The following is a 72,089-nucleotide window of genomic DNA, read 5'->3' on the forward strand; positions in this document are numbered from 1 at the left end:
AGGCAGCAACTGCCCCTGCCAGCAGGGTAACGGCCGAGGAAGCCAGCGACCCCGGGAGGACAGCCGTCGCTCGCCGAAATTTAATCCGAGTCTCCCCAACCTTAACAATGACTCCGCCACCTCCCAACCAAACCCTCAAGCTTTCATGGGAGCCCCGACCAACACTCCGACGGGGGAAGCAGGGACGGGCCGCGGTCAGCCCGACCGCGCCCGCGACGACAGTGGCCCCAGCGCACGCGGTTTCAATCCCCGTGGGCGTGGCGGCCACAACTCATCGGGGGAGCAAAGGAGAGTCATCAGAGACGCCAACGGCCAACGCCAATGTTGGCATTGTCCCGGCTTTCACGAGAACCGGGACTGCGAATACAGGCCGAGGAATCCCCGCGAGTCTGAATGAAGAGCCCGCGCGGCCCCCACGTTCTCCGCAAGGCTCACGGAGAAGACAGGGGTAGCCGCGATGCGGGTACTCGAGGAACATACAGTGCCAGTGACCTCGCCTCGCATGGCAGTGCGATCGCAAGGCCCGGTCATGGCAAGAGACCCCTCACTAGACAAAGTGCCCGATACCCTCTACCTTAATGAACATTCTTCAAATGCCATAATGTGTGAAAATTTTAATGAACATTCTTCAAATGCCAAATTGCGTGAATATTTTAATGAACATTCTTCAAATGCCATATGTGAACTTATTAATGAACATTCTTCAAATGACATATGTGAAACTTTTAATGAACATTCTTCCAATGCGAACCCGGACCATCTCAATGAGCTTACGGCCATACTAGCCAATAGATTAGATAGACATTTACTTATAATTACCGCCGATCCTGGCCATGTAAATGACGTTTCAGGTGACCAGGACGATGGAGCGAGGAAGACAAGCGGTCCGCCGAATCCTGCGGCCGTCCATGACACGACTTCCGCGGCCATTTTCAGCGCATGGGAGTTGCGAGGTGCCAGTCCAACCGGGAGTCACCTGCTGAAGATACCCCTCCGGATCAGCGGGTGCCCGATGGCATTGGAAGCCATCGTGGATAGCGGCGCCACGCACACCTTGGTGCGGAGCGCACTCGTCTGCCCACCACTCGTCCCAAGAGGACCACTGCTGTCGCTCACTGCCGCTGGAGGTCACACCCTGCCAACTCGAGGTGAAGTCATCGTACGTGGATATCTTCGCGACGATCCCCTTGAGGTACGTGCTCTCGCCTTAGACAGCCTTCACGTCGATCTCATTCTTGGCCTGGATTGGCTGGACGCAGAAGAAGTAGTCATCGACATGAAGCGCCGCTGTCTTCACTACGGAGTCATTAAACGCCAGACGCTGCACTGTTCGCCATCAGTGCCTCGAACTCCGTGCGGGCCGGTCACCTTGGCAGAACTCGACCAAACCATCCCGGAAGCCGCGCGCTTATCGCTACAGAGGGTCTTAGAAGAGTTCTCAGGCTGCTTTGCTAAGACTGGACCCCCCTGTCGAACCACGGAATTCCGCATCTACCTGACCGACGACACGCCCTTCCGCATTGCACCCTATCGGCAGTCCGAGCCAAAGCGGAAGAAAATCCAAGAGGAGGTCGAGAAGATGCTAGCGGAGGGCATCCTCGAACCAAGCCGCTCGTCTTATAGCTCCCCCATCGTAATGGTCCCGAAGAAAGACGGTACCAGCCGCTTTTGTGTGGACTACAGGCGACTGAACGCAGTTACGAAGGACGAGGCGACGACGCTGCCACTCATTCTCGAGACCCTCAAGGACCTTGGGACAGCACGGATCTTCAGCTCCCTCGATTTGAAGCATGGATACTGGCAAGTTCCACTACACCCGACGACGAAGCCATTGACAGCATTCACCACCGCGGACGGAGGATGCTACCAGTTCCGTGTTCTCCCCTTTGGCCTCCGTGGAGCCCCAGGGAGTTTTCAGCGCCTCATGAGCCAGGAGGTGCTGGTCGGCCTGGTAAACAAGATCTGCCTGGTATATCTGGATGATATAATTGTCTATAGCCGGACTTGGGAAGATCACGAGTTGCATTTGCGACTCGTGCTGGAACGCCTGCAACGCCACGACTTGCGGGTGGCCGCCGCCAAATGCCAGATTGGCAGGACAGAGGTGAATTACCTGGGGCATCGCATCACCGCGACGGGAAACGAGCCTCAAGAGCATCACCTCACCGGCCTGGAGGCCGCCACCGTTCCGACCACCCGTCGCGAAGTTCGCGCGTTCCTCGGCCTGTGCAATTGGCTACGCGAATATGTACCACGATTCGCCGACCTGGCCGTCCCGTTAACGGAGCTGTTGCGAACCACTGTGCGTTTCAAATGGACCCCCGCAGCCGACCAAGCCTTCAGAAATATAAAAAACGCCATGTCACAACCCCTGCGCCTCTCACGACCAGACTTCGAGCGCCCCTTCTGCATACAAACGGACGCCAGTGGCCATGGTATCGCCGCCGTCCTCTTCCAACCTCGCGAGGACGCCGGGCGAGATGTTATCGCTTACGCCAGTAGGCGTCTGACAGAACCTGAACGACGGTACCATTCGAACGAGCAGGAGACGCTCGCAGCTGTTTGGGGCATCAATAAGTACCGAGGGTATTTAGAGGGTCGTCGCTTCAGGCTCATCACGGACAATCAGGCGCTTACCTGGCTAAACACGGCCAAAGACCAAAAGGGCAAGCTCGCTAGATGGGCCATTCTCCTGAGCGAGTTTTCCTTCACCACCGAACACTGCCCCGGGGAAGAGAACCAGCTAGCCGACCTTCTCTCCCGGAACCCACATGCTGACGTCTTCCCACCTGCAGAGGACAAGGAAGAGGAAGAGAGACTAGGCGTCCCAACGCTCCGCGCTACACCGACCGCCTACCTTGTCACGTTTTCTGACTTAGCCACGACCATCCTTGCCAGACAGAAAACCGACCCTGACACAGCCAGCCACATCGCTCGTCTATCACAACCCGCTATAGATAACCAGCACGCTGGGTGCTTCACGTTGCAAGACGGTATTCTCCTACATGCACGAGCTCAGCAAGACCCCCGCCTCGTCGTGCCCGGAAGTTTGAGGGAAGACGTCATCCGGTTGCATCATGAGCGCGGCCACCCAGGTGCCGAGGAAACTATGAACGCTCTTAGCCAGCGCTACTACTGGCATAGACAGCGCCATGACGTCAAGGCATATGTCCGTGGCTGCGCTGTTTGTGCCACTCGGAAGCGAGGAAGCCTCCAAGCCCCCGCACAACAGACGTCACATACGGAGGCACGCAAACCTTGGGAGGTGCTGGCACTCGACCTCATGGGTCCATACCCCCGAAGCCGACGAGGAAAAAAATATCTCCTGGTGGTCACCGATCTCTTTTCACGGTGGATCGAAGCTTTCGCCATGTCAGCCGGCACGACTGTCAAGATAATTTCAGTCTTGCAGGAGCAAGTACTCGCTCGGTTCGGTTATCCTCGCGCCATCCTAACTGATAACGGACCGCAGTTCGCTCATCCGCAATGGCTGTCGGCGCTCGACTCGTGGGGTACTGCGCATTGGACTACGCCAATATATACCCCACGAGCTAACCCAACAGAGCGCCGCAACCAGGAGATCAAGAAGGGACTGCGGATCCGCATTAAGCCCAATCAGCAGGATAGGTGGGATGAACACCTCCCAGATGTTCTTGAAGACTTGCGTTGCCGCCGTAATGCCGCTACCGGCTTCTCACCGGGGAGAGTGGTTCTCTGCCAGGAGATATCACGCCCAGGAGATTACCTCCACCCGGTAATTCTCCACGCACCCCGACCTCAAAACTACAACCGAGACGCCCTCGACGCCGCAGTCCTGGGAAATCAGCAAGCTTACATCCAGAAACGTCGACGCCAACCCGGCGTAGGCCCTCCAGCATACGAGACCGGCGAGAAGGTTTACATAAAAACACACCTACTTACGCGCGACGGAGTTTGCGGGGGGCTACAGCCGCGATGGTCAGGCCCGCACGACGTACTGAAGAGGGCCGGGAAGAGCTCCTACTGGATTGATCGACGGGGACGGCCATGCAAGGTCCACGTCGACCAGATCCGGAAGTGCCATCCACGCGCCTTCCCGCAGGCCGCAGACGAACCGGTGCCCGGCGTCCCAGACACCGAGCCAACCAGCGAAGCATCCGTCTCCGGCACGAATGCTCCACGGCCAAACGACGCCCCGGACATCGGCTCCGCCGTCGACCAGCCAGATATGACGCCTGACAGCGGCTTCGACGTCAGATCTGCAGCGGACGCTCCGGCCACCGGCGCCGACGTCCAGACTACCCGCGAAGCATTCGTCTCCGGCACGAATGCTCCACGGCCCAACGACGCCCCGGACATCGGCTCCGCCGTCGACCAGCCAGATATGACGCCTGACAGCGGCTTCGACGTCAGATCTGCAGCGGGCGCTCCGGCCACCGGCGCCGACGTCCAGACTACCAGCGAAGCATTCGTCTCCGGCACGAATGCTCCACGGCCCAACGACGCCCCGGACATCGGCTCCGCCGTCGACCAGCCAGATATGACGCCTGACAGCGGCTTCGACGTCAGATCTGCAGCGGGCGCTCCGGCCACCGGCGCCGACGACCAGCCAGATATGACGCCTGACAACGGCTTCGACGTCAGATCAGACCAGCCTACGCCCAGCCACGACAACACATCCGGCGTCAGCCACAATGCCTCGCCAGAGAACCAACCAAGACGCCTACGGCTAAAGACGCGCCCACTTCGATGCCTCGGCTGCACCGAGAAACATCGCCTCCCGCAAGGAAAGGGGGGTTCCACTTCCAGCCACCTCGCTCGACGCCTATTCTTTGGAGCCGGCACCCCCACAGAATGGCCAATCTCCGTGAAGTCCCTTATGAACCAGATAAGATGGGTACCCTGGTCCCTAGTCGCGAGACGGAGGCGACTAGCAGGTGCAACAGGCCCAACCCCACACCTCTACAGCCCACGGAAACGACGGACTGGGATACCCGAAGGACTTCACGAAGGGAGCTGGAAACCCCTGAAGCGGGGACGCGCAGGAATCCGACACACGCCGAGGAACTTGGGTACCACAGGCCGCACTTAGGTGAACTGGTCCACAAGGACAAGGCCGGCAGGCTGATGGAAAGACCGACGCTTCGGTCGTTCCCCGGAGGGAGCGTTTGATACCAGATAAAGGTATCCCCTGGGATACTACCGCAGCTGACCGAAGCATCAGTTTTCCCAAAAGGACACCTCAGCCTACCTCAGCCTAAAATTGTCCTTATGCAGTCCATTTCAGTCAAATAGCCATTGCCAATACCATTTAGATGACAACATTCTTTTTGCCATAAGTTCTCTCTGGGTACGAACTATGGCAATACAGAAACCGGATGGCCGCAACCGCCGCCATCAGAGAGAGAGTTCCGCGGAAAGAGAGAGATGACCACTGACGCGTGGGTGGGCAATATAACCGGCCGGCGCCAGCCGGCTCGCTCTCTTGCCGCCAGCCCGTTGCCCCGAAAGGTCCTCGCAGAACCTCGCCGTGTCCCGCCATCTTGTTATTATTTAGTACGCCGCGAGTTGCCGATCCCGCCGTGTCCGCTATTTTCCGAGTTGAGATATATCGCTGTACGCCGCGAGTTGTCGATATCGCCGTGTTCCGCCGCCTGGTGAGTTCAGTTATCTATAACGGTACGCCGCGAGTGCCAATACCGCCGTATTCGCCATTTGTCGAGTTTGGATATATCGCTGCACGCCGCTAGTTGTCGATATCGCCGTGTTCCGCCATCTTGTGGAATCGACAGTGTACAAGCTCGTCGCCTCGTGCCTGTCACCTCGTGACCACCGAGTCTGCGCCCCTCGCTGTTACCTCGTGCCCACAGAGCCTGCGCCCCGGGCTTGCCACTCGGTCCATCGAGTCTGCGCTCCAGCCGCCACCACGTGCTCGTCGCCTCGTGCCCCCGCCGGCGCCCGTGACCACCGATTCTGCGCCCCGGGCTTGCCACTCGGTCCATCGAGTCTGCGCTCCAGCCGCCACCACGTGCTCGTCGCCTCGTGCCCCCGCCGGCGCCCGTGACCACCGATTCTGCGCCCCGTGCTGCTGCCTCGTGCCCTCGGGAGTCGGCGCCCCTCGCTGTTACCTCGTGCCTCCAGAGCCTGCGCCCCGTGCTGGCTCACGCTTAATCTCAATTATATCAGTCCATGTCCTTACAGTTAATACAACCAGCCGGCGCTCGTGCCTGTCATCTCGTGACCACCGATTCTGCGCCCCGTGCTGCTGCCTCGTGCCCTCGGAAGCCTGCGCCCCTCGCTGTTACCTCGTGCCCACAGAGCCTGCGCCCCGTGCTGGCTCTCGCTTAATCTCAATTATATCAGTCCATGTTAATACAGTTAATACAATAGTAATCTATCAATAAATGCCGACCTAACAATCCGTGTTTCAGTCTCCTGCCCCTCACTCTTGCCCTAAGCCCTGTGTCACGGCCCGCCGAATTCGTCTCACCAACGAAGGCCGGTGACAACTTGATAAATAAACAATAACATTCAGTGAAATAAATCATATTTATAAAAATATATGTATGGCTCTCGAAAAAAGTTTTAACTGTTGTGATACTCATATTTGGCTCTTTTGGTCCAAGAGTTTGCCGACCCCTGTCCTAGCGTAACCATGCTTACAGTACTGAATTTTATTTTAAATATTTAACTAAACAAAAAATATATCTTCAGGCGCCTGAATAGTATCTACAATAGTGTTCAATTAATGTGTGCTACCAACGCTCATGTACGCATGTTAATGTAGAAATTATAAAATTGCGAGAAGCGCAACTTGACATGGAAAGGTGCGCGTTGGGCATTACGTGGAAAGATCACAAAATAAACCAATGTGTAAGGAAGCAGACAAGAGTATGCGATGTGATAGATGTCGGTAAGCAGATGAAATCGCAATGGGCTGGACATGTCGCTCGGCGAGTGGACAACAGGTGAAAAAAAACCCACAGGGACGTCCTAAAACCCTCTGTATAGACGAGCTCATAAAGTTTGGTGGATGTATGCGGCAGCAAAGAGCTAGAGACCTAAAGGAGGCCTTCATCCAACAGTGGATCGACCCCGGCTGATGATGATAATCTACTAAAGTACTAAAGTAGATATTTTAAAAAAATTAATCCTCGACTGTGATTAGAACTCGGACTGGAATTTTGGATAGTTAGGATAGGAGCGTTTTGACCGCGAGACTAATTGGCATCGAATCCGCCACACCCAAATGAATGTATATATTTACAAAAATTACATCAGTGCCAGCACCCATTAGGCTTAAATACCTACATCCTCGGATCACATGGTAGTATGACACTGGTTTTGATGTTGTGTTTTTTTACAATACGTGTGTAATCGTATGTATGTGTGAAATTACTTGGAGCCTTTTTTTGATTGTATTAATCTATTAGTGCAAAATACGTTTGACTGATGAAGCTGAAATTACATTGGCAGATTAGACCAGCCGTCACTTTTTTCAATTGCCTATGTTATCTCAATCATGACCGCTTCTGGAACAGACATTCGGGAAGTGTTTGACATTGTGCATGGTGAACTAATAGTGTTAAGTTAGATTTTAAAAGCCTTGGGGTCCTAAATTGGAGGGAAGCTTGTACGTATGTGGTTCGCCGTATGTTGTATCGGAAATATATGGCCGTATATTAAAGACTGTCCAATCTCTTTGGGTCGTATAGTAGTGCCATATCTAAATAAATCACGGTTCTTATCGGTTTACTTTACAGGAAGCCAGCGGCAAACATATTTTGAAAATAGCTGATATACTGGATTATTTGTTAGGTTAGGTTTTCATTCTTGTATTCTTGAAATTTGCCAAAATCGGCTATGAAAATTGAATAAATGTATGTTCATATTGAATGTAATAAAATTGGAGACCTTATAGTATGCGGACATCACTTTGAGATAAGAAAGCTCACGGCGAACTGTGCTACAGTGAAATATAATACGTACAATTTACATGTAACCCTTTGGAAGACCTGGATTAAGGAAGATGCTGAAGGAAGCCTAGACCCACATTGGGTCGTAGTGCCAGGAAGAAGGAAAATGCAGTCTACTTATAGTAAAAATAAAACACGGTTTTAAATAATATTAACAATTTAATATCATTAAATAAATTTGTTTCTTATTAATTTCTAAAGTAGATTTATTTTATTTTAAATATAAAATTTTAGTTATCCTATTCTAATGGCATAATCACAAAAAAATAATTTAAAAAACACAACATAGAATTAACAAAAAAATTATTTATTCTGCGAATAACGTAATATTTAAGAATGTATCATTCTTTATTGAATATAGGTGATTTGAAACATCTCAGAATCATTCCGATTAAAAAATACTTGTACCGATTAAGGTGCCCATACACGGCCATACGAGACCTGCATTGCGTAGATCGATTTTGTAGCACCACTGCAGGTTGAGGGAGGGCTGGCCACGGCGACGAAACCCTTGAGGTTGTGCCCCAAGGGTACGGAGTGTCGCACTCTCTGGCGGGATCAGAAACAACATGTCCCAGCCACGTGAAGCGTCCGTCTCTTCGTGATTACCTCAATCACCGAGGGCCGCCGTGTCCCCTCTCGTTGTCGCAATTAAAAGTTAAAGGTCAAAAGACTTAAGCGAAAGAAAAGACAAACGAACCAAGAGTGCTGATGACAACCATAAAACTGGTGTCGCCAAAACCAAACCAAAAGAGTGCCACATACCCCCAGAATGAGACTGCAACACACTCTTTTAAGCACCATGGTGCATGGTTGCAATACCAGTTCCGTGCGGCTTCGCTCGAGCGATATCAGCATTTAAAATCTTTTCTTACAGGCACATTGTAGCGTCATGGAAGGCGGTCGTCCCCACGGCTCCAAATACGTGACATGATGGAAGGCGAGATAAACAATGTCCCAATTAAGCGATGTAAATTACTGTTAGTTCTTGGCTTGGTTTCCGTTCCTTGAGATGTGGCCCAGATACGTGCCTGCCCCAATTAAGCGAGATCATTTTTTATTTAATTCTACGCATTCTTGGTTTAATTAGCAAATATGATTCAGTACGTTAAATATATTTATAATACCTTATTACGATTCCGAGGTGTTTCAAATTATAATGTAGTAAAAATGATCACTAATGCTTCAGGTAACTTTCACTTATGAGTCCAACATTGGCCCACTTTTTAAAAGTAGTTAAAAAATACACATCGAGGTAATAATATTTCACAGTTTAAACTGAGAGCGCTTGGTAGAATTCATGATTTACCATTGGCAATCGGTTTTGTCATATCTGAGCATGGTTTCCTCTTTCGACATCTCAATTAAAATAATTGAGGTGCCGAGGATTAAATGCTGATGATAGAAGAAGTACACCGGTAGCGTCCGGTTGCAAAGTTAAATAAGCCTGATTATAAATTTGTGCCGTTCACTGGACCAGTTCCAGTAGAGTCGGTTGTTTTCCGTTGTTCGTTTGCATGTCGTTGATGTACTCCTTAATGGTCTTCCACTTGCCGGCGAGGATGCCAAAGAAGATGAGCATGCCCAGTGTGCTATTGGAGACAAATTTCTCGGCGCAGTCGCGAGGGTTTTCCGTGTCCAATGTTATTATCTGAAAGACATGAGAAATGAATATTTAAGCTTGCTGTGCGATATAGAGCGTTTCAATAGCGAAAAAAAGTGGTCGTATTGGTAAAACAAGTTCATTATTTTTCTTCTTCTATTGTCAGCCCCAAAAACAAAATGACAACATAACCTATGTACGCATTTCTCTGTGTTTTGCGTAATAATTATTCATCTTAAAAATAATGTTTATTCCTTTTAATTGCCAAGATAAAATCAAGGAGGGAGTATTTTTTCACAGGTGAATTTTATATTCAAATGTCTGCCGGCAATATGTGTATTGCGTGAAATGTCAAATTGAAGTCGAATTTAATTATACACTATACGATCCTATGAATTTAAGGTGACGCATCAGTGAAACGCCAAATAATTTTCAACTGTAGGCGCGACGAAATTTTGGACTCGCTCGCATTCAGTGAGAGAACGTCGAGCCAGAAGCACGTCACTTTGCTGCGTGATGGCGACGGGCCAATTAATTCTAAAATCGTGTAAAGATGACTAAAAACGTTACCCATTTACTTTAAAAAGCAAACATGTCAATGAATATATTATTATTGTTACTAATAGAACAATAAACAGAACATAAAATGGACGTATGTTGGATTTATATGACAAATAATATTTTGTTTGACAGGCGTCATTTGCACCCGTGACCCGCAATCCGCGCATCGCCTAGCAACGATCTTTTTAGACCGTGCCTCAACTAATGCATGGCCTTAAGTATTCCTTCAGATCTTGGATCCATGCGCCTGTGCGTTCAAAGAGTCATTGTACGCGATCTGGCATCTGACGCCGAGTTGCATGCATGGCAGGGACAATGGACTTTCTCTTCCGAGGGCAGACAGACGCATTTGTTTTTTTCCAAATATAAAGTGGCACATAACCAGATTGACTCCAGACCATTGGACTACGAGCTCTGTCAGCTTGGCCTAATAGAATTTCTTTATATGGCGAATTGTAGGATGCCAATCAGATACGCTGGGAGTATCCCCATATGACGGTTGAAAGGGAAAAGCGTCTTAAGTCGGTCTAATCGTCAGTTATACCGATCGGCCATTGCGACTTGGTAAGGACAATTTCTCAGCTTTCAAAAAGTCTACAGCATTTTACGGCGAGAAGGTCTTTTCTCATCGAGAATTGACTAATACACCCGTTCCTCTTTTTGCACGGGGGATACGTTCCAAAGACTACCGTGCAAAACAAAACCGTGTAAAAAAAGATAAGGTGCCCATACAAAAATGGTAGATAGGTTCCAATACTTAAAATCAACTCAAAATATGAAATTCTGGAACCCAAAAATAAATCAAATTTTTTATTATTTATTCATTAAAATATTTATACAGAAAAATACATAGTTATCGATTTTAATTAAATTTAGCATAGAGAAATATATTCATTCACTCTGGTTACTTGACAATAAACGTGCCTGTTTACTGCTGTTTTTCTCTGGCGAAAAATCACTCATAGCTGGAAATGTTTAATGACGGTTACGCTTGAAACATGCGGCGCGTCTCTCGTATCGAACCCGAAGTGACTGACTAGTGGCTCCATGTATGTATCTCAGGGCAGCATCCGGTGACAACATATGTATATGTATGCACCAGTGGCGTGCAGTCCATTGCAACGCAATTTTTTGATAAATAAATCTACATACATAGGTATTTTTATTCTTTTTAGTTTTTTTAAACCATGTTAAAGCAAAAAAATCAGTGTAAATAAAAGATAATAAAAAATACAAATTAAATTAATATTATTATTAAAAGTACATTACAAATATTATATCAGAATCGAAATCACGCACACTTTAGCACATGCCAACCAAGGTAGTGGGAAGTTGCTCTTCAAACACTTTCAGGGGCGCCTAACGTTCATTACGTCATGGTATTTGCCTGCATGATGTGTGTGGAGACGTGGCGGGTGGTGGAGAAAATAATGTATGTAAGTAACTAATTGGGTAAATCTAAATTTTATAATGGAATGTCATTGTTAGGTGTGAAGTTCTGTCAATCAGTAGACCAGGGGTTCTTTTTTTTGCATAATTTTTTTACATTCAGGCTCCATTACCTATGTGTTTTTCAACATCTTTGAACGTAGCAGTAAGTAGGTAACGGTTGATTTAAGAAGCTTTTGAATTTGTCCGCGATGGTAGAACACTTTTGTGGGAGTCATATAAATAATAACATTACCTGCTTTGCCGTGTGGGCTCCGACCAGTCCCAGGGTCATGAAATATGGCAGGCCGAGGTCTGCAGCCACTCCGACGGCCGTCAGGCATGACACCATGCCCCCGGAGAAGACCGCTAGGCAAGGTTTGGTGTACGAGCCAAACTTCAGGGCGGTCGATCGGACGCCTATGATCGCATCGTCACGTTTGTCCTAAACAAATTAAACAGACAATCAAGGTGAAGTTTATCAGAATTTCAATGAATTTAAATTAGGTGACGAGAATTGAATGAATACAAGTGTAATGGTTACCAAGTAGTTGTGAAAAATATACAAATTGGTTTGGAATATATTCGATGATTCAGTATTGAACGGTAACAAGTCAAAAATTCGACATTTCGCGATATTGGTATCAAAATACTCGTAAAAATGAGCTCTTGTCGGTTGTGTAGAGAAACAATTCGAAAAAAATAATTTAGATATCTTGAGAGCCAAAAACCCGTATGAAATTTTACAAACTTTCAAACAAAACCAGTTTTGTACAGATCCATTTTGAATTGTTTCTGTTTAAAACTGACGATTGACCATACGTTTCAATTTAGAATAGATAAATTCTGACATGTATCCTTCTAAAACTTGTCAAATCTTGTGCATTGTGAAATATTCATAATATTAAAACATGATTATCTTACAACTACGTTTTTTGAGTTGTTACTGTTTAACTCTGGGTCATCGAATCATGCAGTGGCGAAGGGTGGAGGTAGGCAATGGAGATTCAGCATTAATAGAGCACACTACACTCAAATAAACCCTGCCTAGCCCAAACCATAATAGAGGTAGGCTGTGGAGATTCGACAAAAATAATACACATCTTTTCAGTCATACTTATTTGTTTTCATTAAACTGAGAATAAAAATATGGTTTTTACAATTCGATTAAGCCCTGCCTGAACCAAATCATAATTACCATAAATCATAGGTTTAGGCAGAGATTAATCGAATGGTAAAACCATCTCCAATTATTATTCATCTATATATATAAAAGAAAGTCGGGTTAGTTACACCATTTATAACACGAGAACGGCTGGACCGATTTTTAGGATCTTTGCATTGTTGGATTTGTTTCAGCCCCGAATAGCAGAATAACTATTAAAACATCGGAAAAATTCACGGAAAAAAAAAATATGAAGAAAATTAATTTTCTCATACATTTTGAACAATGAACGCGCAATCGAAAATAAAAGAAAATCACAAAAAATTTAAATCCGTATACAACGCCATCTCTGATACATGACAGAAACAATAAACAAACAAACAAAAGAAAGAATGATAGTCGAAATGTCTAACTGTCAATGGTGTAGTGTGCCCAACATTTCGTGCTTCATGTCAACAGCTCAATTTGCTTGAAAGCGATACGAGTTACACCATTTATAACTCAAGAACGGCTGGACCGATTTTTATGATCATTGATTTGTTGGATTTGTCTCCGCCCCGAATAGCAGAATAACTATTAAAAAATCGAAAAAATCACGGAAAAAATGTGAAGAAAATTCATTTTCTCATACATTTCGTATGGAGCGGCTTTTTTGATGACATCTTGAGAACTGATTGACTGATTTCGTTGATTTTTTTTGTTCTTCATTTGTTCGTCGTTTGTTGTTCGTTTTGTACGTCAGAATCGAGACGGAGCGCTTCACTTTCATTCGGTTGAACCAAGCCAAACTGCGTTCGGAGGAGTATATTCATTTACGCGATGCAATCAGCACCGAAGGAGATGCAGCTAATGTTGGTCGATTGACTATTCTACTGGCGACGTACATTGGCAGCCCGCGTCATATACATGAATATGCGCAATATGCAATGACATAATATTATGTTCGTCATTACGGTCGTCCAGATCTATTCATCACCTTTACGTGCAATCCGAAATGGATAGAAATTGTTCAATTGCTGCCCCCGGACAAACATCAAATGATCAGCACGACATCACCGCACGTGTCTTCAAACAAAAAATCCTGTCGCTGATGAACTACATTGTTAATCATCGCGTCTTTGGGGATACTCGATGCTGGATGTATTCGATTGAATGGCAAAAACGAGGCTTACCGCATGCACACATTTTTTTTTGGTTAGTTGAAAGAATTCAACCAGACCAAATAGATGACATCATATGCGACGAGATTCCTGATCCCGAAACCGATCCAGACCTGCATGATGTTGTATTTACTAACATGATTCACGGACCGTGTGGCGCCGTCAACCCCCAATCACCGTGCATGGTCGACGGCAAGTGTTACAAGCGTTATCCACAAAATTTGACGGCGGATCACTGCGAACGATGGTTATCCACTATATCGGCGTCAATCACCCAATGATAACGGTAGAACCATCACAACGAAAGTGAAAGGAAACGATATCGTAGTCGACAACACTTGGATTGTTCCGTATTTGCCACTTCTTTCCAAAACATTCAAGGCGTATTGCTACGTGGAGTATTGCAATTCAGTGAAGTCCATCAAATACGAGGGTGGGTCAATAATTCCTTAGAAAAAAGCATTAAAACAGTTTTTATTTTTGTATTTTTTTTTATTTCTCAACATAATCTCCTTGGAGCTCAATACACTTGGTTAGACGTTTCTCAATTTTTTTTAAACCGTCAGAAAAATAAGTTTTCGGAAGGTCCTCAAAATAAGCATTTGTCCGATCGATGACTTCTTCATTTGAAAAAAAACGTTGTCCACTTAGCCATTTTTTTAAGTTTGGGAAAAGGAAAAAGTCACTGGGGGCTAAATCTGGCGAATACGGTGGGTGGTCGACCAATTCGAACTTCAATTCTTCAATTTTAGCCATTGATCGTAAACATGTGTGAACACGGGCATTGTCCTGATGAAAGAGGATTTTTTTCCTGTTTAAATGAGGCCATTTTTCTTCAATTTTGTTTTTTAGCTGGTCCAATAAAGATGCATAATAATCCCCTGTTATTGTTTTTCTTTTTTCCAAATAGTCAACGAAAATAATTCCACGTGCATCCCAAAATACAGTAGCCATAACCTTACCAGCTGATTTTACGGTTTTCGCCTTCTTTGGACATGGTTCGCCTTTCGCAATCCACTGCTTTGACTGTTCTTTCGTCTCGGGAGTATAGTGGTATATCCATGTTTCATCTACAGTCACAAAGCGACGAAAAAATTCATCCGGATTGCGTTGCATGAGCGACAACAGGGCTTTAGAGGCCACCACCCTATTGCGTTTATCGTCGACTGTGAGCAAACGCGGCACCCATCTTGCAGAAATTTTTTTCATGCCCAATTTGTCATGTAAAATAGAAATGACGCTACCTTTTGAGATCCCTGTAACCTCAATTATCTCACTCAACTTTAATCTTCGATCACTTAACACCATATCGTGGATTTTATTGATCATTTCTGGTGTAGTCACCTCTACAGGACGTCCTGAGCGTGGTTCATCCTTTGTTGATGTACGACCACGTTTAAATTCATTTAACCAGTTATAAATAGTTGCAAGTGAAGGAGCAGATGTGCCGTGAACTAAATCCAACTCATTTTTTATTTCCTTTGCTGTTAACCCTTTTATATTAAAATGTTTAATAACAGCTCTAAACTCAATTTTCTCCATTTTTGTAAACAAGCAAATTTTTTTTTTAAATGTACGAGAAACACACAACAACCCGACCAATCTGATTGAAACTTCGTAGCATACTGAATCGGTAGTGCCGCTGCATGAAAACAAACCGCTTACAGTACTAGTCGCGCTACCTGTCGGCTTTTCTAAGGACTTATTGACCCACCCTCGTACATCTGCAAATATGTCACCAAAGGCAGCGATATGGCGGTTTTTGGTGTTCAAACTCCCAATACCAACGATAAAATCACACACCATCAAGTTGTCGATATGTGAGTTGCAATGAAGCGATTTGGCGTATTTTCTCATTCCCCATTCATGAACGTCATCACACCGTTGTACATTTGGCGGTGCATCTGGAGAATGGTCAACGAGTTTATTTTAATGCATCGAATGTTGCTTAACGTGCTGTAACACCTCCAGTGACAACATTGACCAGTTTCTTTTCGATTTGCCAAAACGATCCGTTTGCACAAATGTTGCTCTACTCTGAGATGCCACGTTATTACACTTGGAACGCTTCATCGAAGAAATTTCAATGTCGGAAGCAAGGCGATGCAGTTCCTGATCATACGGATGTGCGTTTTGCTGATGCCCTTGGTCCCATTTACACAGTTCATCCGATGAATGACGAATGCTTCTACTTGCGGTTGTTTCCGGTGAATGTTCGTGGGCCGACATCATTTGAATCACTTCGAACTGTCAATGGTGTGGTGTGCCCAATATTTCGTGCTGCATGTCAACGGCTCAATTTACTTGAAAACGATACTCATTGGGACATGACAATCGCTGAAGTAATTATTGTTTCTGCATCTCCAAGTCAGACACGCACATTATTTGCTATCATTATTTCGACATGCTTCCCATCGAATCCACCTGAACTGTGAAACAAGTACAAGGATGACATGTCAGAAGACATTTTACATTGAATTCGTGTCAGTTCAGGGAATCCCGATCTCGGAGTGAATAAGTAAATACATAACCAGGCTTTGCTTTTGATCGAAAACATGTGTTACCTCATGTGCGGCAGTTTGTTAGTCAAGTTAGGAATGCCAACGCCACATCGTGGAATAAATGACTCTTTCAATCTAGAATGGAACGTGAACATGAATATGATTGAGATGCATTGAACCAATCAGTTCGAACGAATGTACCACTGTTGAACCCCCAAAAGAAGGAAGTGTACGATACGTTAATGAAGGCAATTGATGATGAAAATGGTGGCTTATTTTTCCTCGATGCGCCCGGTAGAACTGGGAAGACATTCCTCATGTTCATGATTTCGCCACTGTTCGTGCGAGGTCCGAAATTGATGTAGCAGTTGCTTCTTCTGGGATAGCGGCCACGTTGCTAAAAGGATGCTGAACGGCTCATTCAGCGTTTAAATTGCCGTTAAACCTTCAAACAACTCAAAAACCAACATGCAACTGCTAAATACTCAGCAATGGCCAAAGGTTTGGAAGCAAGTAAAATCATCACCAGGCATGAATGCACAATGGCGCACAAACGCGCATTGGAAGCACTCAATCGAACTATGAAAGATCTGCGATCAAGATGTTTTGGAGGCGCAATGATTCTACTATCTGGCGATTTCCGCCAAACACTACCAGTCACTTCTAAATGGGCAATAACTATAAATCATACGAACATTTTCAATTACGTATTACAAATATATATATGTTATTGTAGACCAGTACAACATACAACAGACTACAGGGTCTCCTCGGTCTATAAAAACCAGATTCAAGCATTGAACGTTTAAAAACTCCAAAATAAATGCTGACCTGATGTGCGTATATGGTATCATAAAGCAGGGTCCAGCAGACTCCGGCCGCATACAAAGGGAGGCAGACGGCTGGGTCCACCTGACCTGTGACAGCGGAGAATCCGAGCAGGGCTCCCCAGTTGAATGCCAGGCCTAGCACGAATTGGGGGTAGTCTGTCACCCGTTTGGCCAGAGGATACAGGACAACTAGAACTGTGATATTCGTGAGAGATTATTAAGCGGACAATCTTGCACCGATTCCAGTGTCATTATAACAATAATTGAGATGTTGGGTACGAATAGAAGTGCACAGGTAACCAAGTTGAATATATCAAAATCAAAGTTGAATTTTAATAGATTTAAGTTTTGTACTATTCGTGTCTTTTGTGACCCGGGTTTCGCATTTCAGTATCTTCAGGCATTATGCGCACTCACCAATGGTAATTGTACACTGATAACGAATACAATTAAGTAAACAATAAAACAAGTAAAACAAGTAAAAAATTAATACAATTCAAGTACCCTCAAGTCGATTTTATTTTGAAAAAATATCCATAAAATTCTTGGATTGATTTTAAATAGCGGTGGGATGGGGCGGTTACGAGTAACTTGTACGTATGCAGTTCACTGTAGGACACTTCTTCGGTGTTCATTATACAAACACATGTTTCAAGGATAACGGCTAGAAGTGTTCTAGGGTGAACTGCATACATATAAATTTCCGGACACGGGAGGGGGCACGGTTAAAAAATCCTGCAGGTGCCACTCTGCCTGCTATTTATTGCTTCTCGTCACATCAATCGCGGAATACCACACTTTTCTAGGTACATTCCCTATACCCAGATCTACCAAGATCAATCTAGCGATAAACGCCTAGCTTGCAGGTATAACACGGGGTAAACCTACAATATATTGCGAGCTGTCACATCCACAAGTCGTTATCCAACGCGTGAGGTAAAAGACATAATTATTAAGATTGTTAGTATCTGTTTGTGTTGTCCGCGCCGTCATGTATTTTAGATATGTCAGATTCGGAGTATTAAAGCAAACAACGGATGGATAGTTGCACCAACTTATGAGTGCCACGGGTCTGGTGAACACAGGTCTTGTGCAACGTAGAATGCTGAGAGGAGTGGAGTTAAGCAGTTCATATTATGTTGATAGCCAAATCATCCGAGACACGATCCTGTCCTGTAAGTCCTGACGAAGTAATATCACCCCCACCCCCACCCCCAAAAACCCCCATGGTGTACGTGACTGAATTGTATAATTAATTATTATACATTTTTCACGGATTCATTCGGTTAGCAAAACAGACATGATGTTGAATAGAAATTAATCACTATTGGAGCTCCGTGCGCTAGCAGTTTCATCACAAAAAACGGCCATTTTGAAACCGGTTTGAGGCAGGTAATGCGCACGCTGCGCATGCACAGCGATATGTTCATCTGGTGAATGAAAAAATGCATGAATGTAGACAGGGTTTATCACGCACAATGTTTAAAAACCTCCCCATAACACATTTTTGCTTCTGTTAATAATATAATATTCAGTGTGAAGAAATTTAAGAACTCACTCATGCTGGAAGCTCCTAAAGCAACGCTGTACCAGTTCAGTTGGAGTAGGATTGTCAGGCCCAAGGACAACTGGGCAGCCAGAAATACCAGTGCCTTCTTCCGTGTGATCGCTCCGCTGACTAGAGGTCTACTCCGCGTCCTTTCCACCTGCAAGAAGATCAGAAAAGTAGTATAGTAAGTAGTAGCGTAGTAAGAAAAGTAGTAGCGATGGACAAAACATCGAGAGCGTCGACAGCTTCAAGTACCTGGGGGTACACATCACGGGAGATGGCATTTTGCAGAAAGAGCTTGCTATCCGAATAGGAATGGCTGGAGCAACATTCAACTCGATGCGAAATGTCTGGGACTCACGATTGTACTCGATCAAAACCAAATGCCGCCTATTCGACGCTTGCATTCTGACAGTGCTGCTTTACGGTAGCGAATCATGGCACCTTACGAAGGCTCAGAGCAACCGTATACTGAGCTTCGAAAACAGATGTTTGCGACGAATACTGGGTGTGCAGTGGTATGACTTTAGGAGCAACGAGGAGATAAGAGAACGCACCAAGCAGCCTCTCATCACGCTGAAAGTGAAGAGGCGACGTTGGACCTGGCTCGGCCACGTGCTGCGGATGCCAGAAGAGAACTTTAACCTGGCTTGCCTGTTCTTCAAGCTGACCGGATTCCGGCGACCTGGAAGGCCGCTAAATACAATCTACAGAGTGTATACTGCGGAGCTACGGGATGCTGGTTTGACCTGGAACGAAGCAAGAAGACTGGCGAGCGACAGGGATTCTTGGAGGCGCCGCGTGGTGTCCATATGCTCCAGCTAAGGGGCGGATATGGCTAAAGAAGAAGAAAGAAGTATCTCCACCCTTCACCACTGGTATACTGTATACGGCAGTGTTACAGTATGCTGGCATTATCTATGACAGGGATTCGAGGAGCGGACGTGGATTAAGAAGAATAAATTAAACGAATCTCACCTTAGCATCGATGTCTTTATCCCACATATCGTTGATGGTGCATCCGGCGCCTCGCATAACGACTGCACCGGCTAGGAATAAGCCCATTGTCTGCGCGACGCCTCCCGCGGACATAATCGAAGGATCTGAGGCCAAGAGAATTGACCAGCCGCACGGCCAGAACAGAAGCCATGACCCTGAGGAATTAAAAAGAAGATGATTCATTGTTTCTGCTACATAGCATACGTACTTGCAGTGTTTATATTATGTAGTGTGAATAAACCATGTCAGAACAGACGACGCACTTTAAAAGTGCTGTAGAAAGTTACACGATGCAACCAATAGAACATTGTTTATGAGCAGAATACGAACCCTCAAGCTTTTACTGTAGTGTAGTGAAACATTTGTGAAGTGATACAATCGAAACAATCAGAGAAATACCCAGTCTTAACTACACTTTACAGAAATACCCGCTCTTGCTTTTTCGTACAAGGTAGTTGAGAGTGATTTACATATTCGCATTTATGATATTGAAAAATTTGCTCGATTACAGTTTTCACGTGAAGTGTGCAGTTAATTATACTTCTCCATTTATGTATTTAATTTTCTTTATGGCCGGAATTAAATATGTTGTGTAGTTCTCTTGTGTTGTTTTGTTGTTTAGTATTTCATGAAATGTTAGGGGTCAATTACGTAATTATGTTGTCCACACAGAGTTCCGAGAGTCCATCGCTTCTTTTGCATTGGGCAGTCATTGATTACACATGCCGCACAGTTTGAGATGTGCAGCCGTCACATGGACAGCAGTCATCGTCCCTCGATTTAAATCTTTTTAGATAGCCTCTCAGTGCTCCGTGTCTTATCAGTATATGTGTGAGTTTGTGTGATGTTTCTATGTTCCTGGAAAGAGATTATGTTTAGAATAAATTTTCGCGTTGTTAATTCTGTGGCGGATGTTGTGTATCTGTCGTAGACTACTTAATTAATTACCTAGTTAATTACTTTAGAAATCGGGAGTATCAGTTGCTAATTCTTCCAAGGAGCAGTGTCGTATGCCAAAGTCTAAAGACCGAAGAAATATTAAGATCGCTCAGTTGCCATTCCGTTTTTCTTATATACACAACGATGGTCATTTTTTATGTTCATTGTGATTATTTACTCAAGTGTTGTAGTAATAAATAAACAGTACACGAATTTTATGTGATTTTTCAACTAAATAATAAGGCCGAAGTGTAATATTAATGACTGCTTATCTACTTATCGTGACAGATTTTATTTTTATACGCCATGAAAATTTGCAAATAAATGTCCTAGCAGTAGCGTGAAGTTTTCTGCAAATGAATCTGTAATGCGTAGTCACTTGTAACTATTTTATATAAAGACCAATCATCCTAGTTTTTGCATCAATTTCATACATTTTTGGTTACATACATCTATTATAGAGAAGAAGGTTTTCAACATGTTTTCAAGTACCTACATGCACACATGAGCACTGGTAGCGCACATTAGTTGAAAATGAAGATTACAATACCGAATGAAAATACCAATACCGGTAATCGTAAAATAATTGGAAAAGACAGAAGTATCTAACAATAAATATAATATAATTTGTAAAAATCTCTTTCAAATATTACTATTTTATAGCATGTGTCATAGGGCCACGAAATTAAACTAGACATCGCGTGACCTGACAAAAAATACAGTGCCTTTTATGTTAATTCGTTCATTTTGTTTCCACTGTCAATACCGAATATGTATATCGGTATTGTCTGATTATTAAAACCGGTATTTCGGTATCGAAAAATACTGAGATACCGGTATTGCAATCCCTAGTTGAAAACAATAATTTTCTGTAATAATAATGACATAATTTCACTCACCGATTGGTTTGTCGATACGTATCAATTTAAAATAGGGAATTATGGCGTTCTGGATATTTTGTATCTTGCCTGCGGCGACATTATCCGGTATTCCCCTATCATCAATGACACTTCTGACGCCTTCTTTTTTTAAATTATCGAAAACAAAACCACCTCTGCTCTCATTGGCCGGTTCCGAACAGTCATCATTAGCTTTGTTATTATTTTTAACAGCACCGTCGTCTATAGTGTTACTTAGTCTATTATTTAAAATAAATTTTTGGCTTTTTCTTTCACTGTAACTAGAATTTCTTCTAATTGCTGTATTAATATATTTAAGACTAAAGGAACTGAGACTAGAACATTTTAAGTGTACACGATCACCGTTGGTATGGTGATAAGTCGCGGTGGTATCGCGGCAAGTACGATAATACGCAAACCGCTTGGCATTGTGGTTTAATACTGCGCATGGTTTCAGATACGCCGTTCTGCTTGTAAGCAATCTTGTGTTGTTCCACATTTTAAATGATTTTAAAATATTATAATACATTCAACGAATGCATTACTGGCGTCCGGTGTTTATCTCTGTGTTGCCATCGTGATGGGAAGACATCTGGAAAAAAAAACAAAAAACAATTGAAGGGGCGGGGCATTTTTGCATAATTTGGATCTTACCAGTGGTGAGGGGTGGAGGTAGGCTGTTAAGCATGGCCCCCACAAAGGGGCGGCTGACAGGGCTCTCGCCTGGGGGCCCGGTGTGGTGATTCGACCAGTTATGTAAGATAACCATACACTACAGATATGCTGTAATATTGAAAAAAAGTCGCCTGCGGGCTATTTTACTTAACGAATAGTACCATTCAAAATAACTGTGCGATGCAATAAGTGTAATATTATGATGATTGATATAATTAAATGACAATTTAAGTGTAAAATTTTATTCTCTAGTTATTTTTAGTGTATTTCTTGGTTAATGACAATGACTATTTTTCCAATATGATGAAGGTTTGCAAGTTACTTGACTACAACAAAAGGGGGTCGTGATCAGTGCTTCATAATTTATGATGCCAAGTATAATACAAAGTATCGCTAAAAATAGACAAAATACCCCTAATTTTACCTCGCAGAACCTTGGGGTTCCACGGAATAACAGTTGGGGAACACTACTGTAGAACATCATACTGCCCTTAACCTGAGCGGTAGGTAGGGGGCCTGCCAAACATCTTGGCCTGGGGGCCCGCTTCAGGATGTGGGGCCATGCTGTTAAGATTCAACTTAAATAGTGCACAATAAACTTTGTCAGTGGTCAGTTGGTATCATTGAACTGAGAATACATATGATTACAGATAGTGTTGGTAAGTTTTTTTAAATTCATTAAGCGCCTAACCAAAACATAATTGATAAAAAATATTCTTCTATCTATAAAATATCTATAAGCAGGGTTTAATTGAATTTTTAAAACTCGACACATTGTAGTCTTAGTTCAATGAAAACAAATATGTTTGAACGATAAAGTTTAATATGCACTATCTATGTCAGATCTTAACAGCCTACCTCTACCCTTCGCCACTGTGATCTACACATGTGTTTACTTACTGCACCAATAATTGTGCACAATCATCATCAGCCGGGACCAACCCACTGCTGAATGAAGCCCTCCCCTAGCTCTCTCCACTTTTCTCGGTCCTCAGTTCTTCGCTGCCACATGCATCCACCGAACATTATAAGTTCATCGGATTTTAGAATGTCCCTTCCCTGTGGATGTTCAGTACCCCAGCGGATATATTCTATACACAAGGCTGCTTTCGGCCGCTACAACCGCTAACTAGGGTAGTTTGTATCGAATTATTAGCACAATTACAATAAGTTGGTTGTAATTGTTGCAATAAGTGCTATATTTTAACGGCACCTCGCTTTGCTGTGCTAAAATTGAGAGCAAGAGCGAGAGAGACAGTTTTAACTGATTAGACAGCTAACTGATTGTTACAATTATAATACCTCAATACAAAATGTATGTCATAAATACTCACTTTATCACTTTAGCGGTCGATACTCGCCTTTTGTATAGAATAGACCCGCTGGGTACCTGAATGGCCAAGTGACCGAGTGGCGAACGTGCCAAAAAAAATATAAACTACAGTGCGCAGAGCATTTTGACGTTTATCAATTTTTACAACCTGTCAAATAAAAAAATGTCATACCTAGGTATAATGACAACAACGCATCTCGCTTACTTGAAGAATGAGATTGGCGAGACAGTCAGCACTCTTGCATGTAAACAGTTATTATCGTGATAGTTTAATTTACACACTATTGGTGCAAGTAAGCCCATGCACGTGTGCAGGTACTATTAAGTTCAATGAAAACAAATAAGCATGACACAGTTTAGTGTGCACTATCAATCTCCAATGCATCTCCACAGCCTACTTCCACTCTTCGCCACTTGTGTCTAGTAGGTACACATTTAAAAGATTATTCGAAACCTGCTGATTTTTTAGTGATTCACTCGTGTTTCCATTTTTCGGTATAAAATTAATAATCATTATTAGGTACTTCATGTAGAAATAAATTAATACTATTAATTGGCAAACGCTACAAAAAACTATTGAAATTCAGGGACCACGCCTTAAATGTATAAAAAATATCATTATTTAATAATAATAAAAAAAAAACAATTAATGATAGGCAACCGAAGGTCACGGGGTTATCACTTTTTTAAAACTATGTACCTAGGTAGATTAAAATCTCATTTTCAATCGCGATACATGACTGATAATGCCGTTCGACAGATAGCAATGAATAATTAAAAAGAAATAAATTTTACCTTGTTCGAAATTTAAAATTCGAACGCTTCGAATTTTGTTTTATTACTTTGTTATGACAATTTTTTGTCCACTATGAAATGATAACCTCAAATCTATTACAAAGCAGAAATTAAACGAGAAGTACAAGAAAAAATTAGATGACAGTAATACTTTTTAATAGTATTACATAACCGACTAAATACCGGTTATATTAAGATATATAGCATGCAATGTAATTATTACCTTTTTGATATTATATTTTTCACTATTTTTGCCTATATTTGTGCAATAAATTACGATACTATGAAGGTCGAACGACGATAGAATGACAGCGACACAGCGGAACTTGACGGAACTGACGCACGTGCTTCGTTAACAGTGTTGCCGTAAAAAATATTATTTTTCTCACCAAATTAGACCACAGACTATATTGTACTTTGTGATTTTTATATCGTACATCAGTGGCTTCCAAACTTTATGTTACTACGCCTCCCTTTTAAAAAAATATAATCATGGCACCTCCCCCCCTTTAATTCATTAAATAATACAGACACCTTTTTAAACAGTTAACAATGTACAAAAATGAAAGGAAAAAATAATACAAAAATAATTACAAGATAAAGAGAACTTTTTGTATAGGTACCTCGTTTTTAAATTTTCTGTTGAATCATATAAACTTGACAATTTTATGTATTAATAATTTAGGACAAATAAGGCAACAAATCATTTTTTTGCTATTTTGCAACAAACAAACAAAAATATAGAATACTGGAATGTAATTTTGATTTCCATAGTAACGCACGTATATATTAATAATTTAGTTGCTAGGACCAGCCCCTTAGCAACCAATAATAGTGGATTGTATTACGGATTTCATCCGAAATAACTTTTCATACAAATCAGAATTAACTGAAAATGAATTCAATTTTACTTAAATATGGCTAAAAGTATTAAAATAATGCATTGGCATCGTGTTCTGATATATTCTAAAAGTTTCAAATGTCTAGCTACCTAGTCGGGAAACCAGTTAAAATCGATTTCAAGATTTGTACTGGATAAACAACCACCGGACAAAGAATACGAGCTGACGTTGTAAAATAATAAAAGGTTTTACTACTTATATTAGATTCATTTTTAAATTAATTTATTTTTCATGCGGTGAATGTGCTTGTTTATTAGCAAAATCAATCCTTTCCAGTTTCCTTAATTACACGGTAGTTATCATTTAAGTACATAAATATCAATCATTATATAGGTACCACATCAAATCGCAACGCACAACCACATAATTTTGAAAGAAAGTAGCGCCACAGGCGACTTTTTTTACTATTACTGAAATTTAATAATGTGAAAAGTGCGAAACTATCGAACAATCTCACATATTTCACATGCAAGCAAGATCTTATTACATATTATAATCAGCAGATGTCTGAAGCATTTCATCGACCGACAAATACCCAAGGAACAAGCAGGTCAACAACATCAAGCAACTAATTGAAGTTTAATACCCCTATGATGTTATGCTTCATTGACTATCAGAAGGCATTCTACAGCGTAAGATGGAACCTTAAGCCTCAATTACATTGAGCTTCTTTACGAGCTGTTTATTGGCGAATTTAAAAGCGGGCGATTCAGCTACTGCGATTTGATGATTACACACAAAACTTTCCATTCGCTGAGAAGCCACAAGCCAGCGACTATTTTGACGGAACGTAGTTCGTTTTTTTACCGGGAGGTTGGTACTGCGCTCTAATGCGCAGACGCAGTAAAGTTGACCGGCTTTCAACTTTTCTCGGTAGAGTGTTTACAACCTGCTTATTAGCTTATTCGATGATTACACTGGGCGACTTTACAGGCAGATTGTGAATTCGCCAATAAACAGCTCGTTAAGAAGCTCAATGTAATTGAGGCTTAAGACTATAGATACACGTAGACGCCACCCATTGCATTGCTAAATAAGGCTACGTACCGTGCGTTTGGTTTGTGGGCGAGCGAACGCATTCGTACAAAAATGTTTGAGACTATAGACCATTTCGCTAATGCTCGCCCAAAGTTCTCGCACTAGACGCTCAGAGTTAAAATCTAATTTTCTTTTTTTATACGTTATATAGTATTTTTAAGTGGTTAAAATGCAACGATTAGATAAAGATATCTATAATTTAAGGTATTTTAGAGAAACACTTACTAGGTCACTTGATATTAAAATACAATAATAATATACAAATAAATTATCACGAACATGTATACACTTACCTATGAAACGTAATGCCATCTTCTTGCTTGTCAGTACTGCTACCACATTTTAATACAACACACAGAACCATCTGTTCTACTTCATGAACTAAAAATATTTACCACTGACTTTATATTTAACACAAAAAATATCAATTTTAGCAACACACGCTCGCAGGTTATCGACGCTTAGTTAAGCAACAAACTAAGATTTGGCGGCGACACCATAGCAAACCATTTCACACATCTCTAAACCTTTTATCTTACTCTAGCGTGTGTCGCAGAGATTATAAGGGTGCCGAATACTTTCTCACTCGCACTTATGCATCGTTTTTGTTCAGGATGGAACTGTATGTGGAAACTGTACTGTAATGTACTTCAGGAAATGGGAGTTCCATCACACCTTGCCTGTCTTATCAAAAACTTATATAACAATAGCCACACAAAGGTAAGAGTAAAAAGTGCGTTTTCTGAGAGTTTCCGAACCGAGAAGGGAGTTCGTCAGGGATGTGTTTTATCTCCCCAGTTATTCAATACATAATATGGAGGGCATATAATGCGAAGAGCCCGAGATTATTGGCAAGGCAGAATAACAATTGGTGGCCATAAAAAAAACAACTTAAGATTCGCAGATGATACCACACTAATCGCTGCTGATGAAAGAGAACTCACAGAGCTGCTACACCGGGTAGAGGAAGAGAGTCGCAAATACGGCCTTCTTATTAATAGGAATAAGACCAAGTTAATGGTTGTTGATCGGGCTAACCTTCTACCAACAAGTACCTACACTCCAAAACCTCGAAACAGTCGACGAGTTTGTATATCTGGGATCGACCATCAGTGGAAAGGACGGATGTGAAGCGGAAATAAAAAGGCGCACACAGATTGCAAAAAATGCGATGACACGTCTTACCACTATAATATGGAAGTATCGGAGAATTTCGATTGTCACAAAAATTATGCTTGTGCAAACATTAGTGTTCTCGATATTTCTATACGGAGTCGAGTCGTGGACCCTGAATGTAAGGGAATGGAAGCTATTGATGCCTTTGAGATGTGGTGTTGGCGCCGAATTTTTCGTATTTCTTGGACGGAGCACAGGACGAACCAGTCAATCATCCAGAGACTGAAGATAAAGGAACGGCTCTCGACAGTATGTCTGAGAAGAATTCTGCAGTTTTTTGGACAAATTGTCAGGCGCGGACGGGACAACCTGGAGAGACTGGTAGTTTTGAGTGGCCTCCAGAGAAGGCGAAGCAGAGGAAGAGCGTCTGCGCGCTGGAGCGAGCGGGGGCACCATCCATTCTGCTCTGAAAGAAGCGGAAGATCGAGAAGGATGGAAAGTCTTGGTCGCTCAAAGGATGGCGAAATTCAAATGTGGTCACGATCCTCAGCCATGGGTGCACGACTAAGAAGAAGAGTGGAAAGTGCATTAGCAAATTAACCAAGAACTCCGTAAATAGTTTTTTTTTGCTTCAATATAATTAAGATATTTTGCTTCAATATCTGGCACAGAAATCATTTAAAAGTGGAAACCTGGCGAAATTATTTTTTTGTAATTTTGATTTCCAAAGCTCCAATTTTTTTATGAATGCCTTCACTTTGTCTCTTTGAATAAGTGAATGCATTAATGGTCCTTGCATTGATTTATTCATTCAATTTTTAAAAAATTTCTACCAAATAGACAAGTTTAAGAACAAAATTATCGTTCCTAAACAAATTTGCCTCAAATTTCAACATTATGATATGCCCCTTTTATTTAATTTTTCATGGGATACCAGCGCGCTTAAAAATAGTATAGAAGTGAGGTTTTATAAAATAATTAGTCTCCATAAATTTTCAGACAGGTTTGCAAACAACCTTTTATAGGACTGTTTTTATGTAGTTTATAACTAGCGGCCGTTTTATAAACTATGCATTTGCAAACTACAAAACCTGTGGCTACAGTGCTACCTACAGCTACTGTGAAATAAATATGAAATATGAGTCGATCGAGTCGTGGAGCAAGCTTATTGGCACAAACAACTTTGACACGACCTTTTTATATTAACTAGTGGACCGGATATTACGGACCACATGTTAAAAAATCATATTTTCAATTCACAAGGCCAATTAATATGTAGAGCGTCCCCTTAATTGGAAATACTACAATATAATGGAAAAACTAAACTATCGTTAAAACTAATAATATGCCTAATAGTAAAACAAAAAAGGTCATTTACCACTAACATTGCAAATTGGACATATCGGTGTTTGCTTTTAGCATCCTTATTTCTCTCTTGACTAGCGCCCTACGCTTTTTATATTCAGCGAATGCTTTTGGATCACCAGTTTTCTGTGCGAACTTTCTATGGCGGTTCCTATCTGTTATGAGAAGTCTGATGTATATTGGTAGGTCAAGTATGTATTTGTTTGTGTTTTCTGTTTTTGGGGAGGCGTCTTGGAGGGTGGGGGGTGGGTTGTTTGTTGGTCTGTTGTTGTGTGTCAGGGTGTCGTTGGAAATGTTCGGTATTGATGTGGATGCTGGGGGATTTTTGTATGAGATTGCGAGGATAGGGGAAGTGTTTTTTGTTGGAGGGGACGTTGGTCTTAGCGAGATAAGCTTGGGGCTGTCGTGAGTGAGCTGTTTGCTAGTTTCCTCGTACATGCCACTGAGCTCCTTGAAACCTTCTAAAACTTGGCGAGGGAGTTTGGGGTAAGCTTCGGTATCTGATTCGTTATCGGAGCAGTCTGGACTTATTGTCTCCTGTGTTAGCTGGTTGTTATTATTGATGGACCTGCTTCTGGTCTGTCTAGTTTTTGCTGGGGAGATCGCATTTGAATTAGTTTGTTGGAGTTGGAGGAGCTTAATTAGAGCTTTTAGCTTCGAGCATAATTCGGAGGCTATTTGTATTACTTCTTTTAAGATATCGAGGTCGCTACGTCCTGAATTTAGGGGCGCTTGAATCTCGTCAATGGCATTTGAAGGTGAGTAGTTGTCAGTGATGTGACAGTCGAGAGGCATGGTGATGTTTGTAGTTTTAAGGAGGGTTGTGAGATTTGAGAACTTTATGGAAGCTTGAGTAGCTTTAAGAATTTGTGAGATTTTGCGAACAAATTAATAGGTTGGTGGAAATTTGTGGAGCTGAAAGATAGATTTTCCAGAGTTTAGGGACTGGAAATTGGAAAAATTTTGAAAGCTTGAAAGATTCCAAGAGTTAAGTAAAGTTAAGTTTGAAAAATTTGAAGATAAACAACTTTGAAAAATTGGGAAATTTCGAAAATTAGAAAAATTTGAAAATCTGCGTAATATAGTAGATTGCGAAAAAAGCTAATTTATGAAGTTAGCGCAAAAAACGGCTGCTATGGAAATTTGCGAAATAACTGTGATTTTGGAAGTTTGCGTAATATGGCAGTTTGGGCAATATTCAATTAGTTTGTGCAAATATATAGTTTGAGCAATATTAAACAGTTTGTAAAATTTTGAGTATTCGAGATGATAATATTGTGGCTTTATAGTTTATACTATTCTCTGATTGCTGTAGATTATTTTAGTTTTGCGCGGCGGCCTATGTAAGGTTTGAATTGTACTGTAGTACCTACCTATTGAAAGATAATTATTGTAAAAATTGAAAATAATAATTTTGCCGTCGGGTGAGGGTTTGAGCTTGGGACGTTTGTCAGGCCGCATGCAGGTATGAAATTCAGATACCAGCTTGGGATGGGTCTAGGTATACTACCCTCTACGCAACCTTGCAATATGGAATAGATTTTTTTAAATTATTTGATGAAATCAGCCAATCTGGCGCCTGGCATTTACTAATACATTCATACGGAATGCGTATACATACAAATCTTGTCACTGTGTACAATTGCAAAGTTACGTGGAGGATACCCTATAACGTATTGTTTGTACGGGCTTCTTAAAGGGTCTTTTGGCTTGGGGGCTGCCTTTATTGTTTGATTTGACCTTCGAGCGTTTGAAAAGGGATTCGAAATTCTGTGACTGGGTAGAAGGTTTTTAGGGGCTGCGAATTCTGATAATTTGTGATAAGTATTATTTTTATTTGAAAGGCGACCGCTGTGCGAATATTGGGTTGATATCGGGATGATAATGTTTTGCGCGCTGTGATACGGGAGTATGAAAATTGATGTAGGTAGGTATGATATATTCTAGTGGGGTGATATTTATTTAAGTATAGTTTTGAACTTGATTTTAATGTCTGGGTTTTGTTATATATTTATTATTCTAGACTAGGTGTTGGTAAATACCTAATTATAATGTCTATCTATTACTATTATCTACGGGTATAGGTTCGGTATAACTTTACTATACTATGTAGAGTTTATTTTTTAAGTTTATAGAGCCTTAAATATTGTTTTTCTATAAAAACAATGGGTTGGTTGGGAGCTGACTATTACGAATACTAGTTGAAAGTTTCTGTGGGTGAGTTAGGGTTTTGATTACTATATTAGCAACGCGGTAATAATATGTAGTATGCTAACTGCAGTGGAATGATTTTAGTGAAATTTAACGATTTGAAGAATGAGTCGACGTTTGCGTATAGATAATGCAATGAGTTATGAACTTTTAAATGTCAGGTTACGATTTTATATGAATAAATGACACTGAATTTTGGAAAGAGACTTAGCTTTGTTCCCGTATATCCTGGATGACGAACTCAGAAGACAGCCAGAACTGGAGCACTTTGCACGGGCAAGCCGGAAATTATGGAATGCTTCTCGTATATCGAGTACACGAAGAGCGCGACCCTTGTTTCAGACTTATCCGGAAGTCGCCCCTGGACATGCAGCGATCCTGCGAGAGCGTGAGTCAGAATTCACGGCACACGTGTTTTTTTTTTTTAAATTATAAGTTATTTAGATTTTAAATTATTAAAATAGGCCGAACACAATAGTTGAATATTTTAAAACAAACTTTCCAACTGAGAGCGAAGCGGCGCGATTGGCGGGAATCAAACTAATTTAGGTTCAACGAAAATATTATTCGGATCGAAGCGATTTGCGAGAGCGTGTGGTCTATGCGGCTGCTAGTAAGCAAGTGGCATTTTTTTTTTAATTTATAGTAGTTATTACCAGTGTTGCCATATTTTGAAAGTAGAATTATAGTACAGTGCCTTCAAAATTATAGTATTTCGGCAAAAAATATAGTACGCGTTGAGTGACCAATAATTTTCTGCATTTTCAAAAAATTAAACGTAGGGTAATTAACGTCTTGTTTTTTTAGACAAAATTCAAATGTTAAATCAGTGGTTTCCAAACTTTTTGTTACTACGTCTCCCTTTTAAAAAAATCTAATCTGGGCGCCTCTCCCCCCTTATTTCATTAAATAATACAGACAACTTTATAAATAGTCAACAATGTACCTACTTACGAAACTAAAAATGAAAAAAAAATAAACAAGGTTTTACTTCTTATATTAGGTACATTCATTTTTGACAAATGTGCTTGTTTATTAGCACTAGTTTATTAGTATTATTATTATTAGTCTATTAATAAAACAATGTGAAAAGTGCATTAGAAAACTAACCAAGAACTCAGTAAATAGATATTTGTTTGCTTCAATATATCTGGCGTAGAAATCATTAAAAGTGGAGACATGGCGAACTTTTTATTGTCATTTTGATTTCCTAAGCTCCAATTTTATTATGAATGCCTTCACTTTGTCGTTTTAAATCAGTGAATGTATTAGTGGTCCTTGGATTGATTTATTCACTTTTTTTTTTTAAATTTCAACCAAATAGACAAGTTTAAAATAACAACAAAATTATCGTTCCTAAACAAATTTGCCTCAAATTTCAACATTATGATTAATTTGACCCTTTTATTTCATTTTTTACAAGATAGCCATTGCGCTTCAAAATAGTATGAGGGATCATAAAATTAGTCTCCATATTTGCAGAAAGGTTTGCAAACGACCTTTAATAGGACTGTTTTTTGTGTAGTTTATAACTAGCGGCCGTTTTATAAACTTTGCATTTGCAAACTGCAAACCTGTGGCTACATTAATCGCGTTAAACTTTTAGACACGATCACTGATTTTTTTGGCGTTGTTTTCCTTCTATTGTCAACTTTTTTCCGATTTCCCAAAATTTTGGTTGTACTATACCTGTTTTATATCGTACATAGTACGCAGACGAAAATTATAGTACAATAACTATAATTATGGTACGGTTGGCAACACTGGGTATTACGCAGTCAGTGTTGCCATCTTTTCAAAGTGGAATTATAGTACAGAGCCTCCAAAATTATAGTATTTGGGGAAAAAATAATATAGTAGGCGTTGTCTATTGAATAGTTTTTTTGTTTCTCAGAAAAAATAACTTAGTCACAAAATGACTAAATCAAGAGATTTTTTTACATTTTTTCAAGTTGTCCAAATCTTATTGCGAAATTAATTATAGTAGGTACTTTGCACCAATATTTATCGAACGAAAATATTGAAATTTTAGTACTATTTACATATTTTTTCCGATATTCAAAATTATAGTATTTTGGGCGTACTATACCTGTTTTATAAATCGTATAGGTATAGTACAAATACTATAATTATAGTACGGTTGGAAACACTGTAAACCTAGTACGCAGTAGCAAGACAACTTTATAGTTCAAATACCTACTATAACTATAGTACGGTTGGCAACTAAATTTTGTTAATTTTTTTTATTTATTTGCATTATTTTTAAATTAAACATGTACAAACGAAACAAAAATCCTGAAAATTTAATTGGATAATTGGATGGCCAATGCAGTGACTTTATTATTTAGACTTTGAGTAGGTAGGTGAAATTTATTTAATAATAATTTCTTTGATACTTGCCTAGGTAGATAGGTAGGTACCTAAAAGTATTATATCAATGTGCGCTTTCTTTATTGTTGAAGTTAATTGAGTTTGAAAGATTAAGATGGATGGTAGTATATTAAATTTTAAAACTGAAATGCTGTATGAAAAACTGTATTTACTGTTATTATGTATTTTATTGATAATCACGTAAACATCTAAAAATCATTGTATTCATATGACAATATGTATATTAATTTGACTGTTGATATGCAATTAAAAATAGCCAAAGAGATTGGACGGCGCCTCAATCTTTATCAATAGGTAGCTAAATAATTTAGGCGGGTATATAATTTTTTTAGTTAATCTTTTAGGGAATATCAATGGTAACATTCTGGTATCACATAACCTCAAACGAGCATTAAGATTATTTTCAAATTTGACATTTCGTCAGTTTATATAGGTAAATAATATTATTTTTATCGAATGATTATTGGAATACTTTCAGAATGAAGTCAATCAGAAGTCGTGAGGTTAGAGTTTAGATATAATTTAAAAACCAATGTCTCAAGATGTTAAAGGAAATTGTTTTAATTGTTGAAGAAATAATTAACTTTAAAGTTAGGTTATGTCGCCGGCTCTTTACAAATGGAATGGAGAATGATTCAGAGATTCGGTACAGTTGACAGATTTGACTAACTTGGTTCTTCCGTGTAGATACATGATATCACACAGGAAATCACGTCGGTGAACAAATTATTGCTAGTTTGGTTTATTAAGACCAGGAAATACACAATCTGTTTTGTGATGAAGCATTACTGACTGAAGAGGAAAGCCGATACATTCACGACTGGTCCTACCTTTCCGCCCCTCTCGTTGTCTATGGATGACCTGTCATTGCTATATAGTGCTCATACTAACGCATCTGTCGTGTTCACTTGTCGGAGTATTCTTAGTTTCAGATTTCTTTCAGATTATTTTAACGTATCTTGGAGACCTTGGAGTTCATCTGTTTTAGTGGTTCTGTGTTATTAATAATTGGATGTGACGATGAAAGTAAGTAAACTTCTTCTGTGTATAATAATATCATAATACACTAGGACGTTTGTCAATGTGACAGTCGATTCTGAACGACAATAACTAATAACTTATTTATACTCTTCGGTCATTATAGAATACCAAACTCTGCTTGCAAGTACGTTATCAATAAATAGAATTGCAGTGGACCACTCGCTGCTTGTGCAAAAAGTTATGCTCAGGCTTTATTAATCTAAAGATGGCGGTGGATGAAGACATTTTACATCCCACCTACTTTCTGTTTGAATCCAGTAGCACGTTTGGCTCTATTTTGCCAGACCCTACCCGTCAGATTTAGAAATGTCATTAGTGTGTATAACTGAAACTAGCAATCTCCACCTTTTACACGTTTTACAAGACATTTGTAAGGTCAGTTGCTTCCTACACCGAATAAATCCCCAAAATTTTTATCCAACCTGGAGTGGGCTCCGGCATTTCTTTATAAACAACTAATGATAATTGTGACGCAGAGGTGGACACGAGCTTTTATGTTTTTTTTTTTACGAAAACAGTTTATTCCATGTAGACGATTATAATAAATACCCCTTTCTGTCGGTGTATCGGCTTTTCAATCCAATATATTTTTCCCATATTTCCCATATTTTATCCATACATTTTGATACACCATTATCAGAAACTAAGATTATACGAGGTAATATTAGGTTGGGGTAGGTTAGATTAGGTTAGGTTATGTTAGGTTAGGTTTGGTTTGGTTTGGTCTAAAAAGAAAGTTGTAAAATCTCATGTCCACCTCTGCGGCACATTTACCAAACCTCGATATAACAGACTAATTTGGCTGAGGGGGTGTCCGTTGAAGCTGAAAGTTCGTTATATAAAAAACACAAACAAAATCCTGACTAAAAACTGAAAAAATGTGACTCATGTCATCGCATGGCTTTGCTTATACGCACATAAGAAAGTTGCATGTTGCGCCCAGTTTTGATTTGTGATTATTATCCCAGTCGAGACGATGTGCAATGTGCGATTGGGCTAATGTTTGATGTTGACGTGCTTACTTTCGGTATTCCTGCTTTGAAAAAAGAATCAAGTTTTGTTAGCACTTTTCAAGTCTGTTGCTTTTATTAGGTCGTATTCTTATTTGTCCGGTGGTTGTTTATCCAGTACAAATCTTGCAATCGATTTTTAACCAACTTCCCGACTAGCTGGACATTTGAAACTTTTAGAATATATCAGAACACGATGCCAATACATTCTTTTAATACTTTTGCCATATTTAAGTAGAATTGAATTCATTTTCAGTTAATTCTGTTTTGTATGAAAAGTTATTTCGGAAGAAATCCGTAATCCAATCCACTATTATTGGTTGCTAAGGGCGTGGTCCTAGCAACTAAATTATTAATACATACGTGCGTTACTATGGAAATCAAAATGACATTTCAGTATTCTATATTTGTTTGTTTGTTGCAAAATAGCAAAAAAAATGACTTTGACATTTTCCTAATTTGTCCTAAATTATTAATACATAAAATTGTCAAGTTTATATGATTCAACAGAAAATTTAAAAACATGGTAATTATATAAAAAGTTCTTTTTATCTTGTAATTGTTTTATAATCAACTCTAAAATTACAAAAATGCGTGTAATATAGTTGACTTTCATTATCTGACGAATAGTCAATAAATATTATTAGATTATCATGCACAGAACATTGTTTACAAATAGTAACACTTGGATTTAAACATGTTTAACATTAACATGATGTTTTTAACAATCTTCACATTTGACTGGATATTTTGTCCGTTATATCCGAAGTCCGTTTTATAGAGGTTCTACTGTATATTTAATTGGTTCGTTCTCTTATCTCTTCATTACTCCTAAGGTCATACCACCCCACCGCACACCCAGTATCCATATATCCAAATATCTGTTCTCGAAGCTCAGTATACGCTTGCTCTGAGCCTTTGTAAGGTGCCATGATTCGCTATCGTAAAGCAACACAGTCAAAATACAAACGATGAATAGGCGGCATTGCCAACTTAGCAATATTTAATAATCTGCACAGTTTACAAATGAAACCATCTTTCATTAGTTTGATAAATATGTTCAAATGTCATTCCTTCATGTCCAAATTCTCTGATTTAGAACTAAGCTAAGATAATCTGATGAAAATAAAAGCGATCCAAGGTTTGAACCTTGAGGAACACCAAAATTCACAATTGTGCGCAAGGTGCCATGATTCGCTACCGTAAAGCAGCAAGGTTAGAATGTAAGCGTCGAATAGTACAATCGTGAGTCCCAGACACTCCGCACCGAGTTGAATGTAGTTCCAGCCATTCCCATTCGGATAGCGATCTCTCTTTGCTGAATTCCATGTCCCGTAATGTGTACCCTCAGGTATTTGAAACTGTCCACCGGATTCCGGCATCCTGGAAGGTCGCTAAATACTATCTATAAACTATAGACTAAACCAGAGCTACAGGATGCTGGTATGACCTGGAATGATACAAAAATATTGGCAAGGAACAGAGATTCTTGGAGGCACCGTATGGTGTCCATACGCTCTAGCTAGGAGGTGGACAAGGTTGAAGTAGCGATTAATCAGTCCAATTCCTGAAAAAATTGAAATTTTCTCAACCGTTGATGTTTCCTTGAATGACAAGTTAGGGAGTGCTGTACTTTTATCCTCTTATAATGTAACCGAGGTACTGTAGTTTTCTTGTTTTGATACTACGTTGAAGTTCTCAGTTCTTTCGCAATGTGAACATTTGTCACCCGATCAGTGTAAGGAATTTTGAGGATGCGTCTATACAGCCTCGTCTCACCTTGACTTGGTTTAGCGTCGTGACCTAACCTAACCTAACGATATAATACTTATTAATTCTTCTTTTATTGTTTTTACAGGTTAACTAAATTAATCACAAGGAATTAACATAATGGTTCAGTTGACTAATTTCCTGTGGTTTGCGTCGAAAGTCAGAAGGGTGAGTACGGATTTAAGAGAATTGGCTATGATCTGATAAGATGAAGAAAACATTTTAATTCTATTCGTAGCAGTGGCGAAGGGTGGAGGTAAGCTGTTCAGATCTGATCTAAATAGTGCACACTAAACTTTGTTTGTCAAACATAATTGTTTTAATTGAACTAAGACTACAATGTGTAGATAATGTTTGTTAGTTTTTTTGAATTCAATTAAACCCTGCCTAATCCAAGCCATTGTAGATTATAGTCAAAATACTACGTAATTTTAGATACTTTATAGATAGAAGAATATTTTTTATTGATAATGGTTTGGTTTAGGCTGGGCTTAATGAATTTTTAAAAACTAACACACCATCTGTAATATTAATATAATATGTATTCTTAATTCAACGAAAACAAACATAGTGCGTTTTATTTTTGTCAAATCGCCCATAGTATACCTAAACTATTATGGCTTGGTTTAGACAGGGTTTAATTGAATTTTAAAAACCAACTAACAGTGTAGTCTTAATTCAATGAAAACAAATATGTTTGACTCACAAAGTTTAGAGTGCACTATTCAGATTGGATCTGAACAGCCTACCTCCACCCTTTGCCACAGATGTATAGTCAATTGTGTGGAAAGATATGAAAATGATGCTGAAAAATAGCTTGTTTGGTAATTTGTATGTATGCAGTTCGCCGTATCACACTTCACCGTGAACTGTTGCATTGGGAATAGACAGCCATATAATATTTAGATATGAATTTGATCTCTATATTATACGGCCATCTATTTCTGATACAACATCTCATGGTGAACTGTGCTTTCTTGCAGCTTATATCATTACATTCCTATACGTCTTTCCGTCAAATAGTATATATTTTTTTTTTCCGACCAAGTCCGATCCTAATAGGATCATATGGGCCTCCACAGGGTAGAGGTTTGTATTAACAGATTTTGTTTTTTACGAGAAATGGATGTCAGCCACTTGCTCAACCTATTAGTTCCATACCCTGACTCACACACAAATTGAAAAACACTTGTGTACTTGCCAGACCCAGGATTCGAACCTGAGACCCACGGCGTAATAGTCCAACGCTTAAGCCGCGCGGCCACAGTGGGTGTTTATGTGTGATAGTGATAGTTGATAGTATATAGAATCATATTAAAAACATTACGAATGATTTTGTATGTTTAAAACACAGAACAGATAAATAAATAGAATTCAGATAGGCTATACCCCAATACACTACATTGTGATGCAGGGTTTTGAATGTGTGAGTGTCTTACGAAAATGAACCACACATTATAGAAGTGTGTGTTGCAACCTTCAAATACACCAATATTGAATGAGCATCAGTGCATAAACCGACAGCAGTTGTCAGAATGAAGTACAAGCTTAGAATGACGTATTCTTGACACGTGTTTCATTTTATCCCATATTCTTCCACACTCGAGATCGGTTGCCTGTTACTCCACACCTGTTAGGTATTTCAGTTTCCATTAATTAATTCCCTGGTTTAAAAGCTACTTACAATTCCATACAACCTGTTTCATAAAGTTTTCGCCTAGAATTTCGTTGTTTAGGTTATTTTTCGATTGTTTTAAAATTGACAATGATTTTGTAATGTTTAATGTCAAAATTTGTTGAAAGTTCTGATAATCTCTACTGATGTGTTATTGTAAATTTTCAGTCCACCCGTAAGAAGCAGTTTGTTGACACCCTGCGTCTGCATGTCATCGGCGGCTCGGGTGGTTCCGGCCTTCCTAACTACGGGGGCGTCGGAGGACAGGGGGGCTGCATTTACTGCATCGGAAAGACCAAATCCAATTTGTACAAAGTCGTCACTGAGTTAGTATGATTTTATCCCTACAATAATTTCCGAGAGAAGAGCTGGAAAAATTCTTCAATTTTCACTTTTTCAGTGTAACACATTGACACCAAACTATGCCTTCAAGAATCCATGTCGTTTATTGAGTTTCCAAGTCTTGAGAGCATAGCTATGAATATATCTTGTCGATGGTATATAGTAGACATGTCCAACGCGTCGATAGCGGGATGTATTTTGGTCAATCGTACCCAATGACATTAATATGGACGAAGCATCTGGAAAAAAAAAATGACACTCACTTTTTTGTCGGGTCTGCCGAATGGCATAATCTGTTCTAACGCCATTACAATAAAGGTGATATTGCTATAAATTCCCGATGCTTTTTGTCGGGTCTGCCGAATGGTTCGGTTCGAACGGGTTCGCTCAAATGAACATTGACACTAAAAATACTGTTCTAACGCCATTACAATAAAAGTGATATTGCTGTAAATTCCCGATGCGTGATATCACATAATGGAAATTGCGTGACGTCTACCTATACATGTGCGAATATCGCTATGCGCGAATTTACTTGCTAGCTACTGTATTGAGTGCGTTGTTCATTAATAATGTCATTGATCGCACCATAGACCCATAGGAAAGGGCAGTGGTGAAGGGTGGATGTAGGTTGTTAGATTCAACATAAATAGTGCACATTAAACTTTGTCAGTCATACTTATTTGTTTTCGTTGAATTAAAAATACATATTACAGATGGTGTTGATTATTTTTTTAAATTCAATTAAACCTTACCAAAGTAAACAATAATAGTTTAGATATGCTATGGGCAATCCGACAAAAATAATGCACACTTTTTCAGTCATACTTATTTGTTTTCGTTGAATAAAGAATACATAATATTATTACAGATGGTGTCGGCTAGTTTTTTTAATGATAAAAAATATTCTTTTATCTATAAATACCTAAAATTATGTATGATTTAATGGCATAATTTTAGATATTCCATAGATAAATGAATATTTTTTTTACTATCTACTATGGCTTGGAATAGGCAGAGTTTAAGGCTATACCTCAGCTGAGCCATGGTCTAAAAAGATCGTGACTAGGCGATGCGCGGAATGCGGGTCACGGGTACAAATGACGGAAGTCGAACAAAATATAATTTGTCATAAAAGTTCAACATGCGTCCTTTTTATGTTATGTTTATTATTATATTCGTAATAATAATAGTATATTCATTGACATGCTTTCTTTTTTAAGTACATACGTAAAGTTTTTTAGTCATCTTTACACGATTTAAGAATATTTTCATCCGACACCATGAAAAAAGGAATCGACGTCCAGACGCCTCGACTGTTGCTCTCCGAATGACAACGCAGCCGTAATTTCGTTCTACATACAGTTAAAAATTATTTGCCGTTTCACTTATGTACGCTCTTAATTGATTTTTATAAAACTAATTAAACACTATCTGCATACTGTAGTCTTTGTTCAATGAAAACAAACACGTTTGATTGACAATGTTTAGTGTGTACTATCTATGTCAGATCTTAACAGCCTACCTCCACCCTTCGCCACTGGTATTTTGAAGGAAGTTGTCAGTATGTACATATTATGTCAATCGTGTGTATTTACAAGTTTTTTTAATGTTTTTTGTAGGTTTAGAGAAAAGAGGATCGTGGCGGAGCACGGTGAAAGCAGTCGAAAGAAGCGGATCCTCGGTATGCCGGGGAAAGATGTCGTGGTTGAGGTTCCGGTCGGGTTGATGATATACGCAGATGAAAAAAAGATTGGTACGTACAGAGTGATAAAGAAAACCTCCTCTGCCTTCCTTCAGCCTTCGCCTCTGTTGTAAACGAATACAGTTCTTATGATCTGGTCTTGTAGACTTAAAAAAAATAGTCTAACTAAATTATTCCTATCGGCACGAATGATATAAATTGGTTTTCTTTTCCAGGAGAAATAAACGCAGAAGACGAGACATGTATCTTGGCCAGAGGGGGTCCAGGTGGCGGGCCCACCAACAATTACATCGGCCGCGAGGGTCAAAAGAGGAATATATCTCTAGATCTCCGACTGATTGCTGACATAGGACTGGTGGGGTTCCCTAACGCTGGCAAAAGCACGCTACTTAAGGCCATATCTAGGGCCAGGCCGAAGATTGCCAGTTATCCATGTGAGTAGATTCAAGAAATCAGTTTTCTTGGAACTTGGAACAAAGGATCTTGGAATCCGCATGGGTTTGCTGGGATCTGCATTCAGTGCCGCATGGAGTCGCATGCGGGTCAAGGCTGTATTCTGTGAGGACCAAATGTTGTTTGGTTTGTTCAACGCATGTGTGCTACCTGTGCTCCTGTTTGGTTGTGAGCCGTAGCATCTTACAAAGAAGCTTCCAGGGTCTCGTTTTTGAGCTTTGAGAATCGATGTCTCCGCCAAATCTTAGAGGTACATTGGTACGACCGCGTCACAAACACTCAGTGATTGAAGTAATCACGAGGGGACGCTTCATGTGGCTGGGACATGTGTTCCGAATGCCGCCATAGTGTGCGACACTCCGTACCCTTGTGGCACAACCTCAAGGGTTCCATCGACGTGGTCGGCCCTTTCTCACCCTGCAGCGGTGCTACAAAAGCGATCTACGCGCTGCCTATCTGGCATGGAAGTAAGTGCAAAAGTTGGTCACAGACGGAGGGAAGTGGCACGAACTTGTGCTTGCCCTGTGTCCCTACACTGGGGCGTGACAGAGTGTAGTGAGTAAGAAAGTAATATAGTGGTAAGGTAAAATAGAACGTTAATGTATGACAAGAAAACATAATATGTAAATATGTGTGAGAGAGGGAGAAAGAAAGAACATTAATAAATCACAATGAGAGGCTTTTAATTATATTGGTTTTTTCACATGGTTAACTGTACGTGGTACTATCGCAGCCTCGCAATCCTAATACGTCATGATGTCACGGTACATTAAATGAGCGCCAATTTATTTAATGCCAGTTATGTTGACAGGTGGCACGGCCACCTTGTAATTCACTAGTACGTAACGAGTTTCTTTATTCTCATTACAGTCACGACAATCCGGCCGAATCTGGGCATAATAGAGTACCCTGACCATCGACAGATATCTTTGGCCGATCTTCCGGGGCTCATAGAGGGTGCACACATCAACATAGGTAAAACATTCATTTATCAATCTGCCGGTCTTCAACAGAAGTATAAATTTGTGTAATGACAATATGTATTTCTCAGTCAGGCTAGTCCGCTGCTGGATGAAAGCCTCTTCTTGCTGCCTCCACCCTTTCGAGTCCTTAGTTTTCCATTGCCATGCACGTCTGTTGATCCAATGGACTCCTGTAGGGCTATTCTAACATATCACTTAACTCCCAAATCAATGAAAAAAGTGATAAATGTGTTATATCGTATTCATGCAGTTTTTTTTTTTTTGTGATTTTACTGAGGCTTTGACTGCGACTCGCTGTCATATCGCCTCTTCTCTTCTAGAAGGGGATCGTTCGATCAGGTCCTCACTCCTATTCTGTTAAATAACTATACAATTTTGCCTAGCTCTTCCGTCTTACCCACTGCCAGGAAACCCTTCAATTTGTCGACATTCTCATAGATATCCGCAATTCGCAGCTGTACTCTGTGATGTTCATATTTAGGGCATTGCAGTGCTATATGTACAATGTCCTCTAAAACATGACATTCATCGCAGAGTTACAATTCGCTTCTTCCCATGAGGACATCAAATCTTTTGCCCATTGTGTGCCCTGTTCTTAGCCTCAGTATTAACTTAAGCTCATTCCTCGTCAAAGGAGACTCTACAAACCAGGGCACCTCTCGTGGTGATGGTAGAATAGACTTACTCCATTTCCCCTTTTCTAATGATGTCATTCATGCAGTTAATTATCACCGTTAACTGCGAGCTATCAAATATTGTTGAGTAACACAGTTGACAAGAGTATATAAAATGATATTCACCTAAACTCACTTTCACGCAAGTGGAATATATCAATATCCATGTCATTTTGCAGAAGTTATTTCCCTTCCAATTGGCATTACTAACCAGTTCTGCACCTTGCCAGAACAAACAACTGATGCTCACGATTTCCAAGATCAGAGACACAGTTCTTGTTTTTAGAACTTTAAATAACTGTCAAAATATATACATAACTTCTTCTTTATCATTGGTTTCAACACTCAGGGCGAGTTCCAGCCTTCTCCAAGAACTTCAAGAATTGACGTAAATTATCATTTTTTTTTTTGTATATCTATTTTAGGTATGGGCCATCGGTTTCTTAGGCATTTGGAAAGAACAAAGATGCTCCTTTTAATCGCTGACGTTCAAGGATTCTCACTGAGTATCAAACACCAGCGCAGGACTTGCTTCGAGACCATTCTGCTTCTCAACAGGGTATGACATACTTTAGTATATTACTTAAATCTCTGTCAGTCACGAGAGAATGGGACGATTTGGCGTCACCATCTTAGAGGCGGAACAATTAGAACAATGAATAAAACGTATATCTTTTAATGACATCTTATGCCAAATTGCAGTACACTACGTGTCCTAGGCCAGTTGTATCATATCAACAATGCAGGCGCACACAGATAAGTGGTTTTGGAAAGGAATCCTATTAAAAGCGCATTTTTCCAGGTACATTCTCCATACCCAGCCACTACACACTTTGAATCCTGCGATAAACACCTGACCTGCGGGTATAACTTTACTATGGGTGTTAATTATCGTCAAATAATCAAGTATATTATGTACGGGCCATATACGAATGTAACGGTTATGCAACCTACGAAAATACTCGTGACTAACATTGCGACCTGTGTCACCATTCGCGGATTCGAACATGGGCTGAATAGCGATATCATTTATTGCGGATACAACCATTTCTTGGAACACTCATGGCAGGCTTAAATATGACATGACGTAATTGTGACGTATGCTCAACACACGCATCAAGATGCCCACCATAGATATTATTATGCCGAAACACCTATTTGTCTATGAGGACAATGAATAATGCCAGTATTAGAGTAGCGTTAATTTCTCGAAGACTATTTGACTCACTCTGGTAGGAAGTCACAATAATGTCATATGACGTCATATCGCCGGGTGACTTCATCTCACGAGATTTTTCATGTATTCAGAAGTGCTTCTTGCCATTTCAATTCAGATCTTTATATCATGTTCCAGATTCCAGTCTTCATGTCGACGGCAAGCAAGATTATCATCAAGATTATTATCGTCAATGTATGGCAACTGTCTACGGAATTCTCGTCATCATTGCGAACAATCCCATCTTCACTTCCACTCGGGTTCTCCACTTAATCACAAAGTTACGCATAAATTGTGCGTACATTGCTATGTATAGCACCAATTTCAATTGTATTTTATGTTTCCTTTATTTCCAGGAGTTGGAACTGTACAATCCAGAGTTGCTGAACAAACCATCGATGCTGGTGATCAACAAAATGGACACTGAAAATTCACAGAAGACCTACGATGAAGTCATAGACAAATTGGCAAACTTAACAGGTAATTGATCAGCATGGTAACATTTCACTTATGTGTGACCACGCCGTCTATTCTTGAAACTCAATACATGATTGTTTTGAGCCTTTGGAAGATGTCGTGAGAGCACTGTCAAAATGCAGGCATTGAATAGACGGCAGTACAGTTGTGAGTATCAGACATTGTCGGTTGAATTAACTGTTGTTCCAGCCATTCCTAATCGGATTCGGAAAGTGCCACCTCCAATGATGTGTGCCCCCAGGTTTAGAAAGCTGTCGACAAGCTTGATCTTTTGCCCGTCGCTAATCAGGGAGAAATCTAGATCAGGACAAATGTTATTGCACAAAACGCTAGACCACAGGTTCTAAAACTTATTTCAACCACCGCCCACTTTTTTTTAAATCTAGTGCCCCCCATATTTTTAACTCATCTTTTTACATTGCAATCTGTTGCGTATCTTAAAACAGTTATTGCAAATATAATTTTTAATCATGCATTATTATATGGATAGGATAGATAGGGTGTGACCAATGACATTAATATGGACGAAGCATCTGGGAAATAAAATGACACTCACTTTGTGTCGGGTCTGCCGGATGGCGAAATTCATATTTTAATATCGGTATCCTACGCTCAAATAAACATTCTGCTTGCAAGCGGTCTGGCGACACCGCTGGGTCTGCCCATACAAAATTTCTGACTGTCAGGTTTCGACTCCGCCGTTATTATTGTGTTACAAAATGCCAATGTGCCTAGTTAAAAATTGTATAAAAAAATCTACTATGCACTCCAAGAAAGATGGGATATCACTTTTCATTTCAATATTATTTATTATCGATAAAGTGCCATTTTAAGATATTGATATTCAATGCAATTGAATGACAGAAACCATTGGACAGACGCCTGTGATGCGCTGGGCTCACATGCGTCTAATCTCCGAGAAGTCGTAAGTAACCTAGAATCTGTTTCTAACGTAATGAATAATGACACTAATACGCCATTACAATAAAGGTTATATTACTATAAATTCTCGAAGCTTGTATCGCATAATGGAAATGGATACGTCATGGTCACGTGACGTCTACCTATACATCTGTGAATGACTTTCATGGACAATTTCTCGTGCGCGCCGATATGAAGTGAGTTGTCCATTTAATATGTCATTGGGTGTGACCCTTATCCTATTTCTGAGATCAAAGAATGTTTCAATGAGAGGAAATAAAACTCATACTTAATCATATTTTTACAAGTATTTTTATTAACATTAAAAGAAGGCTTTGTATTTAAAACTTATCTAATGTGAAGGATGAATCTGATGCATTTCGATGAGTGTGTTAATATTAGGCTCGAATAAAAACAGCCGTAAGTCGCCTTTTTAGTTAGCAACGTTGCTATAGCACTAAATCCATGTTCACACAAATACGACGATGGGAATGCTATCAGAAATCGTTTAACAACCGAACATAACCCAGGGTACAGTTGAGAGATCCGCTTCTGCAGCCAAAATTCTTGGTAGCCATTCTTGAATTTAATTTTTAATTCTCGTTTGTTGTCAGTTCTATAATTTCTTCTAATCTTGGATTTTTATAGATAGAATTTGTCTGCCGTCGCCCCTCTAGATTTCATTAATGCCCCCTAATTTGCTTTGAGCCTTCTACTGCCCCCCTGAAAGCCTCCAGCCCCCACAAGGGGCGTTATCGCCCACTTTGAGAAAGACTGCGCTAGACGAATTGACATGACAATTTTAGAAATCATTTGTTTTGATTACAGAAATCGCTCCAGACTTGCCGGACGACCTCAGACCTATCAAATGCTTGCACTTCGAACAGGTCGTGGGAATATCGGCGAAGGAAAGCGTCGAAGACATCTCTATGCTGAAGAACTGCGTTCGAGACTTGCTAGATCAGTTCGAATACGTGAAGCCTCACGAGGATGTCATCAGTACCATTGAGGAAAACTTGAAAGAGAGAGGACCCCTGTTGTCATAGAAAAATCTGCGAATTCCTGACTATCGACAGCAGAGTGATCAATTATCATGCTACGTCTTCCGGCAAGGTTTCGTTAGCAGCGGTTAAAATCAAACAAATTAAATTGTTGTAATAGACAGAGTAAAATGATTATTTTTGTAAAAAAAATACTTGATAGTGATGAACAGAATGATTTTATAGTGGTACCACAGTGAGAGTAAAGTGTGTAGACACCAGTGGCGAACACTCCATACTAGGCGATTATTTAAAGCCTACCTTCTTGAGAAAAATAATTTTTAATTGCCTATTAACTTCATTATTTTATATTCTTCAACGTCTGTAGTTATGTATTATAAATTGATTGTCCGCTTGCCTAACTAGACCGACACGTACGTGACACTAATTCCTTTTCCAGTTATGGTACTAATTCAATCATAAAAAAGGTTGCGAGTTTCTTCAAACATTTCATGCATACAAATCATACATACGATTACACACAATGTCAAAACCAGTGTCATACTATCACGTGCCCCCCTGAGGCTGTAGGTATATAGGCCTAATGAGCTTACATTGATGTAATTTTTGTAAATATGTACATTAATTTGTGTCTTGTGTGCAGTAAGAGAGGGCAGGTTTATATTATTAGCTGTGACGTTACACATGATAAAAAATTAGTACAGCAAACATGATAATTTGAGACGCCAGGCGCGCACAGAAAGGAGGGGTTTTCGGGTTCGGACCACTCCTGAAACGGAAAAAATACATTTTTTTAGGTAAATGGAATAGGTTTGTGGCCACTGGAAAATCTGTGGTACTCATAAATTGATAAAAAACTATCTGGCGTATCCAATGTTTTCTTTAATATTCCGATGCGTCATAATATCTTAAAGACAAGACAGCGCGGATGACACGCATAATTATGACCGTTAAGCAATGCGTATTCAATACTCACTTGTGAATGGAATAACTCGTAGGTGAACACCCTTAATTATAACTGCAGGCCAGGTGTTAATCGCTGACTCAAAGTGCAGAGTGAGATGCCATTTGATTTTGTATATTTGTCGCAAAGGGGATTACAGATCTTTTGCCAGCAGAAAAGAGTGGATGATTTAGAAAATACTTTTTATAATAAAGTAAATTAGATTGATACATATTATAATGTAATATATTATATAGAATGTTGTTATTAAAACCTTTTATTATATAAAATGATTTTTTCTTATTCTTCGGTGTGATTTATTAGTGAATGTAGTTTTAAGATTGATTCCATCATCATCATCAGGGGCGCGACAACCCGGTGTGGGTCCTGGCCTCCTCCAACAGCTCCCTCCACCTGTCCCTATCCAGTGTGGCCGCTTTCCAATTTGGTACCCCCAGAATACAGCAACTGGCAGCTCCATCTAACCAGCGAATCTTTGGCCTCCCTCTTCTACGTCCTATTGGATTGCTGGACATGACTCTCTTTGCCGGTTCATTGTCATTCATACGGTGCAGATGACCTAGCCATCGCAGTCTCCCAATCTTAATTGATTGAACTGCGCTGCAATCTTTGTACAGCCCGTAGAGCTCAGCATTATATCTTCTCCTTCAATTGGTGCCATCCCTGATCGGTCCATATATACGGTGGAGAATTTTTCTTTCAAAGATGTTCAGGGCTCGTTCATTTCGCAGAGTTAATGTCCAGGTTTCCGATGCGTAGGTGAGCACTGGCTTTACAAGTCGTCGCTATAGGATTTGTTTCCCGAATATCCATTTTTGTTGAAATCGACATTTTAATGCAGTTCAATTTCTTTTATTGAACTCTACCGAAATCATTTATAAAAACAATATATTTTTGTCTAGGAACAGAGATATTTTTTTAAAAAACCCGAATACGCCATGTTAAGTTACAATTACTTAGTGGTGTTCTCCCGAATGTCCAACTATTCGTACCTGAATATCCAAGTTAATTTCGGTCGAAATAAATCTCTGGCTGAGTTTTTATTTCCCGAATATGACTTTTAGCCAATCAAACCGCGCTGACGCCGTGCATCTCGCTCCCACATTCACGCTGTCTAGCTCTAAAACAATCACGCCCACTTTCATATTTTTCGGCTGTCCGGAGTCCTCTTTCAAATTTCGTCTTATTGATATTGTTTTTAAAGTTACTATTGTTTTAATAGTGAATTCATCAAATTTGAAGAGATCATTCATAGCTGATACATCACCAGTTCACCCTGAACTTACAGTAGAGTTATGGAAGTGAGTATTTTAACCTAAATAACTGCATTTTGTTTTGATAAATGACACAAAATCCCAACGGTTATATAAATTCTACAGTGCGACCCGGCAACTACTATGACGTAAAAATAATTATTATTTCAAATTATTATTAATCAAACATTGTTTGTCTTTATTTGCGATGCTTTTATTTATTTTTGAATGCGCTGATAGTTAATTTAATTTAATATGTATGCTAGTAACTACTTATTTGGTGAATATTATATACTTAGGGTATTGGTACCTACCTAATATTAGCAGCCAATGGTAATTAATTTATACATGCTATTATTTGGTGGTTTGCAATAAGTTTAATTGTTAATTATAGAAATATATAGATATAATAATATACAGATATAATATAAACATAGATTTTTTTTGGAAAAAGTATTAATATAAAATTATTAGCAAGTAAAAGTAAGTACCATCATAAAATATTGGAGAAATCTGTGACGTCGGTTAGTAATTGAAGTAGTAGGTACCTACTTTTATTTAATAAAAAAAAACCAATCGCCGATAGTCGCTTGATTTTGAAGAATGCTGATGAGCAGGTATTAAAAGACCAATAGTTAAAGTTTGTCGTCATAAGTATGTCACCTCGTAGCATAGTGGATAATTCGTGGACTGGGACGTAAACCCAGGAGATGCAGGGTCGATTCCTGCCGGGTGTCTTACTTTTTTCAAAAAGATATTTTCTATTGGTTATAATATATTTTCTCAGAAGTGATTTTAAAAATTATGTATGTTCAATTATTAGAATGGTACATTCTTAAATCTTGTGAATTATTCGTTCAATAAAAAATAGTTAATTACTTAAAAACTATTTTATTACTTAATCCGAAAAAAACCGAAAAAGCGATTGCCACATGTTATTATTACATACGAACTTGGGTAATTACGATCATTAAGTATTTAAATAGTAGAAGTAATTATTAACAATTATCGTGTAAATAAATATAACATTTGAGGCACGTACTTTTTGACCACTCAGTAATCCGTGGGCCGTGCAGCAATACACTACGGTCTTAAATCCCGAACGTCCTTGTTTCGTCCCGAATATCCATTATTCTGAGAGAGCGCTAAAAATTTCCCGAATATCCACAGTGAGTACTTGTAAATAAAACGCATTTTCTGTGCATTTAATGATTTATACCCAATGACATATTAAATGGACAACTCACTTCAAATCGGCGCGCACGAGAAATTGTGTATGAAAGTCATTTACAGATGTATAGGTAGACGTCACGTGACCATATGACGTATCCATTTCCATTATGCGATACAAGCTTCGAGAATTTATAGTAATATAACCTTTATTGTAATGGAGTATTAGTGTCATTACTCATTACGTTAGAAACAGATTCTAGGTTACTTACGACATCTCGGAGATTAGACGCATGTGAGCCCAGCGCATCACAGGCGTCTGAACAATGGTTTCTGTCATTCAATTGAATTGAATAAACATTCATCAATATCTTAAAATGGCATTTTATCAATAATAAATAATACTAACTCATGAAAAGTGATATCCCATCTTTCTTGGAGTGCTTAGTAGATTTTTTTTACAATTTTTAACTAGGCACATTGGCATTTTGTAACACAACAACAACGGCGGAGTCGAAACTTGACAGTCAGAAATTTTGTATGGGCAGACCCAGCGGTGTCGCCAGACCGCTTGCAAGCAGAATGTTCATTTGAGTGTAGGATACCGATATTAAAATATGAATTTTGCCATCCGGCAGACCCGACACAAAGTGAGTGTCATTTTATTTTCCAGATGCTTCGTCCATATTAATGTCATTGTTTATACCAGTATATTATTCTTGGAATCTAGTCTTAGATAATGTTGCAATCATACAGTGTAGAAAGAATGATTGATACATCTACTGATATTTAAATATACGACAATGAAATTTGTTTTTCGTCTCCTGTAAAATTGACAATTGGTCTATTCGGGAAACAAATCCTATAGCGACGAAGTGTCTTGTAAAGAGTGCTTTTAGTTCGGCGAGATAGTAAGCGGGACTTAAAATGTCTTAACAGACCAAAGTAGCATTTATTCGCAGACATGATTCACTTGTTGATTTCTTCTGTAATATCATTATGTCAAGTTACAAGAGATCCAAGGTATATGAAACTGTCGACCGTATCAAACTTGTATACACCAATATCTAACTTTGGTGCGACTTCTCGTGGTGTGACATAGACAGGCATGTATTTAGTTTTTGCCTCGTTTATTCCAAAGATTAGATTGATTCCAAATATGTAATATTTATACATATGTAAATTAATACTATCGACTGAGGATACTTGATGGAATATAACATGCAGAGCAGTAACGAAGAGTGAAGGTAGGCTGTTAATATCCGATATAAATTATTCTGACCATGTCCGATCCTAATAGGATCATATGGGCCTCTACAGAGTAGAGGTTTGTTTTAACAGATTTTGTTTTTTACGAGAAATGGATGTCAGCCACTTGCTCAACCTATGGTCCATACCCTGACTCACACACAAATTGAAAAGCAATATGTGTACTTGCCAAACCCAGGATTCGAACCTGGGACCCACGGCATGATAGTCCAACGCTTAAGCCGCGCGGCCAACATGGGTGTCAAAGGAAATTTCATTTCATCCGATATAAATAGTGGACACTAAACTTTGTCAATCAGAAATTGCAGATAGTATTGGTTCATTTTTAAAATTCAATAAAACCCTGCATAAACCAAACTGTCAAATTTGCAAGACATAAATAGAACATTTTTACAATAATCATCAGGATAGTCTTGGCCTCTTTCAAAAATTTCCCTCGTCCCGGAGATCTAGCGCTGATGTTCTCCAATTGCTTTTACCGAGCATTCTTAAATCTCCTATGGCGCTGTCCAGGTCTTTCCTTGCCCTCGGGGGTTACGTACATAGCCCGCCTTGCTGGTATATCCTCCGGAAATCTATGCAAGTAGCCGATCTAGCGTAGTCTCTATATTTTCATAATATACTACGTGATCTTTATGATAATATACCGTTAAAATAATAAATAAACAGAATGAATGACCATCTAATTTTGTTTATTACTGTAGGTGATGAGAATAAATATTTTTTTCTCGAATTTAGAAAAATTATTTCACTTAACAAATGAATCAAAAATATACCTGATAGAATTTTAATAATCTTGAAATATTTTTTTTCGACATGTTGTCATGTTGGCAATACCAGTCATTTAACCTAAACACGACGCTATCAAGTGACAGCGCTTCATATTTTCGCATTTTTCTTACGAAAACAATGAATCAAATTACAAAATAAACAATGGACGAAATCAAGGAAGAGTCGCTGGACTCTGTTTCTCTCTGCGCGAGCGGTAATCATGGTGATAACACACAGAAACATCAAAATGAAGGAATCAACCCGACGGACGATTTCTGCGATGACGACAAATCAGTCAAAAGCGACGAGGTGAGGCCTTCATTGTGATAAATACACGACAATTAACATAGATAAATGTTATTTGTATCATTATTTTACACGTTGACACCATATTTCAACGTTTTTGTGGTCCATTTTTGTAAAACAGTATCGTCCTTTCCGCATAGTCGTATCAGTTATACGTTGCAATACCTCATATCTGCAGCACATTCGTTGCAAGGAATACATTTTAAATTTATTATTTCCTCTTATAAATGGAAAGAAATGTAGTTATTTTCACGCATATAATACGGGTGATGGTGTTTAAATGTGTGGGTGTTGTGTTTTTAACGTGTGCTGCGAGATAAGTATTGACCCGGTTCGGTCCCGCCAAATTTGGCTTCGCGCAGATACGAGGAATTTCCACTGTAGATTTACACAGACGTTTTGAAAGAAACCCCAAACGTATTGATAACATTGAAATGTAGAAGCCGGTCTCTATGTACCAAGGTTTTGAAGGCAGTTTCGGTTTATTTACGTAAAGACAAGGCTGCTTTCGGTCCGCTACGTCTGTCCGAAAGTATCGAATTATTAACACTTATGCTTCGGCTACATAGGCAGGTGCTTCACTAGTCCTGAGCTAGATGCTATGCTTGTCTACTAAAAACACTACTGCCACATTGCACGCTACGTGCTTAGGTACAAATTCATTTGACATTTGGGAGCTCTCAAGCCAACAACGATATGTCACTCTCAAAACTAACCAGAAAGCTACTTCTCACGTTTAAAATTTCGACAGTCTCAAATTCGAAATTGTTGCGTGCGTACTGTCAATTATTCATCCTATGCGTCATTATTCATAACTTCAAAATATACGGTGTTTGACGTTTGTCATACTGAAGAAACATCCGCCATCTTGCAAAATCCATAGACAATGGGAAAATCACTAGGTGACAATAAAAATAAACAACACGTTTGTTCGCCGGGAGACTCACGAAGTGATTCATAATCACTAGGGCCCGGATTTGTATGCAACAAAAAACATGGTTATATGCATGCACGTATGCACTTAAAATCAATAAAATATGCACTAAAACCAAAGAAATATGCAGTTAAAAATTGATATTTTTTGTGGAAAATAATTGTAAATACCCACTTTACCCAATATTACTGACAAAACATCGAATAACTAGTTAATAATTTTTCAACATAATACGATATCAGAAAGAAAAACACAAACAAAGAATATAAAGTTAATCAATTACAATTTTCAAAATAGTTTTTTCACAAGTACCTACCTAAGTAATAAATGCAATGTAAACCAAACATAACTTAAAAAACAAAAACGACACACTTAGCTATTCCTAAATACTATTTTCTGTTTTTTGCCCGAAAAAAAATTACATTATTTTTTTCAATATTATGCTCTGGCATTAAATTTTTCCGCATGTATCTGTCAGTATTTTGTTTATATGCGGAAAACTACCTCTCAACGTCCACTTGGGCAAACTTTAAATAATAGTGCCCGAGTTGACTTCACTTTTCCACTGATAAATCCACAGCTCGGAGATGGCATTAAAATGCAAGTGCATCTAAACTATCTTCCTTCCTAACTTAGTCATATTTCGATAAAATAATTAAAAAAAAACTAAAATTATACATTCAAAAGCTCTAAAATATGCATTTATTTATAAAATATGCAAAATAATCAAAAAATATGCTCTAACGTCTCAAATATGCATTTATATGCACAATAAAATTTTATTATTGGATTATGTGTCTTTCAAAACAGATTTCTGTGAAACTCTCATAGCTGTGCATACACCCTAACAAAACATGCACTAGCATATAAATCCGGGCCCTAATAATCACGCAGCGAGGCGCGAAGCGTGCAGTGTGGCCAATTCTAGAATAGTGTGCGTTCGTTCACTAGGATATGTCACCTAGCACGTAGCCACCAAGCAAGGCACCTGCCTATGTGGCCGAAGCCTTATTGTAACGATTACAAAAATTTAGTTATAATTGTTACCAGGGAACTCAGAAATAATGGGAACTGAAATACCTAACGGGTAAGCAGAAGCAGGCAACCGATCTCGAGTAAGGAAGAATACGGAATATATTTAAACACGTGTCAAGAAACCGTTATGCGTCGAATACTGAAAACTGCTCTCGGTTTATGCATTTACGCTCATTTAATATTGGTGTAGTACACACACTATTGCACATGCATAATGCGTGTTTCATTTTCGTAGGAAACTCACACATTCAAAAGCCTGTCGGTATTCTATTTATTATCTGTTCTGTGATTGTTACAATGAGTAGGTACTATGTTTTAACAGCACTTATCTTAGGTGTGATAAATTTTAGACCGAGGTTGACAGTTCAGACGATTAACTTATTGTAATTGTTACAATAAGTGTTAATAATTCGATACTTTCCTACCCTATTTAGCTGCCGAAGCGGACCGAAAGCAGCCTTGTGTATAGAATAGACCTGAAATGCAAGCATTACCTACTTATACCTATGCGCGCCAATTGCTCGTAAATATTACCAATATTGAATTTGTGTTTCATTTATTGACAAATAGACGGAACTGACTAGCAACGTTTCCTCTAATTTTTCTATTGTGTGTGCGGATCATCAACGCATCTGAGCAGTGTCACTCATCACCCAGTGCGGTAAATTTACACCCCCCCCCACAAACACAAAAACTTATATTTTTAAGGTATTTATTAATTTCGTAATTAACATACAATATTAGCATTTTTTGCACAGATATATATCATCAACAATTAATGTATGAAACCGAGACTTCCGTAATTCATCAAAAAATTCCTTTTTAATGACTGCATTAATGCATTCGACAAATTCGAACGCATAATTGTTACTTCGCCAGCTTTTGGGAATATCTGTGTATTTAGATTATTAATATCTTGTACAGAAAGCATAGAAGTATTTTTATTTTCATTATTATTAGACCGCAACCAGATTTTATGCGCTCAAGCGCATCGTTCACTTGAATTTATTGTTTGTTACATACACTGAACGCACCTGTAGTTATTACTAAAATCTGGCAAAGGAAACTTAAAGGACATATTAAATGGACGACTCACTTCATACCCGGCGCGCACGAGAAATTGTCCATGAAAGTCATTCACAGATGTATAGGTAGATGTCACTTGACCATTGACGTATCCGTTTCCATTATGCGATACAAGCTTCGAGAATTTATAGTAATATAACCTTTATTGTAATGGCGTATTAGTGTCATGACTCATTGCGTTAGAAACAGATTCTCGGTTACTTACGACTTCTCGGAGATTAGACGCAAGCGAGCCCAGCGAATCACAGGCGACTGACTGTCTAATGGTTCCTGTCATTCAATTGCATTGAATAAACATTCATCAATATCTTAAAATGGCATTTTATAAATAATAAATAATACTAACACATGCAAAGTGATATCCCATCTTTCTTGGAGTGTTTAGTAGATTTTTTTACAATTTTTAACTAGGCACATTGGCATTTTGTAACACAATAATAACGGTGGAGTCGAAACCTGATAGTCAGAAATTTTGTATGGGCAGACCCAGCGGTGTCGCCAGACCGCTTGCAAGCAGAATGTTGATTTGAGCGTAGGATACCGATATTAAAATATGAATTTCGCCATCCGGCAGACCCGACACAAAGTGAGTGTCATTTTATTTTCTAGATGCTTCGTCCATATTAATGTCATTGCTTTGAATTCATTAGATTTTTATTCTTTTTAGATTTCCATAGCGTCTGTGCATTTGGATGCTTATGAAGATATAGAGAATATGGGCGCCAGTCAAGCAGATGCTACAATGGCGGACTTGCTGAATCTAGCAGCGGAGCAATTGGCCGAGGCGGACGCCAATTATGAATCGACCATAGATGAGGCTGACGTGAAGCAAGAACCTCGTTCGCCGGCTTCGGTAGACAATAGTGAAATTATCATCAAAAGGAATCTGGTCTGCAATGTTTGCTGTATGCTGTGCAGAACTTCCGATGATCTAGATCAGCACATTCTGATGGAACATGGCAAAAAAATTATGATAAATCCAGACATTCTCAATACTTCAAATGATAGAGGTAAACGATCATTGCGGTTGAAGTCTGTACAACGTAAGACGCATTTCAAAGTATTGCAAACGGACGAAATCAACAATCTGTTGAAGTGTAACCGGTGCGAGTTTACCTGTAAGACAGCGAGGGAACTGCAAAACCATAGATTGTCCCATGCGAGAGACGTCAGACGCAGAAACACAACGGGATGTTTTAAAAAAATCTATCATTGTAATATTTGTGACTGTCAAACTACGACAGCGGCCAAGCTGAAAAGCCACAAATTGACTCACACGGATGAAAAGCCCTATTCTTGCATCATGTGTCCGTATAAGTGTAAGGCGATCGGAGATCTGAGGAAGCATCAGATGATTCATTCGGGTCTCAAGCCATATCAGTGCGACAGGTGTCCGTATAGATCACGCAAATCGGACACGCTCAAAAAGCACAAGATGTTGCACACGGGGGAAAAACCTTTCGCCTGTGATCAATGTGACTTTCGGTGTCGCCAGGTGACAAATTTGAATTTTCATAAATTAAAACACAGCGATTTGAAACCGTTCGAGTGTGATATTTGTCACTCTATGTTTCGGCAGTTGTCTAGTTTGCGGCAGCATCTCTTGGTTCATTCCGACGTAAAGGATGTTAGCTGTGATGAGTGTAATTTTATGTGTAAATCTCTGTATAGCTTACGCAAGCATAAGGTTATCCATTCGGATATAAAGCCGTTTGTTTGCGACAAGTGTCCGTATGCGACGCGTTCAACGGGCGAATTGAACCGTCATAAGATGCGTCATACTGATATATATCCACTGTCTTGCGATGAATGTAAATACAAATGCCGTAAGCCGCATTATTTAAAACTGCACAAAATGCTGCATACAGGGGAGAAACCGGTGTCATGCGATGAATGCGATTTTAAATGCCGTTTAGTCAGCCGGTTGAAAATGCACAAGAGGAAAAATCATAACGATGTGAAACCCGAAGTGCTTAAAACATTTCTATGCGACATCTGCTGTTATACATGCGATTCTTTGGGAAGATTGAACAGTCACAAGCTCACGCACACATTGGAAAGAAAATACGCGTGCGATATGTGCGCGTCGAAGTTTAAAACCCTATCTGAATTACGCAAGCATAAGATTAAACACACGGATCACAGGCCGTACAGTTGTGAAATTTGTCCCTACAAAGCGCGCAACGCCAACAGTCTGAAACTGCATACAATGATACATACTGGAGAAAAACCATACGCTTGCGAGATCTGCGATTTCCGTTGCAGACAGCTTCTCAGTTTAGACACGCACAGGATGACGCATACGGGGGAAAAACCCTTTCATTGCGATAAATGCCCGCAGCGTTTCGCGCATATAACTTTCCTGCGTCGTCACATTCTCACGCACAGCACAGAAAAGCCGTTCGCATGTAGCTTATGTGATTTTACTTGTCGTACGCAGTCTCTGTTGAAACAGCACGTTAATAATCACAGCAGTATTAAACGTTACGCGTGTACGCACTGTAAATTTAAAGCCAGAACACAGAGCGATTTAAAAAAGCATATTTTACGACATTCAGATTTACGTCCGTTTTCTTGCGAGTTATGTACGTACAGATCGAAAACTGCCAATGAAATGACAAAACATAGTATAATACACACAGATATCAAAGCGTTCTCGTGCGATTTGTGTAGTTTTCGATGTCGCCAGAGAAATAATCTAAAAATTCATAAATTAACGCACACTGATATAAAACAGTTTGAGTGTGAGATTTGCGGACATAGGTGCAGGCAGGCTGCCGAATTGAAACGGCACCATGTCGTTCATATTCAGGAAAAAAACTACGTTTGCGAAGTCTGTCAATTTCGGTGCAAGACGCCAGACTATTTACGGAGGCATAAATTAATACACTCGGACGTGCGTCCTTTCCTCTGTGACAAATGCGATGTTAGATTTAAAACGATCAGCGATTTAAACAAACATTCTATTATACATACAAACATTAAGCCCTTTGTTTGTAGTGTTTGTGCGTATAAATGCAGGAAATCTTCCGTGCTTAAAAATCATATGTTGACGCATACGGATGTGTTTCCGTACAGCTGTGACTTATGCGATTTTAAGTGTCGCCAGATGCAGAATTTAAAAATCCATGTCGTTAAACATTTCAGTGAAAAGCCTTTTAAATGTGACGAATGCGATTTTACGTGTAAACTCGCAAGCGCGTTGAAGAGTCACAAAGTTGTGCACGACGACGTCAAATCGATTTTTTGCGACGAATGCCCGTTCAGTTGTAAACGGCAGAAGGATTTACAGAAGCATAAAGTCATTCACGACGATTCGAAACCGTTTTCATGCGACAATTGCGAATTTAAATCGAAGCGTGTCGCGGATCTGGCCCGGCATCGTCTCGTGCATCAGGAAGAGACCCTCTACGACTGTGATGACTGCGGGAAAAGTTTGAAATCGATGGGACAGCTCAGAAGACACCAGAAAACACACGAGGAACTGCCAAAGAAACCAGCCCTGCTCAAACTTAAGAGTATTAAGTTTAAACCGTCAATCTCCATAGTCAAAGATTGATTGATTTCTAACACAGCTACTCTAAAAGAGTTTCCCACAACTTGATACTAATATCATCTCCATTGTTATGCTGACTAATGTTTAGAAAGCCTTTCTGGATGGCGGGAGAGAAGCTGGTTCAAAAGAACGATGGGCCTGAAGAAGTCTTGTGCCATGATTCGCAGGCATCCCAAGTCAATCCCACTCCAGGAACCCAACTCCTCTGCAAATACATTGTGGGTCTGACATTGCGATGCTATGGACGTCGCCAAACTGATTAAATGGCAATAGGTTGAAAATGTCACTTGGTGAGTGGACAAGGGGCACGAAATGACCACAAAGCTATTGAAATGATGGAAATCACGCTCCACAGATGTATGTAAGTGAAAAATTAGGAAACGAGAGTGGAAGCAGCTAGGAGAAGCCAAAATCCAGCAGTGGATTCACCCTGGCTGATGAATAGGAGTCTTCTTATGAGAATTGATAAACGCCTTTAAAGGAAATCTTTCTTCTGACCAGATAGATAGAGCCTTTATACTAATTATATGAAAGCGAACTGGATTTGAAGGTTAATGTTTCAACTTCAAATTGCAGGTTCATTTGAGAGTTGAGTTTTTTTTCCGTGAGTAAAGTTACAAACCTTGAACTGATCTGCGCCGGAAGGTTTTGTATGGCGGCAAGTGAGAAGTCGCAAGTTTTTCAGCAAAAATAAACTTTTTTTTTTTTTTTTTTTTAAATATATTGAAAGTTTATCATAAACACTTACCAATCATATGCTAAATGTCTCATTATTGGACAAGTATTCTTCCGAATTTTAAATTATTCAAAGACAGGTGAATAAGTTCGCGTTTTTTGTATGGCTGGCACTGTACGCCCGGCCATATCCGTGAACTAGTTTGCTTTGGCAGACAACCGGTGAAAGAGTATTTTATTTATGAGCTACTTATCATTATATTTATGTGAACAATCATGTAAAATTGCAAATAAACAGTACATACACACGTAAAAAAGTAACCTTGCCATTTATATTATTTTATTTACAAACCAAGGCCTGAACAAAAACGATGCATGAGTGCGAGTGAGAAAGTATTCGGCACCCTTATAATCTCTGAGACACGCGCTAGAGTAAGATAAAAGGTCTACATATTTTTGAGTCAGTTTCCAAAAGTATCAATGGCAAATCGTCGTGAATCGCTTCACGTAGCGTCGATAATCTGCGAGTTCGTGTTGCTAAATTTGCTATTTTTTGTGTTAAACATAAAGTCAGTGGTATATGTTTTTAGTTAATTAAGTAGGAAAGGTGGTTCTGCGTGTTGTATTAAAATATGGTAGCCGTACTGATAAGCAAGAAGATGGTATTACGTTTCATAGGTAAGTTGATACATGTTCGTGACAATTTATTTGTATATTATTATTTATTTTAATATCAGTGACCTAGTGTTTCTTTAAAATAACTTAAATTATGGATATCTTTACCTAATGGTTGCATTTTGACCGCTTAAAAATACTATATAACGTAAAAAAATAGAAAATTATATTTTAATTCTGAGCGTCTAGTGCGAGCACTTTGGGCGAGCACTAGCGAAATGGTCTATGGTCTCGAACATTTGTAGGCGAATGTGTTCGCTCGCCCACAAACCAAACGCACGGCACGTAGCTTCATTTAGCAATGCAACGGGTGGCGTCTAGATGTATCTATAGTCTATGTTACAAACAATGTACATATACAGTGTTGCCAATGCAGAGATAATTTTTATTTTAGTTACCAATCAAAGCATACTAAGAATGTTCTGGAATCGCTATCAAATGTCAACCTGTGGGTCTATTCTATACACAAGGCGGCTATCGACAGTAGTTATATTTTTGTATTGAGGCAGTTAATTGTTACAATAAGTTAACCGTCTAAACTGTCAAAAAGTGCTGTTTTAACAGCTCCTCTCTTGGTTGTATTAACTTTTAAAGCAAGATAGACAGTTTTTAGACAGCTAACTTATTGTAACAATTATAATACCCCAATACATAAATATGATAAACTGCCATCGATAACCGCCTTGTGTATAGAATAGACCCACTGTAATACTTGTAGTTGTTTTTGTAGGCTCCTGTCTCTGTAAACTCAGTCAAAGCAAATTTAATGAGCGAGTGGCGACCTCAGTCTTGGGTATCTGCTCCTGAGACATTACCAGGCGTAAAAAAAACTGCTGATGCTTCACATCCAAACGTAGGGCCTCGCTATATTAAGACCGAGTGTGGTGTGCGGCGGTTGGCTTGGAGGGGTTTATGTTTGTATTGTAATACTTACATAGACCATGATATGCTCCCTTGTTAATTGTCAAAACTAAACCGAGCTAACCGGCGGTGCTCGCAGCTTTGTACTGCCAGTCAGACAGTCCGTTTTCAGTATTTCTCCGTTTCTGTGTTGCGCTGTGTTTCCACACCGAGGAAAGAAATATAGCTATAATGATTTATTAACATTGTTAAAATTTAATTCTGCAAAGTTCATTATTTTAATTATTTATATCTAATTTTAACAGTAAAATATAATCCAAAAAAACATTTATTTTTATTTTCAATCAACCGCAGCACCCCCAAATATCTTATCCACGAGCCGCCACTGGTTATAGTCATGATATAGTATTGCCTGAATTTTGATCCACGAATGACGTATCTCTATTCACATCCTTTCCATCATTATAGAGCAGTGGTTCTCACGTGAAATTTAACTGTGGCCGCACAATTGGCATTGACGGTTCTATGGAAACGTCTGGTGGCCGCACCAAATTTCACTTTTGTTGTGATTGAAAAAATTAAATCTAAATATTATTTACTATAAAAATGGATCAATTTTTAAGTACTTGATCATGACTCATTTCCAATAACACATACAGTAGGCGCCCGGTAATCGGGCACCCATATTTTTTCACCTATGCCAGATTATTGGATTTCTATAGGAAATAAATAATTTGTCAAGGTCGGGCAGCTAACTGTCGAGCGAACGGCTCTCCACTCTTTAATCCGGCAGTTTAATGTGAAACCCGCCGGATTATATAGCAGGAGAGCTGAGTTGCAAAATGCCGGTCTATTAGACGTGCCAGATTGGTGAACACCGGATTACCGAGCGCCTACTGTATTTAACATTAGCCCATTTAATTAAGTTAAATACTAAAAATTATGTTAAATCTCGTTTGTAGTCTTATGAAATTTTCATTTGTCATCTGAAAAGGCGAAGTTACGAAAGAAAGAGTTTTAAAAAAATTCAATTCAAGAGATTGAAGACACTCTTATTATTTTAAGCTTGAATTTTAATTTAGAAGTTGTGTTCGTATAATGTATGAAATTGCTTAAAGAAGATAAAATAGAAAAATTGTCATTTTCAACTTCTGACACAAGACATTTCACTGTGTTTTTTAATTTGTCTATGATGAACACGGTTTCTATTTAGTTAGGTTACTTTTTGTAGTTGTTTATTTATCGAACTATTATTCTGTAAAGCGCTGATAGTCGCAGCAAAACCCTCTGATGGCCACCCATGAGAACCACTGTTATAGAGGATAGCAGTGGCGAAAGGTAGAGGTTGGCTGTGGAGATCCGACATAAATAGTGCGCACTAAACATTGTCAGTAATACTTACTTGTTTTCATTGAACTATGAATACAAATTGCAGATGGTGCTGGTTAGTTTTTAAAATTTAATGAAGCCATCTCTAAATCAAACCATAATAGATATGGGCGATCTGACAAAAATAGTGCACAGTTTCAGTCATGCTTATTTGTTTTCGTTCAATTAAGGATACATAATATTACGGATGGTGTTGATTAGTTTTTTAAAATTTAATAAGCCCTGCGTAAACCAAACCATAATCGATAAAAAATATTCTAGCTTTAAAATATCTAAAATAATTTATTATTTTTTGACTATTATCTATTATGGCTTGGTTACTTACGGTTTAATTGAATTTTAAAAAACTAACAAACACTATTTACACATTGTATTAGTTGAATGAAAACAAATACGTAAGTATGACAAAGTTTAGTTTGCACTATTTATGTCAGATCTTAACAGCCTACCTCCACCCTTCGCCGCCGCACTACATATCGCAGCCATTACACTATAATGAGATAATAATGTATAGGCTGTATTGTTGTATAATTGTATCCAAATAAATAATCCGTTACGGGTGGTTCACGAGTGCATAATATGTGATATCAGGAAGGTATCTATCAATGTTATTTATTATATTACTGTGGGTAATTGACTTTTATAAACATACATTTGTTTTTACTTAAAACTTTAATTTTATCCAGGGCATTCATTTATTAAATTTGTCCTCTTGGAAACAACTGTATGACTGTATTATTTTGTTGTCTTTCCGTTTTATGCCCCCTTTCATGCTGCAGTACGCTACATCGGTTGAATACTACGTTTTAGGCACAGTGTGAGCTCACTCGAAGATGCTATTCAGGGAGCTGATTGCATTCTAAGCCAGCATATTATTTATAAATTGTGAGATTTGTTTTTAAAATTCAATTAAACCCTGCCTAACCAAACCATTTATTATATATCTAAAATTATGTATGATTTCTTGGCATAATTTTAGATACTTTTTTTAATCTAATATCTATTAGGGTGGGATCCATAGATAATATCTATTAGGCCCGCGGTGTCCGCGCGGCTTAAGCGTTGGACTATCACGCCGTGGGTCCCAGGTTCGAATCCTAGGTCTGGCAAGTATTGTTTTTCAATTTGTGTGTGAGTCAGGGTATGGACCTAATAAGGTTGAGCAAGTGGCTGACATCCATTTCTCGTAAAAAACAAAATCTGTTAATACAAATCTCTACTCTGTGGAGGTCCATATGATCGGAAAAATCAATTAATTGTCCAACAATGTATTTATATATTATATGAAAGTGACGCCCACGATGGCTGAATGGCATATGCGTCTGCCAAGTCAGAATGTCGTGGGTCCTAGGTTCGAATCTTGGGTCTGGCAAATACACATATTGTTTTTCAATTTATGTTTGGAGTCAGAGTGTGGACCTCAGTGGCGAAGGGTGGAGGTAGGCTGTTAAGATTCGCTATAAATAGTGCACACTAAACTTTTTTAGTCATATGTATTTGTTTTTATTGAACTAAGACTACAATTTACAGACGGTGTTAGTTAGTTTTTAAAAATCAATTAAACCATGCCTAAACGAAACCATAATAGTTTTGGTCTAATTTGGGCAATACGACAAAATTGTGCGCACTTTTTCATTCATAGTTATTTGTTTTCGTTGAATTAAAAATACATATTACACATATTGGTTATTTTTTTAAATTCATTAAGCCCTGCCTAAACCAAACTATAATAAATAAAAAATATTATTCTATTTATAAAATATTCAAAGTTATGTATGATTTAATTGTATAATGTTAGATATTTTATAGATAGACATGTATTTTTTGACTATTATCTATTATGGCTTGGTTTCTCAGGGTTTAATTAAATTTTAAAAACTAACCAACACTATCTGTAAAATGTAGTCTTATTTTAATGAAAACAAATATGTATATCTGAAAAAGTTTAATGTGCACTGTTTATGGCGGATCTTAACAGCCTACCTCCACCCTTCGCCACTGGTGGACCTAATAGGTTGAGCAAGTGGCTAACATCCATTCCTCGTAAAAACAGAAATCTGTCAAAAGAAAGAGGTGTATTTATTGGTGATTAATATATATTAAACAAAAAAGGTTCTATTTTAAATCTATATGCTCCATCTGTACCAATAAATTAATAAAACCTACATTGAAAGTAATTGTTAAAATGTTGGTTGAAGTCGGCAAGGGGGCGAAGCCTTACTAACACAGAATATATACCTCAAGCATTATTACGTTAAGTTTAAATTAGGTATGTAGTTTATAAATAACAACATTACCGTCCGACAAGATCTTGTCAATAACCGGAAGTCGCTGTAGTCGACTAAACAGGGGGGGCTTGTTAGTTTACAGTTTTAACACGTGGACAAGAAGGTCTTGTTCGACAGTAGTACAAGGGCTCCATGTTATCTGAGGGTAATTGGGACTGAAAAAATATCTCTTAGAGCGGATCCGCATAAAACGGTAACCAAAATTAATTAGGAAACATTTAGAAAAGAAAAATACATGTGAGTAAGACAGACATAGAGTAGGAGTGTGGGATTGACAGTGACAGTTGATGACTGTGAGGTATTGCGCTTGTGTTTTTATAGTTTTATTGCATTTTCCTGCAAATTCGTAACTGCGGGGTCTCTGATAACTAATAAGGACCCCTGTATATTTAATTTGAACACTTGACACGGAGACTGGCCGTCTTGCAGTTCATGTATGGAGAGTAACTTCTGCTTGTGACGACTGGTGAATATCACTACTGCATATCATAGTAATACCTCATAACAAACATAATGGCATAAAGTAGAGTGGTGCAAAAAGTAAAACACATTCATTTGAATTATTTTTTATTTATTACAATACATTTTATAAACATAAACAAATATGTGTAGGTACCTAAGCTTTTTTTTTATGCATTTAAATTAGTGAAATATTCTTCTTCTTCCACCCTGTCACATCCCAACATTGGGGCATAGGGCAAGCACAAGTTGTTGCCACTTCCCTCGGTCCATCGCCAACTCTTGCGCCTCCCGCCATGTCAGACCGGCAGCACGGCGACGGAACCCTTGAGGCTGTGCCACAGGGGTACGAAGTGCCGCACTCTTTGGCGGCTTTCGGAATACGTGTCCCAGCCACGTAAAGCGTCTCTTCGTGATAACTTCAATCACCGAAGGCTGTTGTGTCTGCTCACGAACTCGGGTGTTTGTAACGCGGTCGTACCAATGTACCCCTAAGATTGGGCGGAGACATCAATTCTCAAAGCTCAAAAGCCGAGACTCTTGAAGCTTAGTAAGATGCCATGTCTCACAGCCATACAGGAGCACAGGTAGCACGCACGCGTTAAACAAACGACATTTGGTCCTCACAGAATACAGCCTTGACCTCCATGCAACACCAAGTTGGTTGAACGCAGAGCCCGCCACACTCATGCGGACTCCAAGCTCACCAAAAATACCACCATCATCGGCAACCGTGGCACCCAAGTATTTGAACCTGGTGAAATATAACAATTGTAAATTCCGACCAAATCTTTCACTGGTGGATCGCGCGTTTCCTGAATATTGGGTTTATGTCAACTGATTGCTCTCTAGGACATTTTTATAGAAATTAAGACTTTCAATACATTTCCATTCTTGTCCGAAATGTTTTTGCAATAGCTTGTCGACATCTTGTAATTCCTCTTTTTTTATTATCACTCGTCCAATGTCTTTATTTACAGGATTAATGTCTAACGCAGTTTTGTTTGTTTTATTGACCGATCTGAATGTACCCAAATCGGCTCTATAATTTACTTCTCCTCTTAGGCAGACACTGTTTGTTTGCGTACGTTTAATATAAAATCGTTTACATGACGCAAACGGAAAGTGCCACGATTCGGGAGGTTTCATAACTTCTCGAGTAGCACTTTTCCAATACGAGTCCATTCAAACTTATCAACGTTCCGTACTTTTTAAAGATTTCTTTATATTCATTGGGATTGATAATGGTTTCCTTTTTGATTTCTTTTTCTATCAACCCGAACACTTTATCCGGCGGGATAAATGAATGTTCGGGTATCGGAAAAATTAATTCAACCATCGTCACCGACGACGGCGCTTTCGCAAGCCACGCCGCGCACATCCCGATCATGGTCGAATTCTTGTTTTGTGCACCGCATCCATCTGCCAAAAGTCGGACAGTCGATACATTATCGAAGTTCGACGCATTCAACCGATGAAATAAAGCAGACACAGCTTCATCGGCCCCTCTCTCAAATTCATTCTCAGTCCAAGCGTATAAAAAAACGTTATCTCTCTCAATTTTATTCGTAAACGTCGATTGCACAATATTGCGAAATTGTAAATAAATAACTGCTTACTATAATAAGCAGTTTGGTCTGAGACTTTTGGTAAAACTTGGTTTTTCTGACAGCCAAAAGTAAATGTTAACATGTCAGCGGCTTCTTCTTTTAAAATATCGTAAAAACTTTTAACTTTCATACTGTGAAGTCGTTTTTCTATTATTAGATTAACCTTTACCCTATCGTCAGTCGTGCGCTTGATTCGCTCAGATAATTGAGAGCATACTGAACAAGCGTCTGTCCTCTGGTTGCCGAATCCAATATTGTAGTTTGTTAAAAAAATTCGTCTGAAATAAGATTGACGGACTTTCAGGTTGTGGTCTTGTTGAGAATTTTGATACAAAATCCACATTTTCCTGATGCTTAAATCCGACGATAAATATTTCCTTTCTGTTGTGGATCTACAGTAGTGTGACTCTATACATTTATACGTTTCAATATGATCTCTTACCGCTTTTAGTTTGTAAATATTTTTCATAGACGTGTGATCTCCACCTCGTCGTTCAATTATTGAGTGTCCGGTTTTAATAAAAGTTTTAGAAACTTGCTTTATTCGTTTCGCCGAAACGTTCAATATTTTAATAAAAGATTTTTGACATACCGGTAAAAGTGCCGTAGAATCGTATTTAGTTACATACAATTTTGTAAAAAAATTTATTGGCGTTCTCGAACCGTCTGGGTCTCCGTCGAGTTGTTTTTTTAATGACGCAATATTTTAATAAGAAAGTGTCTTGTTCGGGTTTAGTTTTGTTTTGATAAAAACTATCGTGAAACTTATTGACGTCCACCGTGCTTAATTTTGTGCATTTAAATTTTTTTGTATCGTGTCCACAGGCTGGAAGTTCTGGTGAGCCTTTCGCCATATACCTTGAAAAAATACACAAACAATTATTAACGGAGAAAAAAAATGTTCCATTGTAATAATTCATGTAAAGAAATGTGTACTACAATAGAACCCACGATATAATGGACAAAATATCTGGTCAAATGTGAAAATTGTTAAAAAAATCCTGTTAATGTTTAAGTCACCTTTCTGGCATGTTTAAAATACAACACAATGCGGACGATACCAACGGACACTAACGATTCTAATAACTATGACTGTCAATCCGCGCGCATTCGATAACCACATGTGGATGTGACAGCTCACAATAACTCACAGGTAAGTATACCCTTATACAGGCAGGTCAGGTGTTTATCGCTGGATTTAAAGTGCAAAGTGTCTGGGTATGGGTGAACAATAAGAAGTAGGCGGAGTAAATGTGGAAATCAGTGGCACCCGCTAGATTTTTTTAACCCCGCCGCCTTAAAAATCAACTAAAGAATAGGTATTATGGATATTTTAAAAATGGACCCCCCCAATCCATTTTTCTGTATGCGCGCCTGATACCTGTTTCGTCAGCGCACAAAATAATTATAAAATCAATAGGGACAATTTTTTAACCCTACTAGGTAGGTACTTTTTATTTAAATTATCGCAATAGGTTTATTGCGCACGTACCAGTGTAGTTAATGTAGGACATAATAAGTAACATAGGTAATTTTGTTTGTTTTAATCACTGCTGGTACACTCTGTATTAAATCTACAACCAATAATAGTCACTATATTACACACCTTTTAAGCTTTTCGACGTTCCTTTTCCAATTATGAGTATTTAACTGTCTCATGGGTGTCTCCTTCATAATGGGTATAATATTCTCATCCATTATAGGCTTTTTATGTTTAAATTTACCTATGAAACAAATTATAAACCACGACAAAACAACCACCCCCCCCCCACACACCTTACAATCAACAAAACTGTGCGGCCATTTTGTTTGTATATATTTTTATATTAATATACAGTGCTGTGATTGGATAATATGGAGATGAGACCTTCTGCATGTTAGCAAAAGTGGAGAGAAGCCGGTTTGCTGTTAATCTTGATTTAAAAATTAATGTGCTACGATTTTTTAGTATAGTTTTAGATTAATATAACCAAGACGATTAATCTGGTATTTATTCATAACGCGAAAGCATCAATTTAGGAGAGAGCCTTTTGGGTCTTGTGACTGGCTGTACGCCGTCCCGCGCTGCCAGCTGTCACTGTCAGTGAACGCAGTGTTGCCAACCAAACTATAATTATGGTACATGGTCCGCGTACTATTAAAAAAGTAGTAGGTACGTCAAAAATACCACAATTTTGAAAAATGAAGTAATAATTGAATTCGCCGGTTAGCATTTTTCGGTCGTAAGAGGTCTTTAAAAATAAAGAAGGACATCGTAATTTCTCAAATCTTTATTACTTATTATGTTATGTTTATGTGAGAAACAAAACACTAACATTTTCAACACGTCCTATAATTTTTGCCGAAATACTATAATTTCTTGGACCGCGTACTATAATTCGATGACAAAAAGATAGCAGATTTTAACAATGGCGACTGACAGCTGACGACGGCGTACAACTAGTCACAAGTCCTCCCCCTTTCGCCTAAATTAATATTATAAATGTAGTTACAGATCAGTGATAACTTGACATTTTATGACATTTTGACAAAGAGATTGGACTCCTCCCTTGCATTTTGACGTTTATTTTATTTTGAGCATAAGATGTGACTTAATAATTTATTATTTTATGCATATGGCAATGTGACATGCATCAACGTCAGGTCGGTCGATCGATCTGAAAATCGCGAGCATCGAAGTCCACCATCTTGCTAAATAATTATCACAATAAACACACGAAACAAAGATCGAAGAATGGACATCAAAGCTGAGCCGGAGGATTATAATTCCGACACGGAAACGCAGCCGCTGAACGCGAATCCATTTTATAATTCACAGGAACAGAATGTTTACAATAATCAAGCCGGTGTTTCCCTACAAAATACGTCCTCAAAACAAAATGGCCGAGCCGATTACAATCAGCCGTACGAGGTGATTACATTTTTGTTTATTTAAACACTATCAATAAAAAAATACACGCAATTATAAATACTCAACGAATTTAATATTTAATATTATTTAACTCACTACGCCGTACATTACGAACGCTTCTATACATAATCACAGCATATCTGACACTTTAAATAATGTATTTTTATTTTTCTTATTGCTGTCAAAATATCTATTTATCACACTAATTTAGTCTGTTTTCGTGATATAACTGAATGAATGTAACCGTTGGCACGTTAATTAAACCTTTCACACACTATATTGATAGCATTATGCCTAAAATATGTGTAACAATAATAATATTGTGTAAATTTTTTTGACAGTTGTGTTTTGACAGATTCTCGTCATTGTTTTTACAATTTATTATTACGACAAAACGTTTTAAAAATAGTGAAGTTAATCAAAATATTTAAGCACTGGAAGAAAGAAACAGTAAATATCTTTAGATAGGATGATTTGTCTGGAAAATATAGTTTTTTTTGTTTACCAAAACCACTAAATCAATATTTTTGTTTTCACTAGCTACTTACATACTTTTTTTTCGAATGTTCTTTATTTAAAAAAAAAATAAAATAAACCACAGACACTAAGGATATTTTTAAAAGATGAGTGATAATTGTAATAATTAATTATAGTCTGTGGTTAATGCAATTGTTTTATGGAAAGGTTATTATTTACAATAAACGATTATTAAAATGCAATTGTATTGCGCCGTTTGCAGTGGCCTTTACGACATAGGTTTTCGTTTCTTTTTCGGTTACATTAGGTTTGATTTGGTTTGGGATCTCAAACGTCCACGACTAACAAACATAAATTTCCTGGATCGGGGACTACTTCGTGATCTGTTCTACTGCGCTATCAGAATTCCTCACTCGTAGATTATTAGCCGGGTAATGTTGAGATTTTTTGTGTTTTACTAGGTAAAAAGTAAATTGAAAACCTCCGAACAATGATAAGCGGCACATATTTCGCATATTGAGTTAATTATAGAAAAATGATAAGTATGAACGTTTTAATGTATCGAAAAGGTTTATCCTTCACTTTTAGATGGTGCTGTAAGGTTTTGAAAACTGCTTGATCCAAAAACAACGATAAACAGAACAAAGATGGCGGATGTTAGTGGTGTGAGCTTGTCATCTAGTGACATAAATCAATTAAATAAAGGCAGAAAAATGCAGATTCTATAAAGTCTAGAAGTCTATGTTTTCTATATTGAAATTTATTGAAATGTGGTCTTTATCGTTGTTCAGTTGGTGCATTCAATTATTATCATGTCCACTCTATTCTAAGCATGGGCTTTCATGAAGTGGAGTTATAATGATAATTTTTTTTGCGAGGAATGGTTTTTTTTACCATTCGCCCAACCCATTGGGTCTGTGCAATGTATCTAAAACACACGTTGAAAACAACAAAATCCATTTTTTATGCCCAGCTGTAGGGTTGATCCCGCAACTTATGGCTTTGTAGACATCTGCCCTACAAACTCTGCCATCGTAGATTTTACTAAAGCGTACTTACCTACTCTTAATATTTTCTGAATTCTTTGTTCTATGGTTTTCAGGATGGCGGTGGATCTCCGCCGGTTAAGATCAAATGTGAGGTGGACGAGTGGCAGCAGTACAAAGAGAAGTTCTATGACAATGTGAACGCGGGCGAATTCGACGATGCGGACTGCGACGACGATGATGACTATGACGAGGCTGACGTCATCGACGAAGACGCCCTCGAAGAAAGCATGGCGGACGGAGGAGAGAAGCCTCATGCGCACGTATGTGTTTCAACCTCAGCTGAGTTGATTTTGTACATTTAGTGGTGTTCCTTAAGGATCACTCTTTGGATTACTGATGTCCATGGTCACATTTCATAAATCGTCACCATTTACGCATTACTCGTTATTAGCAGAAATTAGCAAAATTATCTCGCTCTATGAGGTCGTGTTCGACAGGCTGCACATACAGAGCTATCTTGTCCGACTTTAAACTCAAATTACTATCCACTGTCGATTTGTATAATCGAAAAAATTTAACACAGTGACATCTGTTTGAATAATTACGAAATACTGAGCCATAAATTATCGGTATTACAGCGATTGTAGTAAGAGCTTTGCTCTACATTCAACGTATGTCAGTAAAAATCTGCGGCCTGTCAGATGCTGCCATAGTATGTTCAAGCAAAA

At 39.2% G+C, this 72,089-nt stretch overlaps 4 protein-coding genes across 8 annotated transcripts in view; 3 read left to right on the plus strand and 1 right to left on the minus strand.

Annotated features, from left to right (window-relative positions):
- Positions 1-8,143: 8,143 nt before the first annotated feature.
- Positions 8,144-27,035, minus strand: Coq2 (ubiquinone biosynthesis protein COQ2, mitochondrial). Of its 5 annotated transcripts, none has more exons than XM_085940554.1 (7): positions 26,626-27,035; positions 21,590-22,181; positions 19,731-19,906; positions 18,762-18,909; positions 17,205-17,398; positions 11,804-11,992; positions 8,144-9,606 (listed from the first exon to the last, which is right to left on the minus strand). In XM_085940554.1, exons 2-7 carry the CDS (start codon positions 22,116-22,118, stop codon positions 9,424-9,426), a joined length of 1,419 nt encoding a protein of 472 aa, XP_085796680.1. In that variant the 5' UTR covers positions 22,119-22,181; positions 26,626-27,035; the 3' UTR covers positions 8,144-9,423. The 5 variants fall into 5 exon arrangements, with proteins under 5 accessions (XP_085796680.1, XP_085796679.1, XP_085796684.1 ...); XM_085940553.1 differs by lacking the exon at positions 26,626-27,035 and adding an exon at positions 24,616-24,721; XM_085940558.1 differs by lacking the exon at positions 26,626-27,035 and having other exon boundaries at positions 20,403-21,723.
- Positions 27,036-33,768: 6,733 nt separating this feature from the next.
- LOC147076885 (GTP-binding protein 10 homolog) lies at positions 33,769-47,820 on the plus strand. Its single transcript, XM_085941382.1, has 9 exons — positions 33,769-33,848; positions 37,325-37,404; positions 39,080-39,237; positions 40,876-41,009; positions 41,174-41,392; positions 42,282-42,386; positions 43,494-43,627; positions 44,641-44,764; positions 46,511-47,820. The coding sequence occupies exons 2-9, from the start codon at positions 37,357-37,359 to the stop codon at positions 46,726-46,728; spliced, it is 1,140 nt and encodes a 379-aa protein (XP_085797508.1). The 5' UTR covers positions 33,769-33,848; positions 37,325-37,356; the 3' UTR covers positions 46,729-47,820.
- Positions 47,821-52,187: 4,367 nt separating this feature from the next.
- On the plus strand, positions 52,188-63,401 carry LOC147076886 (uncharacterized). Its single transcript, XM_085940559.1, has 2 exons — positions 52,188-52,419; positions 56,139-63,401. Exons 1-2 carry the CDS (start codon positions 52,273-52,275, stop codon positions 59,028-59,030), a joined length of 3,039 nt encoding a protein of 1,012 aa, XP_085796685.1. The 5' UTR covers positions 52,188-52,272; the 3' UTR covers positions 59,031-63,401.
- Positions 63,402-69,625: 6,224 nt separating this feature from the next.
- LOC147076887 (uncharacterized) overlaps positions 69,626-72,089 on the plus strand; it is a 7,175-nt gene continuing 4,711 nt past the window's right edge. The window contains exons 1-2 of the mRNA XM_085940561.1: positions 69,626-69,895; positions 71,475-71,681. Coding sequence (XP_085796687.1) covers positions 69,719-69,895; positions 71,475-71,681 — 384 coding nt within the window. The 5' untranslated portion in view covers positions 69,626-69,718. The remainder of the gene's footprint in view (positions 69,896-71,474; positions 71,682-72,089) is intronic.

Source organism: Rhyacophila brunnea, unplaced genomic scaffold (genome assembly GCF_057557595.1).
Source record: "Rhyacophila brunnea isolate RB1 unplaced genomic scaffold, BYU_Rbru_1.0 scaffold_13, whole genome shotgun sequence".
Classification (NCBI taxonomy): domain Eukaryota; kingdom Metazoa; phylum Arthropoda; class Insecta; order Trichoptera; family Rhyacophilidae; genus Rhyacophila; species Rhyacophila brunnea.

What these genes read in the sequence shown, in the direction of transcription:
- Coq2 (XM_085940554.1), bottom strand. Translation starts at nt 22,118, where the DNA reads ATGTATTATAATATTTTAAAATCATTTAAAATGTGGAACAACACAAGA. An exon ending in ACGTATCGACAAACCAATCG is followed by an intron (nt 19,907 to 21,589) that starts GTGAGTGAAATT and finishes TTAATTCCTCAG; the next exon opens with GGTCATGGCTTCTGTTCTGG. An exon ending in TTTAGGAGCTTCCAGCATGA is followed by an intron (nt 17,399 to 18,761) that starts GTGAGTTCTTAA and finishes CGAATATCACAG; the next exon opens with TTCTAGTTGTCCTGTATCCT.
- LOC147076886 (XM_085940559.1), top strand. Translation starts at nt 52,273, where the DNA reads ATGGACGAAATCAAGGAAGAGTCGCTGGACTCTGTTTCTCTCTGCGCG. An exon ending in AATCAGTCAAAAGCGACGAG is followed by an intron (nt 52,420 to 56,138) that starts GTGAGGCCTTCA and finishes TATTCTTTTTAG; the next exon opens with ATTTCCATAGCGTCTGTGCA.
- LOC147076885 (XM_085941382.1), top strand. Translation starts at nt 37,357, where the DNA reads ATGGTTCAGTTGACTAATTTCCTGTGGTTTGCGTCGAAAGTCAGAAGG. An exon ending in TTGCGTCGAAAGTCAGAAGG is followed by an intron (nt 37,405 to 39,079) that starts GTGAGTACGGAT and finishes GTAAATTTTCAG; the next exon opens with TCCACCCGTAAGAAGCAGTT. An exon ending in GGGTGCACACATCAACATAG is followed by an intron (nt 42,387 to 43,493) that starts GTAAAACATTCA and finishes TATCTATTTTAG; the next exon opens with GTATGGGCCATCGGTTTCTT.